Genomic DNA, 72,089 nt, shown 5'->3' with positions numbered 1-72,089 from the left:
GATAGTTATTTGGTTCTATAGTGTGTAATAAGTATTTGATTAAGGATCGTGTACCATAGTAGTGTATAATCAGTATCTGTATAAGGTGTATTGTGTTATAGTTATTTGCTTCTATAGTGTATAAGTATCTGTTTAGGAATCGTATAGTGTATCATAATAGTTTATAATAAGTATTTGTTTAAGGATTGTGTGTAGTGTGCCGCTGGTGTTTATAATAACGTGGGAAGGGTCGAAGTAGATTGCAGGGTGTCAAAATCCTACCAGGGGAGAGACCCAGTGAAGTACGAAGTCTAAAGGGTTAAAAATCGGAACAGAGATAGAAGGAGTAAATAGGGATGTAGGGCAAGAGCTCGGGGAAGACAGAGGAGTTCCCCCATCTGTAAACCGACAGTGGGAAAAAACAAGGAATCAATTACTGGGAGGATTACCGAAGGGAGAGGAGGTACAGGCTATGGCACGGTACGAACAGATATGGAAAGAGCTGCAGAATCAGGGGAAGGTACCACGAGGGTTTGAAAAAATCCGGCTGGTACTGTACTTAGGAGAAGCAGAGAGGGAAGCAGCCAAGGAGGTACAGGAACATGAGGCAAAGGGACAAGGATCTATATGGAATAGAAGAAGGCTTAAACAAAAGAAAGAAGTGAAGGAACAGAGAGGGGCAGATTTACACATTATGACATTGGCTTGCATGGCTGTGGAAGCGAACCTTCAACATGATGTTAAAAAGGGATCCCCTATCACTAAGGAGAATACGGGGGAGGTTAAGCCGTCAGCCCCGCTATATCCAAAGTTACCAAAGACATTGCCACCACCTTATCCTATTCCCCAGATGCCAGTGATGCAGATAAATGAGGGAATAGTGAATGTCACTGAATTAGCAGGTCACGAACTCCAGGAGGCGAAGGAGAGACTTAAGAGAGTTATGCAGGAACGGGTGGAGGAAATGAAGGAGTTAACAAAGGAAATACAGAATGATGTATGTAAAGTGAGGGAAACTAGTATGCGACTGGAAAAAACAAATGAGAGAGAGCAAGAACAGACACTTGAGAATGCCTTCTCAGTAGGAATGTCAGTGGATCACACCACCCCCACTCCTCACAATAGACAAAAGGAGTCAGAGGATGAGGAGATCTTGACCTTTTTGAGTCAGTGTAAGGAGAGTTGGACGGATAAAGCAGGAGTACACCCAGCCACAGATCCCTTGCAGACTACACACTTTAGGGCTGCAGTAACGAGTGGACTGCCAGCTGTAGTTAGGAAGGTGTTAGAGAATAACCCTGATATTCCTGGCTGCTCGAGTGAGCAATGGGAAAAACATTTGACCCATCACATGAAACGTTACAGGGCTAAGCAAAAGGAGGATAAACATACTATGGAGTCGGCACAAGTGCAACTCCTTAAGCTTCAATTGGAAGAGGCTAGGAAAAAGGTGAATGAGGCAAAAAAGATTTCCTCAAAGGGTGCGAACCAGATGATTCAGCAGCCACCGCAGCCACCACAAGGGAATAATAGGAGTTGGCACCCGGCCCCATATTGGGCACCGGGTCCCACCTATGTGGGCAGAACGGGAGCTCCAATGGGGGGATTCTGAGTAAGAGGGAGAGGTCGGGGTGCCCCACGAATGCAGCCAGCCGTATGTTTTGTATGCAGTCAGCCAAGACACTGGAAGAGAGACTTCCCCCTAGTTTGGGGTCCTCAGGACACTGGGGGAAAGGGATATGGGCCACCACAAAACGAGCATTGGGTCCAGCCCCAGAGATCATCAGTGCCACCCCCGGTACATCAGGCACCCCATGCGGCTCTAGCTCCGAAGAGACAATTCCCTTTGCTGACAGAGGAGGAGCAATATTGCCCACAGTGACGGAGCCCGAGCACCCACGAGCAGGCTAGGTTGGCAGACCCTTTCCTGCAGATTAAAGTAATGGACATGGAAGTATCCTTTTTAGTAGATACGGGAGCCAGATTTTCAACACTCACTGGCGCTGAGTTTCAAGCTAAAACATCATCCTCTAGCGTCCATCTGATAGGGTTCTCGGGTACACCAGAAAATCTGCCGTTTGGTCCTCCATCAGCCAGCTCCCCACCATGACTACCAGCCCCCCCCCCACATCTCCATCGGGCACACAAAACTCAAAACGGTCAACCAGTTTACCTATCTCGGCTGCACCATTTCATCAGATGCAAGGATCGACAATGAGATAGACAACAGACTCGCCAAGGCAAATAGCGCCTTTGGAAGACTACACAAAAGAGTCTGGAAACACAACCAACTGAAAAACCTCACAAAGATAAGCGTATACAGAGCCGTTGTCATACCCACACTCCTGTTCGGATCCGAATCATGGGTCCTCTACCAGCATCACCTACGGCTCCTAGAACGCTTCCACCAGCGTTGTCTCTGCTCCATCCTCAACATCCATTGGAGCGCTTTCATCCCTAACATCGAAGTACTCGAGATGGCAGAGGTCGACAGCATCGAGTCCACGCTGCTGAAGATCCAGCTGCACTGGGTGGGTCACATCTCCAGAATGGAGGACCATCGCCTTCCCAAGATTGTGTTATATGGCGAGCTCTCCACTGGCCACCGTGACAGAGGTGCACCAAAGAAAAGGTACAAGGACTGCCTAAAGAAATCTCTTGGTGCCTGCCACATTGACCACCGCCAGTGGGCTGATATCGCCTCAAACCGTGCATCTTGGCGCCTCACAGTTTGGCGGGCAGCAACCTCCTTTGAAGAAGACCGCAGAGCCCACCTCACTGACAAAAGGCAAAGGAGGAAAAACCCAACACCCAACCCCAACCAACCAATTTTCCCCTGCAGCCGCTGCAACCGTGTCTGCCTGTCCCGCATCGGACTTGTCAGCCACAAACGAGCCTGCAGCTGACGTGGACTTTTACCCCCTCCATAAATCTTCGTCCGCGAAGCCAAGCCAAAGAAGAAAAGTCACTTCTGTGGCGGGACAGACTTTTACACATCAATACATTTTGTCAGCCAGGTGCCCTACCAATCTTTTGGGCAGAGACCTGTTGGTCAGGTGCAGAGCATCGATCCTTTGTGGACCCAGCGGAATAGAGGTCACCTTTCCAAATGGATATTCTATGAACTGTTCAGTAACTACACTTCATTCCGGTTCTCAGATGTTGTTGGCGGCAGCTGGAGGATCCGCGTCTGAGGGACAATGGGCTGACATTTACTGGGGGCTGTTGGAACCGGAGGACCCACAAAAGGGAGGGCTGCTAAAGCTTTATAATCAATGGAAGTCGTGGATCCAGACGTTACACCCGTATACCCCTCCCTCGGACCCTCCCCTCTTTTACGATAGGGATGGGGATGAAATGTATCAGCATGCCTTTTATGAAGAGGTAGAGGGCTTGCTATGGGAAATTAATTCGGACTACATAGTGGTAGGAAAGGAGGGAGTGGCCGCTACGGTGGCACTGACATCTGAACAGCTGGAATGGTATGAGATGGCAGGTGAGGCCATTCCTCATGTCACCCTTGCAATTGGCACTACTCACCAGGCAAAAGATTTGGGACCGATGTGTCGGAACTTGAGGTCCCTTAGTGACTGGTCTGACACCCAAATACAGACAGTGCAGTTCTCCTCATCTGGTCAGGCATACAGGATTTTGTCCCCGACATATGATCAAGTCCTCCTTGAGCATAGACAGATTGAACGCTTTCATGGTAGAGAGAAGATGGATCACTCCGACTCGGCCCCTATACTCGATTCTCTCCCTGAGAACCTGTGGCCAGTGGGATCAGCAGATGTGGGTTTTTGTCAGCAGGTTGATCCCATAACCTTCGAACTGTCAGATTACACCCTGTCTTGGGTAAACTTATACCTCTCATTTTGTTCATTTTAGATTGGTCACAGTGTTTGAGCTACCGAAAGAAAATAGACACACACACACCGAGAGCAGTTCAGTTTATACAAATGTTTATTACTAATTCAAAAGCTGATTTCACACTACAATATGCAAGCCCTTCCCAACTATACTTATCAACGCTTGGACTGGTCCCAACTGCCGAAGCGAGGCAACGACTGCACACTTGTAGTAGGTTGTCAGGGCGCTGGTAGCAGCTTCTCCACCTCCCCCGACCAGGACGTTGCACGGACTCTGGCTGTTCTTCCTTCTTGACAAGGGGTGTTTCCACCCCTCGGAGAGTCTAAACTTCAGCAGCAGGACCACAGGCTTATATACCCCAAAAACAATTAATCATGCGCCTACTCCTTCTAATATTTGTCAGTCAAAATCAAAACTGAACATTACATTCTACAATTTAGAAGATTAATTATTATGGAACCAGGATGTTATGATTTCCTGGTTTATCTCGTAGATACAAAGACTTATTAAAACTTCTCGAGCAAGACAGGTTGTGACCAATTCGTCAATTTCAGAGTGTTGCATTTGACAACTGCTTTCCCTGGGCCTCACAGTGGAATTCCATTTCAAAGTGTATCTTCAGATAAGTCCCCATGGCTGAGTTTAATTACATCTGCTAGTTCTGAAAGTAAGGTGACCTGCGTGTGGACCCAGTGTCGTCAGTTCCACATAAGCAAAAAGCATCTGGGTACATGGTTTTAATCCTCCATTACATTCCACCCCTTGGTCACAATCTGTCATTTGCGAGGCCTAACCAGTATTTGAGTACAGAGGGAGCGAAAAAAGAGAAATCAAAACAACAATTACAAAGATAAGCAATGAGGCGAGCAACCAACGGAGGATAGTGTGGCCCACTCCCCCAAATGTAGCAGTTAGCCATGAGAAAGGATTCCAACCAAGGCTCAAATTATCCTTGTTGGCCACAATACCCAGATACTGGAGCTCATGAACAGATTTTGAAACATGCTGAACAATAACATATTTATATAAGCTGCACTTGAGGCTGGTGACCGAGGACTTCCTTGGTGTAATGCATCGGACCGTGTTTCCCACGGGGAACTCCCTTGGAACGTCCTCGACATTACAAATCCAATTGCTGGCATCAAAGCAGCTGTTAAGCCAGATCACCAGGAGTGTAAAATGGAGAACCTGGAACAAAGAAGCCTGACACATGTCACTCCCGATACCATAAGCGTTCACTGTTTAAACAGACTAAATCATCCTGTCCTTCAATAGCTACCCACCGAGTGTTAACCTGGGCAGGTGTCACTATTTCTCCTTTTACAGGAGGGCCACTACCTGGTGGTGCCACCCATACCTTTTGTCCAACATTCTCTAGTTCGGGAATGGGGGGCAATGACTGTTTTTCCTCTGGAATAGGCTGTAATTCAGGAGCGTGAAGAAGTCGGTGGAAAGGTGTACCTCCTTTTAAAGAGCGATGATTCAAATTGTCGACTGCCTGCTGCAGCACATGGCACCATCCCTTCTGGGTCCCCAGTGATGTTAACAAACGAATTTGTTCCTTCAGTAAGCCGTTCATTTGTTCAACTAACCCGGCAGCCTGCGGGTAATAAGGAATATGGTGAACCCATAAAATACCGTTGTCATTTGCCCAATCACAGATTGCTTTCCCGGAGAAGTGCGAGCCATATCAGAGTGAATCTCCTCTGGAACATCATAACGATAAATCAAATGGTTTAGTCCTTGGATAGTGCTAGCTTGGTCAGCCGTCTTGGTGGGAAAAGTAAAAACCAGGCCCGAAAAGGTGTCAACCATTACTAGGACGTTATGTTTACCCATACAGTCTAGCATGGGGCCTATGTAATCAATTTGCCAGACCGCAGATGAGTGAGCACCCCGTTTTATTCGGCCATGCGGACCAGGTGGAACGGTATGGAACTTCACAAGCTGACATTCTGGGCATGTACGTACGACCATGCGGACATCATCCTGATGGATGGATAAAGCATGTGTACGGGACCACATAGCTGATCCCTTCTCCCCCAAATGACCACTCTGTTCATGTGCCCATCGAGCCAGAGGGACGGTATCAGCACAGCTGATAGTGGCAAGCTGATCTGCTACTGCATTATGTTGAGCCATGTTAGTCGCCATATTGGTATGGGCATCAACGTGATAAACGGTTATCTCACGATGGTGGGAAGCATCCCACAACAGCTGCCACAACTCTTTGCCCCATACTGGGCGGTCATGTATCATCCAGTTGTTCTTTTGCAAATCAGGCATCCATACCACAAGTCCATTAGCCACAGCCCAGGAATCAGTAAACAGGCGAAAAGGGTGATCATGGGGATCTAGTGGTAAAGTGACTGCCTTCAACTCAGCATACTGACTGGAGCCACCATCCCCCTCCTCCGATAAGTGAGTTCCTGACCTGGGATGGTAAGCCACCTGTTCGTGTACGCGGCCCACCCCTTCAGGCCCTCTGGTTGCACGACTCTGAATATACCACTTCCATTTAACAATAGAAGACTGCTGAGCTCGCCCGATCTTTAGATTAGCATCATTAGCCAGGACCCAATTCATTGCAGGAAGTGCAGGTCGCAATTGAACATCTGCATCACCTGTCATTCTTTCAGTGACCAGTAACAGGCTAGTAACTGTTGTTCAAAAACAGAATAACGAGTGGCAGCCTCAGGCATGGTACGTGACCAGAATCCCAGTGGGACTCGGCGACCCTCTTGTTTCTGCCAGAGGCTCCAGGAGGCTACATCATCAATATAATGGTGAATTGAGAGGGAAGGCGATACTGGAAGGTGGGTGAAGGTATACTGGCGCCCCTTCCAGGTAAAGGCGAACTGATCCTGTGAGTCCTCAGCTATAAGAATACTGAAGAAGGCGTTAGCGAGATCAATGACAGCATACCATGTTCCTGAGTTCCCAGTAGCAATGTTTTCAATAAGGGTGACAATGTCCGGAACTGCTGAAGCAAGTGGTTTGTTCAAAAAACGATAATCAACTGTCATTCTCCAGGAGCTGTCCGGCTTCTGGACTGGCCAAACAGGGCTATTAAAGGGCGACGTTGCGGGCCTCACTACCCCTTCTTCTTGCAGAGCATCGATGGTGGCAGTATTCTCTTCCTGCCCCCCATGTACCCACAGCCTCAAACGCCCTCCATACAAGGCAGAGGCCAGGGCCTGTTGACGAATTAATGCTATACCCTCCTCTGGGGTTCTCCAATTGTTTTGCAAATGTAAATCCCAATCTATTGGTGAGGGGTATACTCGTAGCAGGGCATCCCCTAGAGTAGTAAGTAAGTAATCCATCTCTCTCCCTCTACCCCGCAGCTCAGCAGTGACCCGGACATCAGTAGTCAATGTTCCTAATCCCAACAATTCCTCAGGGGTTAAAAATACATTACCCCCTCCTTGTTCCCAGACACGCAGGAGCCAGGCCGCCAGAGTTTCTCCTGCCTTTTGCCTAAATCGATCTCCAATGGCAGCCAGCTCTTTTACAGAGAAGTCACGTATCATTGACTCCTTCCGACCCCTGTTCCCACTTTGGCTCACAGGGTCCTCCACCCAGTCTAGGGGAGGAGGTCGAGGCCATCCAACAGAGGGAGTAGGCCATAGAGCATAAGCATGGGTTTGGGTATTTTCCCCTGGGTCCACATGGGAAACCGGGGTATCTATCCCTTCCATCTCTACCCTTACATCATCCCCCCTTCTGTCTGTTTGGGAAATCTGCTGCCTTATAGGGCGAGCGTGAACAGCAGGTGGAGAGGGTAGTATGTTAGACACATGCTGAGGAGTATCTGCATTATTACCATTGTCATTCCAGATATTCCCATCCCAATCTTCAATTACATCAGGCTCGTCACCATTCCTTATCATGGCATGAATACGATATGGATCGGGTTCTACTCCATGCCTTTCCTTATCTGCACAGAGCTGCTGCCGGAGTTTAATATTACGGCAAATCATTTGGACATGCTTATCTTCCCATTCTTTGGCTCTGTCCTGACTGGTGCGAACAATCTCGCTCATCATGGAACAGCATTGTCGCAGGACTTCTAGCTCCTCCTCTAATTGCTTTCTTTTGCACTGAGATTCTACTTCTCTTTGAATTAATTCTGCTTCACGCTGAACAGAATGGCGTAATGCTGTGGCCAGCAACCAAAAACCATTCGTCAGCGTTCCCTTTTTATCAGGAAATTTACTTTCTCGAAGGAGAGTGGCAACCTGCTCTCCCAGAGGTGCACTTGATGGGTCTAACTTATCATCCCAACTAATGGGTGGTCCCAACAAAGACAGGGTATTGGCCAACATGCCAAACCCATCGTCTTTGGAAGTCCATCCAGGAATCAAGAACTGCTCAGGGCTCACCTCTTTCTTTCGGCGAAACATCTTGAGACCAACCCTGCTCGCTGCGCCAATTGTCTTGGGTAAACTTATACCTCTCATTTTGTTCATTTTAGATTGGTCACAGTGTTTGAGCTACCGAAAGAAAATAGACACACACACACCGAGAGCAGTTCAGTTTATACAAATGTTTATTACTAATTCAAAAGCTGATTTCACACTACAATATGCAAGCCCTTCCCAACTATACTTATCAACGCTTGGACTGGTCCCAACTGCCGAAGCGAGGCAACGACTGCACACTTGTAGTAGGTTGTCAGGGCACTGGTAGCAGCTTCTCCACCTCCCCCGACCAGGACGTTGCACGGACTCTGGCTGTTCTTCCTTCTTGACAAGGGGTGTTCCCACCCCTCGGAGAGTCTAAACTTCAGCAGCAGGACCACAGGCTTATATACCCCAAAAACAATTAATCATGCGCCTACTCCTTCTAATATTTGTCAGTCAAAATCAAAACTGAACATTACATTCTACAATTTAGAAGATTAATTATTATGGAACCAGGATGTTATGATTTCCTGGTTTATCTCGTAGATACAAAGACTTATTAAAACTTCTCGAGCAAGACAGGTTGTGACCAATTCGTCAATTTCAGAGTGTTGCATTTGACAACTGCTTTCCCTGGGCCTCACAGTGGAATTCCATTTCAAAGTGTATCTTCAGATAAGTCCCCATGGCTGAGTTTAATTACATCTGCTAGTTCTGAAAGTAAGGTGACCTGCGTGTGGACCCAGTGTCGTCAGTTCCACATAAGCAAAAAGCATCTGGGTACATGGTTTTAATCCTCCATTACACACCCCTATTTGGCAGATGCAGTATCCCCACAAACCTGAAGCGGAGGAAGGTTTGGCAGATACCATCGATGGCCTTATGTATTCAGGGGTGTTGGAACATTCGTGTTCTAGTTGGAATACACCCATCTTACCTGTTCCGAAACAGGACATGGGCAAATATCGGATGGCCCATGACTTAACGCACATCAATGGTATTGTGCGAAAACCCACAGTTTCAGTACCAAACCCATATACTGCCATGACTGCTTTAACCCCTAACCACAAGTGGTTCTCTTGCATAGATTTAGCGAATGCTTTCTTTTGCTTGCCGATGTGTTTTCGTTCACGTAATAAAGGTAGAAATTTGCGGTATACTCAACTCCCGCAGGGCTTTATCTTATCCCCAGGGATTTTCAATCAGGTTTTGAAAGAACAGCTGGGGGGGCTAGTATTGCTATGTGGGGTAGTTCTGATCCAGTACGTAGATGATATCTTATTGGCAGCACCTGAGCCTGTCTCCTGTTTGGAAGCCACCTGTCTCCTGCTAGTGCAGCTGTTCAAGGCAGGCTTTAAAGTCTCTCGCTCAAAGCTGCAATGCTGCAGACAGGTGGTCACCTTTTTAGGTAGAATGGTCTCAGCGAAAGGCACAGGGATTTCCCCTGCACATCGAACAGCGATACTACATCATCCAAAACCAAGGACAGTAAAGGAGATGCTTTCGTTTTTGGGTTTGTCAGGGTATAGTAGGCAGTTTATCCCATCGTATGGTGAGTTGACACATCCACTGCGAACTTTGGTGAATGAGCAGGGGATGAGGAATCTGGGAGCTACACTTGATTGGACTGCGCAGGCTGAGATGAGTTTTATTCTATTGAAGCAAGCTCTTACAACAGCTATAGATTTGGCGATTCCAAATTATAAACTACCTTTCTTTTTGGATGTTTCTGAAAAACCACACACAATTGATGGTGTTCTTTTTCAGAAAAAAGGGGGTGGAAGATGTGTGCTCATGTATGTGAGTATCACACTAGACCCGACAGAAGACAGACACCCACCATGTACGAGACATGCAGCGGGAGTAGCAAAGATTTTCAAAAGGTGGCACACATAGTAATGGGACATGGCCTGACGGTATTAACAACACATAGTATTGTAGCATTTGTGAGCTCAACAGCATTTACAATGACTTCACTAAGGCAGACGAGACTAGAAAAGATCCTGAATGCTCCAAATGTTACGTTTACCCATGAAGGCATTAACATGGCAGACAATATGGGAGAGGGGGAACCACACTGTTGTGAGAAGAGGGTAGTGAAGGATATTAAAATAAGACCTGACTTACAGGCTACACCCTTAAGAGAACCAGATGAAACCTTGTTTACAGATGGGTGTTGTTACAGACACCCCACAGATGGATTGAAAGCTGCCTATGCGGTGGTACGAAAAACTACAGGAGGATTTGAAGAAATCATTGCAGGGACAGTGAGAGGAAAGGAGTCAGCACAACTCGCAGAACTACAGGGAATGATAGCAGCATTAGAATGGGCAGAAGGGAAGGAGGTCAATATATATACAGACTCGGCATATGTGGTAGGGACAATACAGGTTGAGCTTAGTCAATGGATTAGGTGGGTTTTTAACAGCAGCAATGACCCCAATTAAACACGAGAAGAACATTAGGAAACTGGCTGAGGCTCTCCTGAAACCAAGGGCATTAGCAGTTCTTAAATGTAAAGGACATGATAGAACAGATACGATGGTGGCTCGGGGAAATCAGGAAGCGGACATGGCCGCTAAAAGGGCAGCAGGATACGGCCCTCAGTTTATTATGATACAGGCAGACAGAACAGCACATGACTTATTACCACTGTGTAGGGTAGAAGTAATAATACAGGAACAAGCAAAGGCATCACCTCAGGAAAGGATGGTATGGAAGGAAAGGGGAGCAACCGAGGATCAAGGACTATGGAGATCGATAGACGGGAGGCCAGTTTTACCATCTGGACTCATGAAACCCCTCCTCGAGGAGGCGCATGGGCTAACACACTGTGGAAAGAAGCAGATGATAAGGTACTTGATACATTGGTGGCACTCCTTCCTGCCGGTGATGGTGGAGAACCATATTAGAGAGTGTGAGGTATGTATAACTTTCAATGTCAAGGCGACTGTAAAGCCACATGAAGGACAGTTCCCGTTACCTAAGTTACCAGGGCAGGAAATCGTACTTGATTATACGGACATGATTGAGAGGGTAAGTGGCTATCGATACCTCTTAGTAGCAGTAGATGTGTTCACAGGGTGGCCGGAGGCAATCCCTGTCAAAAGAGAAGATGCAAGGACGGTATGTAAATTCCTGATCAACCAGTATATTCCGAGACACGGATTTACTAGAAAAATTAGGTCCGATAATGGAAGTCATTTTAAGAATAACGATTTACAGGAGGTAGAAGCAATGTTGGGATTGAAACATGCCTTTGGAACGGTGTACCATCCACAATCCCAAGGGAAAGTGGAGAGGATGAACCAAACAATAAAAGGTAAGATCGGGAAAGTACAGGCACGGACCAAACTAAATTGGGTGGATGCGTTGCCCCTGGCATTAATGTCAATAAGGAGTTCGTTAAGTTCTGTGACAGGATTTACTCCATATGAACTACAAACAGGGCACCAGTTTCCAGGACCAGGAGCTGGAATTCAGACTACGAAGAATGAGGTAAGTTCAATGGGATGCAAGCTTTATTATGATAAACTAACGGCTCTGGTGTCAGATTTTTCACAACAGGTCACAAGTCCCAACAGAGAAGGGGAAACACCGATACCTTCAGTCGCAGAGTGGGTTCTGTTAAAGGTCATCAAAAGAAAGTGGTCGGAGCCCAGGTGGACAGGACCCTACAGAGTGGTGGAGAGGACGTCCCACGCGGTTCGACTACAGGGAAAAGACGAGACGTGGTATCATTGGAGTCGGTATACAGCAACGGACCCACCTACACGGACACTGGAACAGATTCGAACGGAGGTGACTGAGAACCTGTGAAGCAACTACGGACTAAGAACACTTAACACGTCCCTTTTTAAAGAGACTATTGGACTACGGTGACTGTGTATCAGTGGTTGACGGCATAATCAATTTATTGGCATCAAAACAATGAAGGGAGCTGTGATGGACACTATGTGGGGACTATGGGTGATGTTGTTCCTTGCCCTTGAAGCATCTGGAGAAGGAAACAACTGGGGAGAGTTAGGAAAACGGAATATAAAGCTAGACTATTATCGGACCACTCACCCCTGTTATTGGCAATAGAGCTAGAAGACATCCCTCCAAGAATGTATAGATGGAGATTAAACCCCATGCTACTTAAAAGACAGGATTTTAGAGAATTTATTGAAAAACAATTAAAAATGTACTTTGAAGTAAATACGGAATCAGTGGAAGATAAGTTTATACTATGGGACGCAATGAAAGCATTCATTAGAGGGCAAATAATAAGTTATGCAACCAAGATGAAGAAGGACTATAATCAGGAAACAGAGCAGTTGGAAAGGGAAATAATAAACATAGAAAAAAAATTAGCAATAAAGGAAGATACAACCAAAAGAAGAGAATTGGCGGATAAAAAAATAAAATATGAAACATTACAAACATATAAGGTGGAGAAGAATATAATGAAGACAAAACAGAAATATTATGAACTAGGGGAAAAAACACACAAAATCCTAGCATGGCAGCTTAAGACAGAGCAAACTAAGAAAATGGTATTGGCAACAAGGAAAAAAGACAAACAAATTACATATAATCCAAAAGAAATTAAGGAAAACTTCAGAGAATTCTATGAACAATTATACCGAACCGAAAACGAAGGGAAAGAAGGGAAAATAGATGAATTTTTGACTAAAATTGAACTACCAAAACTACAAATAGAGGAACAAAATAAATTAACAGAACCATTTGGAACAGTAGAAATACAAGAGATAATAAAAAATTTACCAAATAATAAGACACCAGGAGAGGATGGACTCCCAATAGAATTCTACAAAACATTTAAAGACCTAATAATACCGCCCCTCCTGGATGTAATCAACCAGATTGATGAGACACAAAACTTACCAGATTCATGTAAAACAGCAATAATTACAGTGATACTAAAACAAGGGAAAGATCCACTCTCACCAGCGTCATATAGACCAATATCTCTGCTAAACACAGATTATAAGATAATAGCTAAACTACTAGCGAACAGATTAGCAGAACAGGTACCGAAAATGGTAAATTTAGACCAAACTGGATTTATCAAAAAAAGACGCACAACAGACAATATTTGTAAATTTATTAACTTAATTCATGCAGTAGAAGGAAATAAAGCACCGGCAGTAGCAGTTGCTTTAGACGCAGAGAAGGCCTTCGACAGAGTAGAATGGAATTATTTATTAAAAGTATTGCAAAAATTCAGTTTACCAGAAAAGTATATTAATTGGATTAAAGCATTATATAAGGGGCCATTAGCGAAAGTGACAGTAAATGGACATGTATCAAAGCAATTTAACTTAAGCAGGTCAACGCGGCAGGGATGCCCACTATCACCATTATTGTTTGCGCTAGCTATAGAACCACTAGCAGAATCGATAAGAAGAGATAATAATATAAAAGGAATAAAAATAAAAGACAGGGAATATAAAATCAGTCTGTTTGCGGATGATGTGATAGTGTACTTAACAGAACCAGAACTATCAATAAAAGAACTATATAAGAAATTGAAGGAATATGGAGAAGTGTCGGGATACAAGATAAACGTAAATAAAAGTGAAGCAATGCCTATGAATAACGCGGATTTCTCAAAATTTAAGGAGGAATCCCCATTCAGATGGCAAACGCAGGCAATAAGATACCTAGGTGTGCAAATAAACAAAAATCTAGGCCAATTATATAAACTCAATTACAATCCACTAATGAAAAAATTACAGGACGATTTAGAGCATTGGAAAGAGCTACCACTAACACTGATAGGAAGGATAAACTGTATTAAAATGAACATTTTTCCAAGGATACTATACTTATTTCAGGCATTGCCAATACAACTGACAGAAAAATTCTTCAAAGAGTTAAAGAAAATAATAAGGAGATTTTTATGGAGAGGGGGGAAACCGAGGATAGCACTAGACAAATTAACAGAATGGTATAAACAAGGAGGCTTACAATTGCCAAACTTCAAAAATTATTATAGAGCCGCACAATTAAGGTACCTATCAGATTTTTATCAAACAAGGGAAAAACCAGACTGGACGAGACTAGAATTAGATAAAATAGGGGAAAAGATACCTGAACACATATTATATAAATGGGACGAAAAATTGGTACAACATAGAACTTCTCCAGTATTACACCATCTCCTCAATATATGGAAGAAGATTCATGTAGAAAGAAATAAAATAAATTACCAAATACCAAAACTAATATTGACGCAAAATAAGCTACTCCCTTTTACAATAGACAACCTTGCCTTTAGAAAATGGGAAAAAAAAGGGATTAAAAGAATAGAAAATTGTTTTTCAGGAAGTAGATTCTTATCCTTTGAACAAATGAGAGATAAGTACAATATAACGGGAGATACAGCACTGGCATATTACCAACTGAGATCCTACTTGAAAGATAAATTAGGAAGCAACTTGAGTTTACCAGAGGGAAGTAACCTTGAATATGTGATTACAGATACAATGTTAATCAAAAGATTTATAAAAAATATGTATATTAAACTGCAAGAAAAGGAAAATGAGGAAACAAATGGTAAAACTAAACAAAAATGGGAACAAGATTTAAATATAAAGATAAAAAAGGAAACATGGGAGAAGTTATGCTCTGGAACGATGAGAAATACAATAAATACGAGGCTGCGTATGATACAATATAATTGGTTACACAGACTATACATTACACCGCAAAAGTTAAATAAATGGGACCCAACAGTATCTGATAGATGTTTTCGATGTAAAAAAGAAAGGGGAACAACAATTCATGCAATCTGGACATGTGAGAGAGTAGAAAAATTTTGGGATGATCTCAATCAGATATTAAATAAAATAACAGAAAACAATATACCAAAGAATCCAGAGATCTTTCTCCTAAGTAACATAAAAAATAAAGAATTTGGAATTGACTTGGAGGATGCACAAAAAAGATTTGTTAAGATAGCCCTAGCCGTAGCAAAAAAATGTATTATGTCAACCTGGAAATTGGAAGATAATTTGAAAATACAACAATGGTATATAGAAATGAATAAATGTATTCCATTAGAAAAAATAACATATAGTTTAAGAAATAATATTGAAATATTCGAACAAGTATGGGAGCCTTACATTAAATACAATAGCGAAAACCTACCGGGAACAAACATTACCTAAGTTGATGGAAGGAGAAGAAAAGAAAAGAATGGACTCAGTAGAATTTCTGGTGTATTTTTGTTGAATGACAACATTGTCCAACTGAATTAATGCAACCTAGATTGTATAACTAAAATGGATGAGAGGGGGGGGGGATGGGGGGGTGGCTTGGGAGGAGGGAGGGGGGAGGGAGAAAAAGTCACTGTAAATGTGTGGAAAAGAAAAAGTGTATATCATGGCTATTGTGATTTATGGTGTGAAAAATAAAAAATTTAAAAAAAAAAAGAGAAGGAAACAACTGTACAAAGGGTTTGTGGTCAGCCTGGGAGGCCCATAACGAACCGAAGCAGTACTTTGCGGATTGGACTGATGTTCCTGAACACAGTGTTGGGGCGCCCACTGGACTGAAGTGTGTTCATAATGGCCATGTTTGTGAGGTTAAGTTTAACATGTGGTCGGAGATGTCGGTCCTTGCAAAAACTCCTGAGGTCTTGGTCCCATAAGTTAACTGGTGGTTGGTCTCATTTTCATGAGACCAAAAGGGGGACTGTTGGAATCTAGGGGTTAAAACATTATGAAATAAATGATTAATTAATAAGTGTATATTTACTGCATGGTTCAGGGGAAAAGAGGAATGTGATTAAGTGGCAATCACAGCATGGAGCAAAGTTGGCTGAGCAAAATCGTCTGCTCCCAAATACAGGGAGAGGAAATGCATAAAATGATTTAGGAGGAATGCTCAAACTGAAGGAGGTGGTGAGTAGCACAGGAGACACAGGCCAGACCAGAACAAAGAATGGCCTGCAAGAAACAAAGGGAATGAAAAACCAGTCTAGGAAGAAGATTAAGGCATGAGGAGGTGTTAAAGAGAACAGCAGGAAATTGGCCAGACAGGAACAGAATGGTGATTAGAAATATCTGGGGATGAATTAATTTCTGATCAAATCAACAGGATAGTCTGGCCTGGAGGATTAAGATGGGAGTGCTACACCCCAGATATCTGCAAAACAGGAGATGACTTGTGATAACCCTTATGCAAAAAGATCTAGCAAAGGAAGCCAACTTTTGTTCAGAATGATAAGGTTGATCTATATAAACTGAGCCAACTGGACAATAGGGGTCAGTCTTGGGGAATAGCTCACTGTGCAGGTGACCTATGAACTAACGACTGACCCAGAGCTCTGTTAAGTTTTATTCTTGTGCTGTGTAATAAATTGACTGTTGAACCGAATACCTTCTCCTATCACTTCATTCAAAGAACACGCTGGACTCAGACCACACATAGACTAAATTAAGAGTAAGGTAAAGCCAGAGTCCGACACAGTCCACTGGGGCTGGGATAACATGCCGTGGCCCTGGTGCGTCATGGGTAACGATAGGTGAGTGGGGGGTTTCGGAGTGATCAGCAATAGTCTCGGAAGCCCTAACAGAGACTGGCCTCGCACCCATCGGTGGCGTATTGGGGCTTGGCATGAATGAGGTGGATGCTTTCAACCAGTGGGTCGGCCTTATGGCTCCTCACTTCTGGAGGAGGGCCAGTCCTGGGGACGTGGTCCCAGTTGCAGGCATCTCGGGAAGGAAAGCAAACTTTCGTGCGGAGTAGCGTTGGTGGCGGTACACAGGAGCGATCTGATGGAGTGGAGCACCTTGGGGAGGACATCTTGCCAGAAGGAGACTGGAAGGCCTCTCCTCAGGGCTGGAAGGGTGGCCTTCCAAACGGTAACGTTCTCCCTTTCCACCTGCCCGTTCCCTCAGAGGTTGTACCTGGTAGTCCTGCTGGTGGCGATGCCTCTGGCCAGCAGGTACTGACACAGCTGGTCCTTCATAAAAGTGGGGGGTGATCTTGAGAGTTGAAAGCCTGCTGGCTGGAAACGGTGGGGGGAGAGGCCGGGGGGGTGTTGCACTGTGGGCAGATTAAGAACTGCTGGTTGGAGACAGTGAGCAGGGGGGGGATAGGGCTCGTCCTCCATCGTCACACTTTCAAGGTGGTGTTGGAACTCCGGCCTCGGCAGCACACAGCTTTGGCATCACCAGGAGTTTAAAGTCAGTCGTGACCTCCACCCACCCTGTCAATCGGAACCCCACCCCGCCACCATCAACGTCCTGCTGCCGCGAACGTTGGTTGAGCTGTCACAACTGGAGTGGCATTCGCAGTAGCAGTTCGTGCCCCCACCCCCACCTGGGACTTCTCCCCACTCTGCAGCAGCGACCCCTCTCACGGCAGGAACTTCACCCAGGGGTATCCCCGTGACGCCAGCATGCAAGCGCTGACGCCGCAGCAGTAACCGGGTCGGCCATTTTGCTGTTCAGGCCACCTGTGGACGCGTGCTGGGTATGTTAACTGGGTTGTCTGACCACCTCCGAGGTAGGGCAGGACCCGGTTGGATTTGGACCATGCTGACCAGGTCGGACCCTTCCAAGCTGCCGCGTGAGCGGAGCGTGAACTGGGAAAGTTGCCCGATTAACCCCATTTTACACAGTAGCTTGAGAGGGCCTTTGGACTTGGAGGCCATGTCACTGAGGCCACAGAGAGGAGGCCTCTCTCAGCATCACCCAGCGGCCCAGCCCAGCCGCCCCGCGCCCACAAGAGTGTGCCACTAGTGCCTCAGCCAATTGGCTGCCTCGACTCGGGCTCCGGGCCGCTTTACAAATCCAACCCTCACCGGCAGTCCGACTCCCACTACTGGAAAAGGTTACATCGGCAGTTCGGTGTCTGCTGGTGTATGTCGGGCTTGTCAGGATTCGAGGGGGTGGGGGCGAGCCCCCCTGACCCAGCAAGTCACTCGCTTTCCCATAAACCAGTGAAAACCTTAGCACCATCTAAATTATCTGGGCAGCAAAGAATGAGCAATGATGTGACTGAGTTGAGAGGGATTTCACTATGGAATAAGAGGTTAGAACTGATTCCTATAACTTGTCTTCATGATATTTTATGCATGTTATGTACGTACTAGTATCAGGTCCCACACTATATGTACAAGTGCAGTCTCCTCCAGTTGCTCAATCAAGGCTCGCGCCTTGCGGAAGCCACGTTCACCCAATCAGCCGCAGGGTCCCGGGCTCCGCCGGTCCAAGCGCCATCTGTCAATTAATGCTCCCACCGCTCGCCTGAAGCATCGGCCTCCGGCTGCAGCGCTCGGCTCACCGCGTACACAGCGCCAGCGTAGCTCACGGAGAAGGGGAGGGGAGGGGGAGGGGGGGGGGAGAGGAGTGGGGAGGGGGGGAGAGAGAGAGAGACAGCCGATTCGACTGGACGCCCTGCCGGGCTGCCAGTTACGGGGGCGGAGTGAGCCGTCACTTTAATTATTTTGTCTACGCTGCTGAAACTACGAACGACGGAACAGTTTCTGGGAAATCGCATTGGACCCAGAATTTGCAGATTGCAGAGGTCGCTGAAAGGCCCGAGGGTGTTTCAAGTCAAATTGTGTGTGGCTTGCACAACGTTCCATGACCGCTGCTGAGGTCCCCATGGCCTTTCTGTGCTGTCGTGTTCGATCTGTGGATACGTCATGACTGTTTTATGTGCTGTCGTAGTGTTACGGTTTAATGATTCTATCATATGGAATAAAAGGTCTATTATAATTGATTCCTATAACTTATCTTCATGATATTTTATTCTGCATGTTATGTTCTGTACATATTAATCTAGTGCTGAATCAACGTTCACGCCGCGCATTTGGTAAAAGTGTGCGCAGGTCCGGGCCTGAGGTCCGCCTCCTGCTGCAGAGCTCGCATTTACAAACTGCGACCGGCAAAAAGGCACTCCGCAACCGGCCTGACACGCTCTATCAATGACTCCAAAGGCTGAACGGGGAATGATAGGCTCCAATACACATTAGATTTCGGCTGGCCCAACTCCATGTGCTCGAATGAATGGGAGGGGGGAGGGTGGTCGACCTTTATGGTCAGGTCACAGTGGGGTGGGGTTACAGGGGGTCGAGTCATCAGTGGATGGGCCAGCCACTTGTACACAGAACAGTATATCTTTGGCTTGGCTTCGCCGACGAAGATTTATGGAGGGGGTAAAAGTCCACGTCAGCTGCAGGCTCGTTTGTGGCTGACAAGTCCGATGCGGGACAGGCAGACACGGTTGCAGCGGCTGCAGGGGAAAATTGGTTGGTTGGGGTTGGGTGTTGGGTTTTTCCTCCTTTGCCTTTTGTCAGTGAGGTGGGCTCTGCGGTCTTCTTCAAAGGAGGTTGCTGCCCGCCAAACTGTGAGGCGCCAAGATGCACGGTTTGAGGCGATATCAGCCCACTGGCGGTGGTCAATGTGGCAGGCACCAAGAGATTTCTTTAGGCAGTCCTTGTACCTTTTTTTTGGTGCACCTCTGTCACGGTGGCCAGTGGAGAGCTCGCCATATAACACGATCTTGGGAAGGCATGGTCCTCCATTCTGGAGAGGTGACCTATCCAGCGCAGCTGGATCTTCAGCAGCATGGACTCGATGCTGTCGACCTCTGCCATCTGGAGTACTTCGACGTTAGGGATGAAAGCGCTCCAATGGATGTTGAGGATGGAGCGGAGACAACGCTGGTGGAAGCGTTCTAGGAGCCATAGGTGATGCCGGTAGAGGACCCATGATTCGGAGCCGAACAGGAGTGTGGGTATGACAACGGCTCTGTATACGCTTATCTTTGTGAGGTTTTTCAGTTGGTTGTTTTTCCAGACTCTTTTTTGTAGTCTTCCAAAGGCACTATTTGCCTTGGCGAGTCTGTTGTCTATCTCATTGTCGATCCTTGCATCTGATGAAATGGTGCAGCCGAGATAGGTAAAGTGGTTGACCCTTTTGAGTTTTGTGTGCCCGATGAAGATGGAGAACAGTATATACATATACATATCACCAAACGGCCCAACCCTTCCCCTCTGCACCCTGTCCTCACTGGACTATTGCCACCTGGGCTGTTGACAGTGGAAGCAGCGTGGATAAGAGAACTATGTTGGAAGATGCTCCACTGTTGGCTTCTGGACGAGCTGCTGGGGGAAGCGTCTTTCTCCGCGTCCGATGTATTTAGATCAGTGGCTCTCAAAACTCACATCCCACCTTAAATAGTCCCTGATGAACCACAGAGCATCTATTCTATGGCAGGCCGAACACAGGTGCTCTGTGTTCGTCAGGGACTATTTAAGGTGGGATGCGAGGGTGAAAATGTTGAGAACAACTGAGTGGGATAAACTCTTGAAATGAGGTGGAAGACTTACCATGCAGACAGCACGAATACGGTGGGCCGAAGGGACTTCCCCGCGCTGTGTGTGCGAGAGAGAGAGAGCAGACAGAGAGACAGTGAGTCAGAGAGCGTCAGACAGACCAAGAGGCAGAGAGAGGGGGGGGGGGGCGGGAAGGGTTGGAAGGAGGTGAGTTGGGGGGCGGGGAGAGTTGGAAGGAGGTGAGTTGGGGGGGCAGGGAGAGTTGGAAGGAGGTGAGTTGGGGGGGCAGGGAGGGTTGGAAGGAGGTGAGTTGGAGCAAGGCCCATGAATGCCCCCAATGACGCCAACCCTGAAGAGCCTTACTAAAACTCAGCCCAGGGGTCCGGGTGGGAGTTAATCCGCCACTGGGCTGATTTGTGCTCTGTAATCCGGATGAAACATCACCATACGGCATGCTCTAAGCAGCTCTCCGATCCCGATCTCCGATTCCGCGCTGCGCAACTGCTGGCAGATGACAACCACGGTGATAGGAGGACATCGCATTTGCAGCGGAGATGGCGCAGGCTGGCCGGAGACGAGGGACTTAAAGGTGATGTTTGGCACCGGGCGTCCCTTCGAGGGCCACCTGATCGGCACCTTCAAATCGGCCAGCATCGATGAACGTGCAAAACAGGCCGGCATCGTCGTGGAGACGGCAGTGGCGGCCACAACCATGGAGACCGAAATGAGCTGGAGCAATGCGTTGCAGCACTCGCCGCAGAGAGGCTATATCAACACAGCTGAATCACCCCCTTTCTGGTCCAACTCTAACTGTGTGGGTCAGGGGACGAAGTAGAAGCATGTTGGAAACACCGGAAATTTGGCGTCATGCCAACCACCGTCCGCCCTCCAGAAACAGCGCCGGGGAAATCACAAGGCCCGGCAGTAAAGGTAAAAAAGGTGAAAGTTCCATTGTGGTCGCGTAACACTACATGTAGAATGTAACATACATATAATTCTTCAACTCTTGTCCACTGTCAGGCAGACATCACAGCGCCCATCACAGAAACCTACAGCACATGGGGTTCCTGGCCGGTCTTCCTTCCAAGTACTGACCAGACCTGAGCCTCCTTAGCTTCCGAGGTCAGACAATAGCGTATTCAGGCTATTAGGCTTCAGCTGGAATGACTCAGCCATTGCCCCCTTTTCCTGAAAGGCCGTCTCTCTGGCGAACAGCCCCTCATCGATTCGGGCGTGGGGCTAACAGTCGCCCCTCCCACGCCACAAGAGCACTGGCCCCCTAATCCGGCATGTATGCTTGCTGCCGTGAACAATTTGTGCACCCAGACATTCGGCCAGAGGTCACTCGCGCTCAACTTCAGTCTCCAGAAATCCCCTCTGGTGGATTTTCTTTTTGAAATATCTTTATTGAGTTTAATTTTTTTTAACTACTCACCTATAAATCCCACACACAAGTTGGGAAACAAGAAAAGACAGGTAATTTGTATATTTCAAATAAAACCATGATCATACACAGTACAAATTGTGTCATCTTCATTTATCGTTCATCCCACGCTCGCACGATAAAGGCGAGATGGCATTACTCCAGACTACGGAGCAGATTTACATAAATAGAAATTAAAACATTAAGGCGTATACAGTAAAAGTTCACGGTTCCCTATCCACAAATGTTCTGGGAGTTCAGGAGAATGATGGTCTTGGAGGGGGGTGGGGGGAAACTGTTGTCCATTGTGGACGTCAGGGCCCTACCAGCTGGCAGGACAGTTTACGTGAGGGGTGTGCGGAGATCTTCACAATGTTCATTGCCCTTCGCCTGCATTGAGTGTTGTAGACGTCCCTCCTAGTAGGAAGGAAGTCTTTGTGGTCTCTTCCATTGGCTCCTCTCCTCTGCAGGGCCAAGACAATGCGCTGGGTAGTCATCCAGACAAGAAAGCAACAATTGAGCTAGTTACTGAACGTTTCTCCTGACCGCACATTAAAGCGGACAAAGTCTTGCTTGCCACGTCAGCGTTCCAAGGTCTAGAGACACACCACTCAGTGGCTTTCCTGTCCCGGATTCTCATCTCGAACATGCCCACCTGGATCTGGTCTGTCCACTCCCACCGGCGAGAGGGTATACCTATTTACTCATCTGTGAAGATCAGACTACAAGGTGGCAAGAGGCCACCCCAGCCACCAGCATCTCTGCGGAGACAGTCGCCAGGGCTTTGGTTGACCGATGGGCTCCGACCTTCAGTGTCTCAGGAACGATAACAACGGGCCGAAGATCACACTTTGAGTTGGAACTCTTCTGAGCTGTCATCCACCTTTTGGGCACCAACTAGATTTGGACGACAGCGTACCACCTGTTTAACCAGAAGTTAAACTTCTGGGGGGAATACGTCGACCCGGCTCCGACAACTAGACCACTTGACCCTGCCAATTACGTCGACCGACTACGGGAGTTACTCAGGCCAACGCGGCAAGGGTCTCTGTGCCGGCCGACTTCCGACGCCACACACGTCCTTGTTCGACACCCCGCTGTTTGCTTCATAGCGCAGAAACAGGCCCCTTCGACCTTTCTAGTCTGTGCTGAGCCATTTTTTTTCTGCCTAGTCCCACTGACGAAGGCCCTCACCAACTCATCGAATGGCAGCCCAAAGGTTTCGTGTATTTGATGACCGTTTAAATATTACATTTTTAACTTAAATTTAGACATAGACCATGGTAACAGTCCATTTCGGCCCAATTTACACCCAATTAACCTACATCGCCTGATACGTTTCGAACGGTGGGAGGAAACCGGAGCCCCTCCCTTCCCCCCCTCTGGGGAAAACCAGGCAGACACGGAAGAACTTGAAAATCCCTTACAGATAGCGTGGGATTCGAACCCATGTCCCGATCGCTGTAACAGCCATACTGCGCTAACTGTGCCGCCCTGGTTTAAAACCAGCCGACATCGAGAACCAGCTGACTAGGACACCCACTAAATCAGCCCATTCCCATTGACCACTGCCTATGCTTCAGTACCGGACCAGATCAGGCCGGACAATTCTGTGGCAGGGCACATCCAGACAGTCACCATCTGGCATCACTCGGAGCGGGGAGGTGGGGGGGGGGGGGGGGTAAGGAGGGCTGTCACGGACACACGCCCACACTGGCCCAGTGTGGGGCCGGTGGCCGCAGGCGAGCCCAGGGAGACGACGCTCGGGGGTTCTACGGGCCGACAACGGGAAGGACAGCGTCACGGTTATCTGCGGGGACAGAGTGAATCGGGGAGCGCAGGGCTGGGAGCGAGAGGTTTCCGGTTGAAACCGGAGCACGCGAATCCTATATTCGTGCTGCGAGAGTTCAGTCGTTCCGATAGTCTTATCTCACCTCCAGGGTTGCTGCACATGGACGATCCGAGACCCTGTCCTGGGGTCTCCGTGGATCCAGGACAGGATGGGGAGAGGTCTTCGGCTGGGATGAGAGGGGCAAATGGCAGACCCTCTGCCTCACCCACCACCGAGCAGCCCCTGCGGGCTGTATTGGCACAAGGATCTCAGGATGCGGCCGGGTGGGGACAAGGGTAAAGTTTCACATCCGCACCCCAGAGAGGGCCCTCTCCCTTCGTATCTTCCCTCTATCCCACATCCTCCCCTCCCTCCTTCCATTTTCCATCCCCTCACCAACCCCCTCCAGCTCCCCTCACCCCTCCTGAACCCCATTTCCCTTCTCTCCCCCTCCTTCCCTCCATCTCACGTCTTCCCTCGCCCTCCACTCCTCTCCCATTCTCCTTCCCCTTCTCCCCCACCTGCATGCCCCACTCCCTCCATCCCTCTCTCCCTTCATCTCATGTCCTCCCTCTTCCCATTCTCTCTTCCCGCCTGCCTGCTTGCTCCACTCCCTCCATCCCTCTCTCCGTTTCACATTCCAAATCAGGACGGGACCCACAGAGAGTTGGGGGCGGGGGAGGTGCCAGACCCTTACTCCTGGTAATTCAGAGGAATCGGGATCGGGGTGTAGGGGCAGTCGATTGGGAGGGACGTGGACCTCCCTTGCTGCTCCAACCCCTCATAATTAGGCTGGGAGAGGGGTGGGGGCAGTCGATTGGGAGGGCTGTGGACCTCCCTTGTTGCTCCAACCCTCATAATGCTAGGAGAGGGGTGGGTGTGCTGAACTGCCTCACCGTTCAACCCTAAGGGGTTAAATGGCCTCTTCTGATCCCTATGTGGGCCCGAGACCAGCTGAACAATCTTCTGTCCCGGGGCAACAGGCCTGAGAGGGGCCGGTGTTGCCTTCTATTCCCCATGGGATGGCCTCCTCCTATCCATGCGGAGACTTAAGAGGGTTCTGTAACAGGCCCAAGAAGGGCTGAGCCAGATTCCTTTGACTGCCTGAGAGGGGCTGAACAGCCCCTATCTCTAAGTAACATGCATCTCTCTGTCTCTTCCATACCTCTCCCTCCTTCTCTGACCCTTACTTTCTCTCATCTCTCTCCATATCTTTCGCTACCTCTCTGTCCACCCCTCGCTCCCTCCACTTCTCTTCTCTCTCGTCTTTGTCTCTCTTCCCCCTTCTAGCCCCTCTCTCTGCCTTCCTTTCCACTCCCTCTCTCCCCCTCTCTCTTCCCCCTCACCCTCCCTCTCTTTCTCACTCTCCCCTCCCACTCAGAGCTCCCACAACCAGATGTGTGGAAGAGACAGCTCTCGCGATACTGTAGGTGGAGAGTGCAGTGGGGAGGGGAGGAGAGGAGGGGTGGAATGGGGTGTGGCAGGGGATGAGAGCAAAAGCGAGGGGGGGGATGGGGAGGTTGAGAGTTGGGGGTGTGGTTGGGTAATGAGGGGCTGGAGAGAGGAGCAGAGGGAAAGGAGAGGGGTGTGAGGAGGGTAAGGACAGTTGACATCCCCTCTTGCTTGCAGTGATTCTGAAGCAGCAGGACTCAGACTGTGTGTACACACAACACATACCCAACCAGTAACATTAGGACTATGCATTTCTACAGCACGATACATGCCCTTTGACTCACAAGGTTGTTCCGACCTAATAACCTACTCTAACCCCAGCCTGGAATTTCCTGATTGCATAACCCTCCATTTCTCTCTGTACCTATCTACTGGTAATCGTCCTTAAAATGATCCCATTGTACCTGCCTCCACCATTGTTCCATGCACCCACCACTCTCTGAATGAAGAGCTTTCCTCCCATTTCCCCCCCCCCCCGTACTTACTCCAAACCACCTTAAAACTCTGCCCCCTCGTATCAGCCATTTCAGCCCTGGGGGGAAAACCTTCCAGCCATCCAGATGATCAATGCCTCTCATCGTCTTGTACACCTCTATCAGGTAACCCCTCATCCTCCGTCGCTCCAAGGAGAATGGGCGAAGTTCACTCAACTTATCCTCATAAGGCATGCTTTCCAATCGGGACAACATCCTTGTGAGTCTCCTCTGAACCCTCTCTATAACGACCTCATCTTTCCAGGATTAAGGTGAGCAGACCGAATATAATACTCCAAATAGGGTCTAACTAAGGTCTGTAACCTTACCTCAGGGCTCTTGATACAATATCTCTATGTCACGTATATACAGCAGAATTGCCAGTAAAAATGCTGCAGGAACTCATCCCATGAGCACGTTCACCTGTCATTTCCCGCCACTCCCATGTGCGCCTGCGCACAATTAGACTCGCCTCTTCTGCAATGCTGGCTCCCCGCTGCTGGGGGGCGCGTGGCCACGGAGTGCGGACGTGTGATGGCGGCCCTTCGCCGGTCTGCCCCGCATTGTACGGCAGGAGGTGTAGTTCCCTTCCCCACGGCCATGGCCCAGCACGCGGCCCTCAAGACCCGCCAAGGCCGCGAAGCGCATGCGCGGCGCGGGCTTCGGCCCCTGGTCTCCCAACGTCACAATGGAGAGTGTGGTTGCCACGTGGCTGGAGGGGGGTGGGGGGGAATCACCACGGGGACGGAGGAGGCGGCGACGCGACGTGAACATCTCCTCTCGTCGCCGTCTTTTGGTGGATTGGAGTTTTCCCTCAGGGCCTCCGGCTTTGTGAGTACAAACCTGCAGGCTGCGGGGGGAGGGAGACGTGGCGTACACAACCCTCCACTCCGCCAGTACATATCCAGTAGTCGCCGAAAATGGACCTCTACTTCCTGCCTCCAGCACCGTGGCCAGCGGTTCCCACCGCTCTCTCTGTGGTGCGCATTGAGGTAGAACCTGTTGGCATGCAATGGGAGAGAACTGTGTACTGCATCAGGGAAACTTGTTGCCATGCAATGGTGAAAAAACTGTGGAAATGCATTGGGGAGAACATTGGGAGAACCTGTTGGCATGCATCTGGAGAATGGCATGCATTGAGGAACCTGCTGGCATGAATTATGAATGCACCCTTTCCTTCAATCCTCAATGGATGCAAACCACAATCTACCCCAGGGTGGAAACACGTCAGAGATACAGAGAGAGAGAGAGAGAGAGAGAGCCCTGGGAAAAAGGTGCTGGCAGGCCTCCCTGTCTAAGCCCCTCATAACCTTTAAATCCCTATTGAGTTGCCTCTCATCGTTGGTCACTTCAAAGAGAAAAGCACCATCTCTGCCAACCTTCCTCCATGAGATATGTTCTCCAATCCAGGCAGCATTCTGGTAAATCTCTTATGCGACCTCTCCACAGCATCCACACCCTTCCTGTAAAGAGGTGACCAGAACTGAACACAAGACTCCAAGTGGGGCTAACTAGAGTTTTTAGACAGCTGCAACAGCTCAGTGGCTTCCCGACCAATGATGTCCAGACACCACACGCCTTCTTAACCACCCCATAAACCTGCGCAGCAACTTTGAGCAATTGATGGACCTGGACCCCAAAATCACACGGTTAAAACTCCAGCCATGGACCACATATTCTGCCTTCAAGTTCGACCTTTCAAAGTGCGTCACATCACACTTAGAACTCTTTTAGCCTTTGCTGATAACTCAGCTCAAGTCCCAGTAACATCCTTATAGGTTTACCCTGCACTCTTTCAATATTATTGAGATCTGTCCTGTAGGTAGCTAACCAAAATGACACACAATGCTCCAAATTTGGCCTCACCAATGTCTTATACAACTTCACCGTGACATCCCAACTCCTGTCCTCAAAACTTTAACTTATGAAGGCCATCGTGCCAAAATCTCAACAACCCTGCCTTCCTGCAATACCACTTTCAGAGAATTGTGGATCTGTCTTCTCAGATCGCACTGTTCTGTTGCACATCTCAGTGCCTTCTTGTTTTTAACCATGCATCTCAGGTCTCCTTTAAATACCACCCCCCCCCCCACATCCCATCACCTTAATCCCATGCCATTTGGTTTTAGACTCGCCAATATGGGGGAGGGTAAAGGCTGTGACCCCCCCCCCCCTTTATCTACAGCCTTCCTGATTTTATAGACCTCACTCAGGTCCCTGTCAGCTTCTGACGCTCCAAGGAGAAATATCACAGCCTCTCCTTTTAACTCAAGCACCCTCCAGACCCTGAGATCATCCCAATGAATCTTACCCCGCCTCCCCCACCCCTGGCTCAGTGATGTCCTTCCTACAGCTGGGAGACCAGAGCTTCACACAGTACTCGGAGTGTGGTCTCACCCAATTTGTCCAGTCATGACGTGACATCCCAGCCTCTGGACTCGGTGCTCCCGTTTGGTGAAGGCAGGCATGCAACCCTCTCCTTCACTGCCCTATCTCCCTGGATTTACATTCCCCCACCTGGGATGAGGGAAGGAAACACCTTCTCAGATCCCTGGAAGTGGCCACGCGAGTCGATCAAGTGGGAAGGTGATGTTTGGCACCCTGGCCCTTCGCTGGGTGGGGCACTGAGGACAGGAGTCAGGGATGTCTTGTACAGCTTCATATAAAACTCTACTCCAGGCTCACATTGGGAGTCCTGTGTGCCATTCTGGTCACACCCACCCCCCAATCACAATTGGGCTTCTGAGAAGGGTACAGAAGAGACAAACTGGGACACTTCCCCGCATTAGAGGGGGTGAGCTACGGGGAGTGGTCAGACAAACTCTGGTCATTTTCTCTGGAGGATTGGAGACTGAGGGTGGACCTGACAGAGGGTTATAAAAACGGCAGGGGGTGGGGGGGGGTGATGAAGGGACAGGCAAGATCTTTTACCCACGGTAATAACATCATACGTTAGCGGACATGTTCAAGCTGAATGGTTGGTGTTTAAGGGAGGTGTGCAGGGCAAGTTTTTTTTAAAAACACAGAATCAGAATTTATTGTCATGAACAAGTCACAAAATTTGTTGTTTTGCGGCAGTGTTATAGTGCAAACATTCATAGAAACCACCTTACAACAATAAACAAAAATACTGGACAAAACGTTCAAGTGCGGCGGTGTCTTTGTTTCATTAATCATTCAGGAATCTGATGGCAGTGGGGAAGAAGCTGTGCTTGTGCCGCTGAGTCCTCGCTTTCAGGCTTCTGTACCTTTTCCCTGATGTTAGCAGAGTGAAGCGGGCATAGTGTGGAGGGGTCCTTGAGGATCGAGGCTGCTTTCTTAAGACACCGCCTCATGTAGATGTCCTTGATGGAGTGAAGTCTGGTGCCTGTGATTACACAGGCTGAGTTAACAACCCTCTGGAGTGGGGGGAGTCACGTGATGGAGTAGTGGCCGGACGGTGAACTCTAGCCCTCTCCAGAAAAGTCGGAAAAAACAAAGGAAAACACAAAGGCACAGAAATAAAAGTTAAAGAAAAGTGAGTATAAAGGTGCAAAGAAGATGGCGACGAAAAAAGAAAAGTCGAAACCAATGGTAAGAAGAGAGGAAGAGAAGACAACGGAAGATGAAGGAAAAGGCCTTACCCGCTCGAAGAGGCCCGCGGTGGAGAGAGAAACCCGCTCCCTCAGGTCGGTAGAAACCGGACTACAAAAATGGTTCGCTGAGCCGAGTAAAAGTGCGCAACCGCGCATGCGCGACTCCTCGCGCATGCGCGGTGCGCATGAAAAAAAACACACCGACGGGAGGGGTGACCAGCTGGGGAGTCGATCTCCACAGCCGGCAACGACAGCTGCAGAGCACCTGCAGCAAGAGGAGAACACAGAAGGCAATGGAAACAAGAAAGAAGAGAAGAGAAGGGCAACAAAGAAGCAGCAGGTGGCCAACCCAGAGGAAGAAGAAGAGGAAGAGGAAGAGTACAGTGAGATAGAAGAAGAAGGGAAAGGCAAGATAAAGGATTTACTTTCTCTTATTAAAGAATACATGGAGTCATTTAAAGAATGGCAAGCGCAGGAATTTGATGATTTAAGAAGAAGAATAAACAATACAGAAGAGAAAATGAATAAAATAGATATGACCTTATCAGAAATGGGAAAAAGAATGGACAAGGTGCAGGAACGAGAAGCAGCAGTAGAAATGGAGGTGGAGGACTTAAAAAAGAAATTAGAGGAATCTAATAAAAAAGTTAAAGAAACACAAGAACTGTTAGCTCAGAAAATAGATATAATGGAAAATTATAACAGAAGAAATAACATAAAGATAGTGGGCCTTAAGGAAGATGAAGAAGGCAAAAATATGAGAGAGTTTATAAAAGATTGGATCCCTAGGATCCTAGGACGTCCAGAACTACAGCAAGAAATGGAAATAGAAAGGGCACATAGAGCATTGACCTTTAAACCACAACCACAACAAAAACCAAGATCTATTTTAGTAAAATTCCTAAGATATACTACAAGAGAAAAGGTACTGGAGAAGACAATGGAAAAAGTAAGAAGGGGGAACAAGCCACTGGAGTACAAAGGACAAAAAATCTTCATTTATCCAGATATAAGTTTTGAACTCCTAAAGAAGAGAAAGGAGTTCAATACAGCAAAGGCGATTTTATGGAAGAAAGGGTATAAATTTATACTAAAGCATCCAGCTGTATTGAAAATATTTATTCCAGGACAACAAAACAGACTATTCTCGGATCCAGAAGAAGCACAAAAATTTGCAGAACAATTACAAAATAGACTAAGGGATGAAGACGTGTAATAAGAGTAAAAATGACCACGATTTATATGTATGTGGGTAAAGAAGTATAAGTGTGTATATGTATAATGTGCATCCGTGAATGTATCAGTATTTAGTGGAAAATATAGATAGGACAAGAATTAATAAGGGAAGGAAATGGAATAGAGGGAATAAGGAGGGAACTAAAAGAGTGACCTTTGTTACATATGAAAAGTGAAATCTTTTCTGGGGGGGGCTGGGTGGGGGGGAGTTGTGGTCACTGCAAAATCAGCTGACGCTTGCGAGTGAATTCGCAAACCCAAATGGAGAGGGGAGATGTTGTTGTCCGACAAGGGATAAAGGACAACACAGGAGGGGAAGGGGAGATTGGGGCTAAAGAAGTTTTAAATAGGAGAATAAGGAAAATGTTTGATGTTTTAGGAATGTTGTCTTATAAAGGGTTTAAAATAAGGAAACAGAAATGGAAAAGGAGGAAAGGTAATGATGGAAAAACGGAAAGGGAAGATAAACAAAGTATAAAATGGCTACGTTGAACTATATGACTTTGAATATTAATGGAATACATAACCAAGTTAAAAGGAAGAAACTGCTAAATCTACTGAAAAAAGAAAAAATTGATATCGCATTTGTGCAAGAAACACACTTAACTGAATTGGAGCACAAGAAATTAAAGAGAGATTGGGTAGAACATGGAACAGCAGCATCGTATAATTCAAAAGCAAGAGGAGTGGCTATATTAATTAGTAAAAATGTGCCATTTAAAATAGAAGAGGAAATAATAGATCCAGCAGGGAGATATGTAATGATAAAATGTCAGATATATTCGGAGTTTTGGAATCTACTCAATGTATATTCACCTAATGAAGAAGATCAAAAGTTTATGCAAGATATCTTTTTGAAGGTAGCAAATACGCAAGGGAACATATTAATAGGAGGGGATTTCAACCTGAATTTGGATTTAAACATGGATAAAACTGGGAAAAAAATTAACAGAAAGAACAAAGTAACCAAATTTATAATTAAATCAATGGAAGAAATGCAACTTTTGGATATATGGAGGAAACAACACCCAAAAGAAAAGGAATATTCATATTACTCGGCTAGACATAAAACATACTCAAGAATAGACCTATTTTTGTTATCAGCTAGTATGCAAGATAGAGTAAGAAAAACAGAATATAAAGCTAGAATACTATCGGACCATTCACCCTTAATATTGACAGTAAAGCTAGAGGACATCCCTCCAAGAATGTATCGATGGAGATTAAACCCCATGTTACTTAAAAGACAGGATTTTAGAGAATTTATTGAAAAACAAATAAAAATGTATTTTGAAATAAATACAGAATCAGTGGAAGATAAGTTTATACTATGGGATGCAATGAAAGCATTCATTAGAGGGCAAATAATAAGTTATGTAACCAAGATGAAGAAGGACTATAATCAGGAAACAGAGCAGTTGGAAAGGGAAATAGTAAACATAGAAAAAGAATTAGCAATGAAGAAAGATACAACTAAAAGAAGAGAATTGGCGGATAAAAAAATAAAATATGAAACACTACAAACATATAAGGTGGAGAAGAATATAATGAAGACAAAACAGAAATATTATAAACTGGGTGAAAAAACGCACAAAATCCTAGCATGGCAGCTTAAGACAGAACAAGCTAAGAAAATGGTATTGGCATCAAGGAAAAAAGACAAACAAATTACATATAATCCAAAAGAAATTAAGGAAAACTTTGGTGAATTCTATGAACAATTATACCGAACTAAAAATGAAGGGAAAGAAGGGAAAATAGATGAATTTCTGACTAAAATTGAACTACCAAAACTACAAATAGAGGAACAAAATAAATTAACAGAACCATTTGGAATAGTAGAAATACAAAAGATAATAAAAAAATTACCAAATAATAAGTCACCAGGAGAGGATGGACTCCCAATAGAATTCTACAAAACATTTAAAGACATTAATTCCGCCCCTCCTGGATGTAATCAACCAGATTGATGAAACACAAAGCTTACCAGATTCATGTAAAACAGCAATAATTACAGTAATACTAAAACAAGGGAAAGATCCACTCTCACCAGCGTCATATAGACCAATATCTTTACTAAACACAGATTATAAGATAATAGCTAAACTATTAGCAAACAGATTAGCAAAGCATGTACCGAAAATGGTAAATTTAGACCAAACTGGATTTATCAAAAAAAGACGCACAACAGACAATATTTGTAAATTTATTAACTTAATTCATGCAGTAGAAGGAAATAAAGCACCTGCAGTAGCAGTTGCTTTAGACGCAGAGAAGGCCTTTGACAGAGTAGAATGGAATTATTTGTTCAAAGTATGCAAAAATTCAGTTTACCAGAGAAGTATATTAATTGGATTAAAGCATTATATAAGGGACCGTTAGCGAAAGTGACAGTAAATGGACATGTATCAAAGCAATTTAACTTAAGCAGGTCAACGCGGCAGGGATGCCCACTATCACCTTTATTGTTTGCGTTAGCTATAGAACCACTAGCAGAATTGATAAGAATAGATAATAATATAAAAGGAATAAAAATAAAAGACAAGGAATATAAAATCAGTCTATTTGCGGATGATGTTATAGTGTACTTAACAGAACCAGAACTATCAATAAAAGAATTATATAAGAAATTGAAGGAATATGGAGAAGTGTCGGGTTACAAGATAAACATAAATAAAAGTGAAGCAATGCCTATGAATAATGCAGACTTCTCAAAATTTAAGAAGGAATCTCCATTTAGATGGCAAATGCAGGCAATAAGATACCTAGGTGTACAAATAAACAAAAATCTTGGCCAACTATAAAAACTCAATTATTATCCACTAATGAAAAAATTACAGGACGATTTAGAGCATTGGAAAGATTTACCACTAACACTAATAGGAAGGATAAACTGTATTAAAATGAACATTTTTCCAAGGATATTATACTTATTTCAGGCATTGCCAATACAACTGACAGAAAAATTCTTCAAAGAGTTAAAGAAAATAATAAGGAAATTTTTATGGAGAGGGGGGAAACTGAGGATAGCACTAGATAAATTAACAGAATGGTATAAACAAGGAGGCTTACAATTGCCAAACTTTAAAAATTATAGAGCCGCACAATTAAGATACCTATCAGATTTTTATCAAACAAGGGAAAAACCAAACTGGACGAGATTAGAATTAGATAAAATAGGGGAAAAGATACCTCAACACTTATTATATAAATGGGATGAAAAATTGGTACAACATAGAACTTCTCCAGTATTACATCATCTCCTCAATATTTGGAAGAAGATTCATGTAGAAAGAAATAAAACAAACTATCAATTACCAAAACTAATATTGACGCAAATTAAGTTACTCCCTTTTACAATAGATAACCTTTCCTTTAGAGAATGGGAAAAAAATGGGATTAAAAGAATAGAAAATTGTTTTTCAGGAAGTAGATTCTTATCCTTTGAACAAATGAGAGATAAGTACAATATAACTGGAGATACAGCGCTGGCATATTACCAATTGAGATCCTACTTGAAGGATAAATTAGGAAGCAACTTGAGTTTACCAGAGGGAAGTAACCTTGAATATGTGATTACAGATACAATGTTAATCAAAAGATTTATAACAAATATGTATATTAAACTGCAAGAAAAGGAAAATGAGGAAACAAATGGTAAAACTAAACAAAAATGGGAACAAGATTTAAATATAAAGATAAAAAAGGAAACATGGGAGAAATTATGTTCTGGAACGATGAGAAATACAATAAATACGAGGCTACATATGATACAATATTACTGGTTACACAGACTATACATTACACCTCAAAAGTTAAATAAATGGGACCCAACAGTATCTGATAGATGTTTTCGATGTAAAAAAGAAATGGGAACAACAATTCATGCAATCTGGACATGTGAGAAAGTAGAAAAATTTTGGGAAGATCTCAATCAGATATTAAATAAAATAACAGAAAACAATATACCAAAGAATCCAGAGATCTTTCTCCTAAGTAACATAAAAAACAAAGAATTTGGAATTGATTTGGAGGATGCACAAAAAAGATTTGTTAAGATAGCTCTAGCCGTAGCAAAAAAATGTATTATGTCAACCTGGAAATTGGAAGATAATCTGAAAATACAACAATGGTATATAGAAATGAATAAATGTATTCCATTAGAAAAAATTACATATAGTTTAAGAAATAATATTGAAATATTTGAACAAATATGGGAGCCTTACATTAAATACAATAGCGAAAACCTACCGGGGACAATCATTACCTAAGTTGATGGAAGGAGAAGGAAAGAAAAGAATGGACTCAGTAGAATTTCTGGTGTATTTTTGTTGAATGACAACATTGTCTGACTGGTTTAATGTAACCTAGATTGTATACCTTAAATGGATGGGAGGGGGGGGTGGGGATGTGGGTTGGGAGGAGGGAGGGGGGGGGGAGAAAATGTCACTGTATATGTGTGAAATGGAAAAAGTGTGTATCATGGCTAATGTGATTTATGGTGTGAAAAATAAATTTTTTTTAAAAAAACAACCCTCTGGAGTTTATTCTTGACCTGAGAGTTGGCATCTCCATACCAGGAGGTGATGCAATCAGCCAGAATGCTCTCCATGGTAGACCTATAGAAGTTTGCAAGAGTCTTTGGAGATATAATGAATCTCTTCAAACACCTCACAAAGTTTAGCCACTGGCAAGCCTTCTTTCTGATTGCATCAATGTGGAGGCTCCAGGACAGATCTTCAGAGATGTTGTCACCCAGGAATTTGTTCTTGACCCTCTCTACTACTGAGCCCTCAATGACGACTGGGTCATGTTCCCCTGACTTCCTCCTGAAGTTCACAGTCATCTCCTTAGTTTTGCTAACATTGAGTGCAAGGTTGTTGATGTGACACCAGTCAACGAGCTGATCTATCTCCCTCCTGTACACTTCCTCATGGCTGCCTGTGATTCTGCCGACAACCGTGGGGTCAGTGGCAAATTTGTAGATAGCACTGGAATTGTGCATGGGTATGTAGTGAGTAGAGCAGTGGGCTAAGTTCGTATCCTTGAGGTGCACCTGTGTTGATGAGCAATGTAGAGATGTTGTTTCTAATTTGTACTGACGGTGGTCTTCCGATGAAAAAGTTAAGGGTCCTGGTTTGCAGAGGAGGGTACAGAGGCCCAGCATTTGGAACTTGATGACCAGTACTGAGGGAATAATGGTTTTGAAGTCCGAGCTGTAGTTGATGAAGAGCGGGCGTTTGTATGAGTTGCTGTTTTTGAGGTGATTCAGAGCTGAGTGGAGATCCAGCCAGATTGCATCTGCTGTAGAGTGAATGTAATGATAGGGGAATTCCAGCAGGTCCAAATGGGTACATATTAGTTCCAGCCATGACCAACCTCTTGAAGCATTTCATCACAGTAGATGTTACTGCTACTGGGCGGTAGTCATTGAGGCAGCTCACGCTATTCTTCCTGGGCACCAGGATGAGTGATGCCCTCTGAAGCAGATGAGAACCTCTGTCTGCAGCAATGAGATAATGGATGCCTGGGGCAGGGGGGCAGTGGAGGAAGCAGGTCAACAGTGGTGTTTCAGAGGCTTCTGGACAGACAGTGGGTGTGGAGGGATGTGGATGACGTGCAGGGAAGGAAGACTTAGTCCAATTAATTTGGGAAACCTGTTCTGAATAATGGCCCTTTGCTGAACTGCAAGTGTTTGATGTTCAATTGAAACCGAGAATTTTCACCTCCTCTCCCCACATCCTCTACCACCTCTTCTCTCTCCCACCCTCTCCCCTCCAACTCTTTCTTCTCCCAACCTCTTCCTCCCCCTCTACCCCCTCCTTCCCTCCCACCCCCATCCCTCCCTTCCTCCCCATCCCTCCCTTCCTCCCCTATCCCTTTCTCCCCCCTCCTCCCATCTCTCCCCCCTCCCTCGAATGGTGTTTTTATTGCTGGGAATGGAAGCCATCCCCTTCCCCCATAGGGAGTGGTTGAGACTGCCCTGACTGCCATTCTCTGCCCCCTTTCCAGAATCACTGGACCCAGCTGATGGATCCCACGAGAGTTCGAACACCATCTCCTGTCTTCATTAACTACAGCGATGTGTCTGAGGTAGGAAGCAAGAGTCGAGGGAGGGAACGGTGCAATATTGGGACCATGGCCCTCTCTCATAGCCCCCATCCCAGTGTTCAATCCCACCTTCTGCCTCAGACCCCCACCTCCAGTCACGTCCAAAGCTTAGTGGTGGAGAGTCCCTTCACCCCATTCTCCTCCCCTCTGATGAGGGAGTTGGGGGAGAGAATTCCAGAGATCCATCTCCCTCTGGGAAAGGAGGGGTTAGGTCCACATCAGACCACCCCAAATCTGAGGTGATGACCATTACCCCTCCCTCAGGGTCCTGTTAAATCTCCCCCACCTTGAACCCATGTCCTCTGGTTACCGACTCCTCAAATGACTCTCTGCTTTCACCCGACCTATTCATCACAATTTTGTGCACCTCTGTGAGATCACCCCTTCACCCTCCATCCTCCTCCCCTATTCCCTGTAGCCCAGCTCACCCCCCCCCCCCCACCCCACAACCGCCCAACTCCTGGCATCGTCCTCGTCGATTTTCCCTGCCCCCTCTCCAGCTCGACAACATCTTTCCTGTAGCATGGCGACTAAAGAGGAAGGAAGTGAGGAGGGCAGGGGGCTTTGGATGGGGGATGCAGAAGAGATTATGTAGAACAGGGAAATCCCCAACCATGTCGGATAGATGCTTCTGCTGTAAGCAAGAGACTGGAATAACATTACACGCAATATGGACATGTTCAAAAGTGAAATCTTTCTGGGAAGATTTAAACCTAATAGTAAACAAAATCACAAAAAAAAAATATACCAAAAGATCCAGAAATTTTTCTGTTAAATAAATATAAGAGACAAAAAATTAGGACTAAAATTAGATGGAGCCCAAAAAAGATTTATTATGATAGCACTTGCAGTAGCAAAAAAGTATATTAAGCGAACTTGGAAAATGGAAGCAAAAATACAGAAATAAACAAATGTATTCCATTAGAAAAATTACTTACAATCTAAAAGACAAGTATAGATTATTTGAACAAATTTGGGAACCATACATAAAATATGTTAGAGAATGCTGAACACAAACCTCCATCTCTTAAAGTGATATGAATACAAGCGCGATAAGATTTAAATATGTAAAAGTGGGCAATACAACCCCTTTGCTTTTTGTTATTTCTTTGTTTTATATGTTGTATTATTTATTGGTTTTTAAGGGTGGGGGGGGTCGGGGGAAAGAAAAGGAAATGTCACTGTGTATATTTTAGTGATGAACATTTGTAAATATTGTTATTGATATGATTCGTGGTACAATAAATAAATTTTAAAAAAAGAACAGGGAAATCTATAGCAACTACAGGCCCTTTGGTCTACAGTTGTGCTGACCCAATAACCCCTAACAACTGCCGAGGATCGCTCTCCATTTTCCTCAGGTCCATGTACCCATCAGATAGTTTCTTCAAAGATCCTGTTGGTGGCAGCACATTCACTCTGTGAAGAACTTGCCTCTTCCATTCCCCACCATACCCTTATTTAAAACTCCGTCCCCTCATGTCAGCTATTTCAGCCCTGGGGGGAACCCCCCCCCACCCCATTCATCCACACGATCAATGCCTCTCATCCTCTTGTTCACCTCCATCAGATCACCCTCTCATCCTCAGTCGCTCCTAGGAGAGAACTTCCTAGGAGGTTCCCTCAACCTCTCCTCATAAGCCACGCTCCCCAATCCGGGCAACATCCTTGTGTATCTGCACCTTCTCTGCAGTATCCATATCCTTCCTGTAATGTGGTGACCAGAACTGAATTTGGTTGGTGTGAGCTGAAATGACCTGTTACCGAGCTGTATGTCTGAATTTAACGGTAAGAATTACAGGAAGGATGTGGAAGCTGTGGAGAGGGCGCAGAGGAGATTTACCAGGGTGGTGCCTGGATTGGAGAATGTGTCTCATGAGGCAAGGTTAACAGAGCTGGGGTATTTGTCTTTGGAGCAAACAATGAGAGGTGACAATTTATGCAAGGCAGAGATGGGGTGGACAGGCAGTGCCTTTCTCCTGGGGTGACAGTGGCAAACACCAGAGCACATATTTAAGGTGAGGGGAGGAAGTTTAGGGGAGACGTCAGAGGTGTTTTTTTAAAAAAGAGTGGCGGGGGCTTGGAATGCATCGCCAGGGGCATTTAAAAGACTCTGAGACAGGCACATGGATGCAAGAAAAATAGAGGGTGATGGGTGTGAGGTAGGGAAGCGTTAGGTTGTTGAGTAGATTTGTATAGGTCGGCACAATGTCATGGGTCAAAGGGTCTGTAGTGTGCTGTAAAGTTCCATGTGTGGGGTAAGTTTGATGGCGGGTGTCTGGAATGCATTGTGGTGGAGAATTGTACTACAGAAACATTTCAAAGGATCCTACCCTTTCACACCGCCAACCCTCCTAGGAAGCGGGTAAACTTATCAGGGCATGGTGCACCTGGGGAGCCTTCTCACTGCACCATGGCTCATTGGCAACCCGGCATTTTAAGGGGGGGGGGAGTCCCACCTCCAGCGGAGGCATCACGAGTGACATATTACGTTCTCGCAGGGCAGTGAAATTGTAGCAGGAACAAAGCACATACGCGCTCAATGTGTAAGAGACCGTGGGAATAAGTACTGCAGTGGGCTTCAAAGTTAGGACAAACACACAGACCAGCTTATTATTCCCTAGCATTACTTTGTACTAGGTATTAAAAGTAATCTTGTGATGATTTAAAGCACAGGTATATGCTAAGAGTGCAGCAGGCCACGCTCTACAGCCCCGCCGGCCACACAGTTATATTACACAGCCCGCCAGCCGCACACTACATTAGAGAGCCCCACCAGCTGCGCTCTTCAGTCCTGCTGGCTGCATAGTTACCTTACACAGCCCCGTGGCCGCGGTTATATTATCTGCCAGTCATGTTTCGACAGCCCTGCCAACTGCATAGTTAAATTACACAGCCCCGCCGGCTGCACAGCTATGTTACACAGCCCCGCTGGCTGCACATTATATTACACAGCCCCGCCAACTGTACAGATCTGTTACACAGCCCCACCGGCCACACAGTTATATACAGCCTCGCTGACTGCACAGTTATGTTGCACAGCCCCGCCAACTACACAGCTATGTTACACATTCCCGCCAGCTGCACAATTATATTGCACAGCCCCGCCGGCTGCACAGTTATGTTACACAGCCCCGCTGGCTGCACAGTTATATTACACAGCCCCGCCGACTGTACAGCTCTGTTACACAGCTCCACCGGCCACACAGTTATATACAGTCTCGCTGACTGCACAGTTATGTTGCACAGCCCCGCCGGCTGCACAGGTATGTTACACAGCCCCGCCAACTACACAGCTATGTTACTCATTCCCGCCGGCTGCACAATTATATTGCACAGCCCCGCCGGCTGCACAGTTATGTTACACAGCCCCACCGGCTGCACAGTTATGTTACACAGCCCCGCCGGCTGCACAGTTATGTTACACAGCCCCGGCGGCCACGCTCTGACAGACTGATGGTACCCGGTAATTAGAGTAGACCATTCACACTCCCACAGAGTGATTAACGAGTTAACTCTGCTGGGCTCTGACACTTGGCCCCACTAAGAGTCAGAAACTGGTTGATTTTTTAACTCGCCCATGTATGGATCCGCTAAATTACTCAAGTTGCCTTGGTGGTGTGAATGTAGGCATAGGGATTTAATAAAAATCGAGGATTACAGGGAGAGGGTAGGAAGAATTAGATAGTTGGGCAGGGCCCTGTACTGCTGGAATATGCTTAATACTGGTGAGGATTGGGATATGTGGTGGGGAGGAATCGGAATGAACGATGAGGAAAGGCGGTGAAAACAGGTGGTGCAGGTCCAAAGGGGAACCCCGAACAGGATTTGGAAGGTCAGGGGAGAATTTGTCAGTATAGGGTGGGACACAATTCGAAAGGGATTGGGGACCGAGTGGAGGGGGAACGGGAATCCAATTGGGGTAAAGGGATGGCAGGACTAGGGAAAGGAACAGGAGTTGGGATAAAAGGAGAATTCATTGTGGTGGGAATGGGATCGGGAAGGTGGGCAACCTAGGGAATGAGAGACAGGAAACAGAAACGAGAAGCGGCAATGTGGGATGGCAATAAGATTAGCAGTGGGAGGGGGTGGAAAGAAAGGAGTGAGAGAGAGAATGAAATAAATAGAAAGTGAGAGCAAGGCAAAGAATAGAGTGAAGGAGTGAGTGAGCGAGTGACAGGCCACTCAGCCCATCTACCTGTGTCTGTCCCCCCCGCTGCCCCTCCAGGCTCCGCGCACTGCAATAGACCGGAGGCTCTCGGACGTGGACATCCAGCCGAAGGACGACCTCCTCTCCCTAGCCCAGCTGCTGGTGAGCAGCAGTGAGCTCACGTCTGGCTGCCTGGCCCCTGGAGAGGGGGAGGAGGAGGAGGGGACAACTGCCTGTATCACTGGGCCCGTGGGCTTGCCAGTTGAGGGAAAGGAAGGCAGGAGGAGGAGAGAGGAGGAGGAAAAGTGGGGGCAGACCCCCGAAGAGGTGGAGCTGAGCTGCCTGCTGGACCAGCGTTGCGAGGAGCCAGCCAGCGCCAGCCACCTGCGCCTTCGTTGCTTCATCAGGCCCAGGAGCAGCAGTGGGCTGCAGCAGCACTTCCAGGGTCCCCCTCCCTTGGGCAGCCCCATTGCTCCAAGCCGGGATCCAACCTCTAACCTGTGGGAGCTCCAATGCCCGCCCTCCACCACGTCCTCCTTGGTCAGCGACATGTACCGGGCTGCCGAATCCATCTGGGATGCCGAGCTCTCTGTCCTCTCCAGTGCCGACGACTACCTCCCCAGTGACCACCTGCCCGGCACAGGCTCAGCCCCCTTCCGAAGCTACTGCTTCCCAGGCTTCCATCCGGAGCCTCCCAGGAGCCCAATGGGCCGGACCGGGCGAGGAACCAGTGTCAGCTATGACCTGGGGCCCAGCTACAGCCTGGGGTCTAGACAGGACCTGGGGCCTGTCTGCAGCCTGGGACTTAGCTGCGACCTGGGGGTTAGGCATGAAATGGGGCCAAGCCAGGACTTGAGGCTCGGTTACCAGCTGGGGCCTAGTGACGACCTGGGACCTCATTGTGACTTGGACCCTGGCTATCGCCTGGAGCCTAGTCGCAAACTGAGGCTCAGCCTGAGCCCTGAACCCAATGAAACCTCCTGCTCCTGGGACAGGCAGACCCCCATAAGGGGTGGAAAGAACGTCTGGCTGTCCCCTGAACAGGAAGTCGGCCAAAGCTCTGCCCTCGGTCCTGCTGCCCACAACCCCCTACCTGGGAGCCCCATCCTTAGCCCCACGCCCGGAATCTCTGCCCCCAACCCCAACATCCACGTTCTCAGACCCCTGGCTGGGACCTATGCCCCCAGTCTCCTTTCCGGGAGCCCCATCCTAGGACCCCAGGCCAGGACCTCTGCCCCCAGCCTTCATCCCAGGAACCCCATTCTCGGATCCCAGGCCGGGACCTCTGCTCCCAGCCTTTTTCCCGGGAGCCCCATCTTCGGACACCCGGCTGGGACCTCTGCCCCCAGCCCCCTCTCCGTAACCTCCATCCTCAATCCCCTGGCTGGGACCTCTGCCCTCAGCCCCCTCTCTGTGACTCCCATCCCCATTCCCCCGGCTGGGAGTGTAGCCCCCAGCCCCCTCTCCGTAACCTCCATCCTCAATCCCCTGGCTGGGACCTCTGCCCTCAGCCCCCTCTCTGTGACTCCCATCCCCATTCCCCCGGCCGGGAGTGTAGCCCCCAGCCCCATCTCCGGGAGCCCCATCCGCAGCCCGAGCCTTGCCTCCAGCCAAAGCACCGCCCGTGGCCACAGTGAAGAGGATCAGGGGCTGCCAGGTGAGCAGCGGGCAAATGGCTCCAGCCTGGAGGAGGATGGGAGCCCAAACACTGGGCCTAGCCTCCCCTTCTCCATCAGGTGGGAGCAGGAGCCTAACCGCCTCCAGGCCTCCGGCTCCCGGCTCTTGGCCTCCGCCAACACCACCCTCTCCAGCCGGCAGCTGGTGGATGAGGAGCGGAGAGGTGCCAACCGCCCCTGGTCCAGGGATGACAGGAAGGACTGAGCGCTCTGGGCAGCAAGGGTGTCTGGGTCTGGGGATGTGTAAATAAAGTGCCTTTTATTGATGCAATCATTCTGTCCGGGACTTTGCTGCAGATTGGCAGAGGGAATAACACTCCCTCCACTTCACCTTCCTCATCTTTCCTCGCTCAGCCCCTCCCGCTTTCTCTCACCCCTACCTCTCTTCCCCCTCACGACCCAGCCTCCCTCAACCCCTTCCTCCTCCTCTCCTCCCTTCTCCCCATCTCCCTTGACCCCCTCCTCGCCTCCCTCAACCCCCCTCCTTCCCCTCTCGATACCCTCCTCTTCCCTCGACCTCAACTCCTCCTCCCCCTCCTCTTCCCCCCTCCCCTAAACAGTGGTGGACCAAGTCCCTGGTTGAATCAATTCACCAACTCACCAATCACCCATCACTTCAGCAGCAGGCGGTCGAGGTTCAGCTCAGGCTGGCTGACTGCCCCTCTTCCGAGGTGACCTGCGCCCCCGTGTCTCCCTGGAGGAGCACTCACTGCTCACAGGCACCTTTCAGGGTTCCCAGGAATGGTGGGCTCCCCAATGGTTGACTGAAGCAGTAGTCCTGCGGCCTCTGCAGCAGCACCCTTTCCTGTTCAAATTGTCAGATCCGAACCGAGACTATCAGGAAGCTTTCAGCGTCCGAGCCCCTTTGGAAGCCCTTCTCGCCCTCTTGAATCTCGGTTCCAATACTTGGCTCTTATGAGCCAGTCTCCCGCAGCCCGTAACCTGGTGCGAGTCCTTCAACCGCAGGTCACCAGCAGCCTGGTACGAGTCCTTTGGCCTCTGAGCCCCTCGTTAGCCCGCTGTCATGGTCACCTTCATGGAGCGTTGTCTGCTATGATTCTCCATCTCACCAGGGGAGGTTCTCCCTCTCTCTTTTGCCTTGTGTGGGTCCACTGCTCCCTTGGAATCTGCAACCTTAAAACTTGGCTTCTTTACGAGGCAGTTAAAGCCTGTACGATGCCGTCATTAGGACTGGGCGGTAGGACCCTGCTGTCTCTCCGCTCCCAGCTCTCCCAGTCCGCACCAGCCTTTTTCTTCCCACAGGAGATGAGGATTATATAACCAACGTTTTGGGCCTGAGCCCTTCTTCATTGTATACATGGGCAATCCCAGCAGATTTGGTTCCAACTCCAGCAACAATCTCCACAGTGTTGTGGATCATGAGATGCTCTCCACGGGACATCCGAGCAAAATTGGCGCTGACACTAACGGAGATCTGAAGAGTAACGGAACCTGGGAAGACATCGTCCATGCGACAACCCAGCAAAATTGGTTCTGACTTCAGCAGATATCTAAGGGAAGAGGTGGACCATGCTGAAGTGTTGCCCATGGACTATCCCAGCAGAGGTGGTCCCAACTATAGCAGGGGAACCACAAAATGGATCTCTTCTGGGGTATCTACACAGACATGCCACACTTCCTTGCAGCACCAGCAGAGAAAGCGCTCTCTCCCAGGAGCTGGCTGAGAAGAGAGCAGGGTTCATCCCATCGTACTGGATCACCTGTGTGATCCACTGGGGTGGGGTGTTCCCAGGCACTGTTTATGTGGAGTGGGGCCATCCAGGCCAGCAGCTTGGTGAACATAGACCCACATCCCAGCAAACCCAGTTCACAGCAGCCTGGTGAACACAGGCCCAGTACACAGCAGCCAGGTGAATGCAGGCCTGGTTCCCAGCAGCATGCTCCCCCCTCCTCCCTTCATGGAACCATAGAATGCTACAGCACAGCAAACAGGCTGTTCAGCCCCTCTAGTCTGTGGCATCATTCTGCTCATTCCACTGATCTGCTCCCATACCATAACTCTCCAGTCCTCTCAACATCCATGTATCTATCCAATTTACTCTTAAAACACATGATTGAGTCTGCATTCACCAGACTGCTCTGATCTGGGTCTGTTTTCATCTGGCTGCTGGGATGTGGGTCTATGTTCACCAAGCTGCTGGCCTGAATGCCCTACTCCACATTGACAGCTCATTCCATACTCCCACCACTCTGCTTGAAAAATTTTGCCTTTAACCTCTCCCCCTTCAGCTTAAAACTATGACCTCTCGTATTTATCTCTCCCAATCTAAATGGAAATAGCCTATTCGCACTTACTCTGTCTATACCTCTCATACCAAAAACTTTACAACCTTGTCCACATGCGACAGGGAACAATGTATCTGCACTCCTAGATCCCGCTGCTCCTCTCAGTGCCTTATCATTTATTGTACATCTCCTACTTGGGTTTGCCCTTCCAAATTATATCACCTCACACTTGTCTGCATTAAACACCATCTGCCACTTTCTGGCCAATTTTCCCAGCTGGTCCAGATTCCTCTGCAAGCTTTGATACCCCTCCTCACTGTCAACAGCGCCTCCTATCTTGGTATCAACAGCAAACTTGCTGATCCAATTTACACCAAGCAATGGTCCCAACATGGATCCCTGAGACACACCACTAGTCACAGGCCTACAATCCAAGAAGCAACCATCCATTACCACCCTCTGCCTTCTCCCACACAGCTCATTTCAAATCCAGTTTACCATCTCTCCTTGAATACCTAGTGTCATAACCTTCTGAACTAATCTCCCATGTGGGACCTTGCCAAAAGATTTACTTAAGTCCATGTAGACAACATCTGCAGCCTTTCCTTCATCCATCTTCTTGGTAACCTCCTCAAAAAACTCCACAAGATTTGTTCAACACGACCTACCACGCACAAAGCCATGATGACTGTCCGTAATCAGCCATATACCTATATATCCTGTCTCTCAGAACTCCCTCCAATAATTTAACTACTCACTGATGTTAGGCTCACTGACCTATCATTATCTGTTTTATTTTTGGAGCCTTTTTTATACAATGAGCTATCCTCCAATCCTCTGGCAACCTCATTCATGTCAATTTGAATACATCAGCCAGGGCCCCTGAAATTTCTACACTCGTCTCCCTCAAGGTCCAAGGGAATATATCTGGCCCAGGTGATCCATCTACCTTTATTCTCCTTAATCTCCACCTGTTTGATGATTTTTCTGTTTCCCTGCCTTCCTTATCTGTTATGCCAGTTTCCTGAGTATATAATGATGCAAAAAATCTATTTAAAATCTACCCCATTTCTTTTTTTTTTATTTTTTTATTTTTCACACCATAAATCACATTAGCCATGATACACACTTATTCCTTTTCACACATATACAGTGACATTTTCTCCCCCCAACCTCCCTCCTCCCAACCCACCCCCCCCCCATCCATTTAAGGTATACAATCTAGGATACATTAAACCAGTCAGACAATGTTGTCACTCAACAAAAATACACCAGAAATTCTACTGAGTCCATTCTTTTCTATCCTTCTCCTTCCATCAACTTAGGTAATGATTGTCCCCGGTAGGTTTTCGCTATTGTATTTAATGTAAGGCTCCCATATTTGTTCAAATATTTCAATATTATTTCTTAAACTATATGTTATTTTTTCTAATGGAATACATTTATTCATTTCTATATACCATTGTTGTATTTTCAAATTATCTTCCAATTTCCAGGTTGACATAATACATTTTTTTGCTACGGCTAGAGCTATCTTAACAAATCTTTTTTGTGCATCCTCCAAATCAATTCCAAATTCTTTGTTTTTTATGTTACTTAGGAGAAAGATCTCTGGATACTTTGGTATATTGTTTTCTGTTATTTTATTTAATATCTGATTGAGATCTTCCCAAAATTTTTCTACTTTCTCACATGTCCAGATTGCATGAATTGTTGTTCCCATTTCTTTTTTACATCGAAAACATCTATCAGATACTGTTGGGTCCCATTTATTTAACTTTTGAGGTGTAATGTATAGTCTGTGTATCCAGTTATATTGTATCATACGTAACCTCATATTTATTGTATTTCTCATCGTTCCAGAACATAATTTCTCCCATGTTTCCTTTTTTATCTTTATATTTAAATCTTGCTCCCATTTTTGTTTAGTTTTACCATTTGTTTCCTCATTCTCCTTTTCTTGCAGTTTAATAGACATATTTGTTATAAATCTTTTGATTATCATTGTATCTGTAATCACATATTCAAGGTTACTTGCCTCTGGCAAACTCAAACTGCTTCCTATTTTGTCCTTCAAGTAGGATCTCAATTGGTAATATGCCAGCACTGTATCTTGAGTTATATTGTATTTATCTTTCATTTGTTCAAAGGATAAGAATCTATTTCCTGAAAAACAATTTTCTATTCTGTTAATCCCTTTTTTTTCCCATTCTCTAAAGGAAAGGTTATCTATTGTAAAAGGGAGTAACTTGTTTTGCGTCAATATTAGTTTTTGTAATTGATAATTTGTTTTATTTCTTTCTACATGAATCTTCTTCCAAATATTGAGGAGATGGTGCAATACTGGAGAACTTCTATGTTGTACCAATTTTTTATCCCATTTATATAATATGTGTTCAGGTATCATTTCCCCTATTTTATCTAATTCTAATCTCGTCCAGTCTGGTTTTTCCCTTGTTTGATAAAAATCTGATAGGTATCTTAATTGTGCGGCTCTATAATAATTTTTAAAGTTTGGCAGTTGTAAACCTCCTTGTTTATACCATTCTGTTAATTTATCTAGTGCTATCCTCGGTTTCCCCCACTCTCCATAAAAATTTCCTTATTATTTTCTTCAACTCCTTGAAGAATTTTTCTGTCAGTTGCATTGGCAATGCCTGGAATAAGTATAATATCCTTGGAAAAATGTTCATTTTAATACAGTTTATCCTTCCTATTAGTGTTAGTGGCCAATCTTTCCAATGCTCTAAATCGTCCTGTAATTTTTTCATTAGTGGATAATAATTGAGTTTTTATAGTTGGCCGAGATTTTTGTTTATTTGTACACCTAGGTATCTTATTGCCTGCATTTGCCATCTAAATGGAGATTCCTTCTTAAATTTTGAGAAGTCTGCATTATTCATAGGCATTGCTTCACTTTTATTTATGTTTATCTTGTAACCCGACACTTCTCCATATTCCTTCAATTTCTTATATAATTCTTTTATTGATAGTTCTGGTTCTGTTAAGTACACTATAACATCATCCGCAAATAGACTGATTTTATATTCCTTGTCTTTTATTTTTATTCCTTTTATATTATTATCTATTCTTATCAATTCTGCTAGTGGTTCTATAGCTAACGCAAACAATAAAGGTGATAGTGGGCATCCCTGCCGCGTTGACCTGCTTAAGTTAAATTGCTTTGATACATGTCCATTTACTGTCACTTTCGCTAACGGTCCCTTATATAATGCTTTAATCCAATTAATATACTTCTCCGGTAAATTTAATTTTTGCAATACTTTGAACAAATAATTCCATTCTACTCTGTCAAAGGCCTTCTCTGCGTCTAAAGCAACTGCTACTGTAGGTGCTTTATTTCCTTCTACTGCATGAATTAAGTTAATAAATTTACAAATATTGTCTGTTGTGCGTCTTTTTTTGATAAATCCAGTTTGGTCTAAATTTACCATTTTCGGTACATGCTCTGCTAATCTGTTTGCTAATAGTTTAGCTATTATCTTATAATCTGTGTTAAGTAAAGATATTGATCTATATGACGCTGGTGCGAGTGGATCTTTCCCTGTCTTTGGTATTACTGTAATTATTGCTGTTTTGCATGAATCTGGTAAGCTTTGTGTTTCATCAATCTGGTTAATTACATCCAGGAGGGGCGGAATTAATAAGTCTTTAAATGTTTTATAGAATTCTATTGGGAATCCATCCTCTCCTGGTGTCTTATTATTTGGTAATTTTTTAATTATCTCTTGTATTTCTACTATTCCAAATGGTTCTGTTAATTTATTTTGTTCCTCTATTTGTAGTTTTGGTAGTTCAATTTTAGTCAGAAATTCATCTATTTTCCCTTCTTTCCCTTCGTTTTCGGTTTGGTATAATTGTTCATAGAATTCTCTAAAGTTTTCCTTAATTTCTTTTGGATTATATGTAATTTGTTTGTCTTTTTTCCTTGATGCCAATACCATTTTCTTAGCTTGTTCTGTCTTAAGCTGCCATGCTAGGATTTTGTGCGTTTTTTCACCCAGTTCATAATATTTCTGTTTTGTCTTCATTATATTCTTCTCCACCTTATATGTTTGTAGTGTTTTATATTTTATTTTTTTATCCACCAATTCTCTTCTTTTAGTTGTATCTTCCTTCATTGCTAATTTTTTTTTCTATATTTACTATTTCCCTTTCCAACTGCTCTGTTTCCTGATTATAGTCCTTCTTCATCTTGGTTACATAACTTATTATTTGCCCTCTAATGAATGCTTTCATTGCATCCCATAGTATAAACTTATCTTCCACTGATTCCGTATTTATTTCAAAATACATTTTTATTTGTTTTTCAATAAATTCTCTAAAATCCTGCCTTTTAAGTAACATGGGGTTTAATCTCCATCTATACATTATTCGAGGGATGTCCTCTAGCTTTACTGTCAATATTAAGGGTGAATGGTCCGATAGTATTCTAGCTTTATATTCTGTTTTTCTTACTCTATCTTGCATACTAGCTGATAACAAAAATAAGTCTATTCTTGAGTATGTTTTATGTCTAGCCGAGTAATATGAATATTCCTTTTCTTTTGGGTGTTGTTTCCTCCATATATCCAAAAGTTTCAATTCTTCCATTGATTTAATTATAAATTTGGTTACTTTGTTCTTTCTGTTAATTTTTTTCCCAGTTTTATCCATATTTGAATCCAAATTCAGGTTAAAATCCCCTCCTATTAATATGTTCCCTTGCGTATTTGCTACCTTCAAAAAGATATCTTGCATAAACTTTTGATCTTCTTCGTTAGGTGAATATACATTGAGTAGATTCCAAAACTCCGAATATATCTGACATTTTATCATTACATATCTCCCTGCTGGATCTATTATTTCCTCTTCTATTTTAAATGGCACATTTTTACTAATTAATATAGCCACTCCTCTTGCTTTTGAATTATACGATGCTGCTGTTACATGTCCTACCCAATCTCTCTTTAATTTCTTGTGCTCCAATTCAGTTAAGTTTGTTTCTTGCACAAATGCTATATCAATTTTTTCGTTTTTCAGTAGATTTAGCAGTTTCTTCCTTTTAATTTGGTTATGTATTCCATTAATATTCAAAGTCATATAGTTCAACGTAGCCATTTTATACTTTGTTTATCTTCCCTTTCCGTTTTTCCATCATTACCTTTCCTCCTTTTCCATTTCTGTTTTCTTATTTTAAACCCTTTATAAGACAACATTCCTAAAACATCAAACATTTTTCTTATTCTCCTATTTAAAACTTCTTTAGCCCCAATCTCCCCTTCCCCTCCTGAGTTGTCCTTTATCCCTTGTCGGACAACCACATCTCCCCTCTCCATTTGGGTTTGCGAATTCACTCGCAAGCGTCAGCTGATTTTGCAGTGACCGCAACTCCTCCCCACCCATCCCCCCCCAGAAAAGATTTCACTTTTCATATGTAACAAAGGTCACTCTTTTAGTTCCCTCCTTATTCCCTCTATTCCATTTCCTTCCCTTATTAATTCTTGTCTATACTATCTATATTTTCCTCTAAATACGGATACATTCACGTATGCACATTATACATATACACACTTATACCTCTTTACCCACATACATATAAATCGTGGTCATTTTTACTCTCATTACACGTCTTCATCCCTCAGTCTATTTTGTAATTGTTCTGCAAATTTTCGTGCTTCTTCTGGATCCGAGAATAGTCTGTTTTGTGGTCCTGGAATAAATATTTTCAATACCGCTGGATGCTTTAGTATAAATTTATACCCTTTCTTCCATAAAATCGCCTTTGCTGTATTGAACTCCTTTCTCTTCTTTAGGAGTTCAAAACTTATATCTGGATAAATGAAGATTTTTTGCCCTTTGTACTCCAGTGGCTTGTTGCCCTCTCTTACTTTTTCCATTGTCTTCTCCAGTACCTTTTCTCTTGTAGTATATCTTAGGAATTTTACTAAAATAGATCTTGGTTTTAGTTGTGGTTGTGGTTTAAAGGGCAATGCTCTATGTGCCCTTTCTATTTCCATTTCTTGCTGTAGTTCTGGACATCCTAGGATCCTAGGGATCCTTTGGCTTGGCTTCGCGGACGAAGATTTATGGAGGGGGTAAAAGTCCACGTCAGCTGCAGGCTCGTTTGTGGCTGACAAGTCCGATGCGGGACAGGCAGACACGGTTGCAGCGGCTGCAGGGGAAAATTGGTTGGTTGGGGTTGGGTGTTGGGTTTTTCCTCCTTTGCCTTTTATAAACTCTCTCATATTCTTGCCTTCTTCATCTTCCTTAAGGCCCACTATCTTTATGTTATTTCTTCTGTTATAATTTTCCATTATATCTATTTTCTGAGCTAACAGTTCTTGTGTTTCTTTAACTTTTTTATTAGATTCCTCTAATTTCTTTTTTAAGTCCTCCACCTCCATTTCTACTGCTGCTTCTCGTTCCTGCACCTTGTCCATTCTTTTTCCCATTTCTGATAAGGTCATATCTATTTTATTCATTTTCTCTTCTGTATTGTTTATTCTTCTTCTTAAATCATCAAATTCCTGCACTTGCCATTCTTTAAATGACTCCATGTATTCTTTAATAAGAGAAAGTAAATCCTTTATCTTGCCTTTCCCTTCTTCTTCTATCTCACTGTACTCTTCCTCTTCTTCTTCCTCTGGGTTGGCCACCTGCTGCTTCTTGTCTTCTATGTTCTCTTCTTGCTGCAGGTGTTCTGCAGCTGTCATTGCCAGCTATGGAGATTGACTCCCCAGCTGGTCACCCCTCCCGTCGGTGTGTTTTTTTTCATGCGCACCGCGCACTTTTACTCGGCTCAACGAGCCATTTGTGTAGTCCACTTTCTACCGACCTGAGGGAGCGGGTTTCTCTCTCCACCGCGGGCCTCTTCGAACAGGTAAGGCCTTCTCCTTCTTCCCCCGTTGTCTTCTCTTCCTCTCTTCTTACCATTGATTTCGATTTTTCTTTTTTTGTCGCCATCTTCTTTCCACCTTTATATTCACTTTTCTTTAAATTTTATTTCTGTGCCTTTGTGTTTTTCTTTGTTTTTTTTTTACTTTTCTGGAGAGGGCTGGAGTTCACCGTCCGGCCACTACTCCATCACGTGACTCCCCTCTAAATCTACCCCATTTCTTAAGGCTCCACACAGTTGATCACTCTGATCCTCTACGGCATAAATGTTGTCCCTTACTCTTAATATACTTATAGAACCCTTTCGGGTTTACCTTCATATTATCTGCCAGAGCAACCCCGTCTTCTTTTTGCCTTCCTAATTATGTCCCTGCATTTTCTGTACTCCAAGTACCTCATTAGATCCTTGTTGCTTATTCCCACCCGCTCTTTTTCGTAACCAGATCACCGATATCCCTTGAAAACCAGAGATCCCTATGCCTGGTAATGTTGCCTTTAATCCAAACAGGAACATACAAACTGCACTCTCAAAATGTTGCCTTTGAAAGCCATCCATTTTCCTAAATCACTCTTGCCATAAAACAACTTATCCCAATCCACTCTTCCTAGATCCTTTCCGATTTCCACAAAATTTGCCTTCCTACAATCTAGAATCCAACTCTAGGACCAGACTTATCCTTTTCCATTATCTTGAAGCTAATAACATTATGGTCACTGAACCCAGAATCTTTGCCTACACATACATCTGTCACCTGACCTGCCTGGTTCCTAGTTGGTCAAGCTACCCAGCCCTTTTACAGTATGGGAGTCCCAGTCACTATTTGGGAAGTAAAAATCTCCCACTACCACAACATTCTGCTTTCCACATCCATCTGCTCTCCTCTCTCTCTCTCTCTCTCTCTCTCTGCAGATTTGCTCCTCCAATTCTCTCTGACTGTTGGACAGTCTATAACACAATCCAAAGAGTGTGGTCACATCTTTCCCGTTCCTCAGCTCCACCCATATGACCTCTGTAGACAGGTCCTTCTGGCTGTCCTGATTGCACAACCAAGCTACTTTCCTTGAATAGAAATGCCACTCCACTTCCTCTATCACGTCTGAAGCAACGGAACCCCGGAACATTAAGATGCCAGTCCGGTCCATCCTGTAACCAAGTCTAACAGCAACAATATCATAATCCCTCATGTCAATCTATGCCCTAAACTCATCAGCCTTTTGAACAATACTCGTGTTAAAATTTCTAACACATACATGATACATGTAGTCCTTACATGACCTTTATCCTCCTCCTTCTCACCAACTCCCCTAATAGACTGGTTTCCCCTCCCCCTGAAAATCTAGTTTAAACTAATTGGGACGATGACTCACAAACCTTTCCGCAAGGATATTACTCCCCTTCCAATTCAGATGGAATCTGTCCTGTCGGTACAGATTCTACCTTCCCTGGAACACAGCCCAGTGATCTAGAAACCTGAACCCCTCTCTCATATATCATGTCTTTAGCCATGAGTTAAGCTGCATTCTTCTCCTATTTCTATTCTCTCCAGCATGTGGCACAGGTAGTCATCCTGAGATCACTACCCTGGAGGTGCTGTCCTTACTCCCTAAATTCCCCGTTCAGGAGCTCCTCACCCTTCCTACCTACGTCATTGGTCCTGTGTGGACCACAACACCTGGCTGATCACCCTCCCACTAAAAATGACATGAACTCGATCTGAGATATACCAAATCCTGGCACCAGGGAGACAACGTAGTATCCGGGATTCACGATCTCCTCCGCAAAACCTCTCATCTGCCTTCCTAACTATGGAATTCCTTTCACTATAGCTCGCTTCTTTTCCATCCTTAGCCACAGGACCATGGCTTTTTGCCATGGCTTAAGTCATCCCCCTCAACAATATTCAAAGCGGCATTCTGGTTTTACAGAGGGATGCCCACTTTGAGATCCTGTGGAATGAAACCTGCCAGGCACAGGAGGGTCCTGGCCTCTGGGCTGTTCTGGGCATTGCTGGACAGGAAGTGGGGCAGAACGGGAAATGAGCAGGACAGAGAACAGGAAGCGGGGCAGGACGGAGAACGGGAAATGGGGCAGGACAGAGAACGGGAAATTATGGAAAACAGAGTACAGGCAGGATGGAGAATGGGAAGTGGGGAAGGACAGAGTACGGGAAGCGAGGCAGGACAGGAAACAGGGCAGGATGGAGAATGGAGTGGGGCAGGACAATATTGAAGAGGGAAATGCTATGGTGGTGGACCAAGGCCTCCGACTGATGAATGCAGAGTATTGGGATCTCCCTGATGGCTGCAAGGGTGGAGCTCCTGTGCATGAGGAAGCATGAGTGGCCCAAAGGGAGGAAGTGGCAGGCTGCCATGTTCACCTGACCTCACCGGTGGCCAACTGTGTCATATATTCAGGCTAATGACATGGTGAGTATTGAATAGCTGATTATTCCCCGATGAGAAAAATAATGTTTTTATTTATTAAAAACGACGATGCATTTCTTTTCCTTTCTTCTGGCATCTTCTTGTAGTCGAAGGCAAGGCTGATGCACACAGTTAATGGCAGAACTCTTGCAAGTGTTGATGTGCAGAGGGATCTGAGGGTCCATGTCTGCACCTAACTGGGTGGGGGGGGGGGGAAGGGGGGAGAGATTCACCCTCTGGGAGGGGGGGGTAGACATTTACCCACTTGGGAGGGGGAAGAGATTCACCCTCTGGGGAGGGGGGGGATGAGATTCACCCTCTGGGGAGGGGGAGAGATTCACCTCTGGAGAGTGGAGACATTCACCTCTGGGGAGGGGGGAGATTCACCCTCTGGGGAGGGGGAGAGATTCACCCTTTGGGGAGGGGGAGAGATTCCTATCTCTCTGGGGAGGTGGGGGGGAACCCAAGGATCAACAGTGACTCTACTAGGCGCAGGGTTGGAGGTGGTAGGAGGGGGATGTGGGACAGAGCTTGTCCACCGGTGACAGTCCTCATAGCAGTCATTGGGCCAGGGCGCAATCCCAGCCCTCTGCTCCACTCCACTCACCACAGGGACAGGTGGTGGAACTGCACCTTGAGCAGGTACTTCATTCGCACCTGGGCTGGGTCGTATACCACGTACTCATTGTAATTGAGGGTGTAGCCGTCAGGGTTCACCACTCCCGTCTCCCTCGCTGGTCCCATGGGGACAAGTACACCGTCACTGGGAAGGGGGGTAAGCGGGGGAACAAGGGGAAAGAGAAGGAGAGGGAAGAGGAGGAGAAGGAGGGTGGGTGGGGGAGAGTGCAGGAGGGGGAAGAGGCAGGGGAGAGGGTGGAAGGAGGAGGGGGAGGAAAGGGGAGGGAGGAGGAACAGATGGGGAGAGGCAGAGAGGATAGAGGGTGAGGGAGGGGGAAATGGGACGTGGGTGAGGGGCAATATGGGTGGCAGTGAAGGAGAGGGAATGAGGGAGAGAGAAATGGGGAAGGGAGAGAGGAATGGAGAGAGCACAAAAGGCAGGAGAGGGAGGGAACAAGAAAGGGGGAGCGAGGGAGATGGTAGAAAGGGGTGACAGGAAGAGAGGGATAGGAGGGAGAGAGAAAATAAGAGGATGTCAAAAAGTTGAAGCCTGTCCTGGTCTCGAACAGTCAGAGTAGGAGCGTGAGGAAAGGAGTGCATGTGAGAACTCTGCTCCCACTCACTCCATGCTGTCTCAGAAACACCACCACTCCTCCCCTCCCCTCAGCACATCAGCATTTTGCCTCACTACACAATAGGGGAAGTCGAGCTGAGGGGAGGGGACAAGTCACAGTAGCGGATCAAGTCTGCACAGGGTCTCTGCGATGTGAGATGGAAAATGAATGAGGGTGCAAAGTACATGGTACACATATACAGACTCACGTAAACACACACTCATGCATGAACACATGCACGTACACACATATACTCGTACATACACGTGCATGCACACACTCATACACACAGCACACACATCTTTCTTTCTTTCTTTCTTTGGCTTGGCTTCGCAGACGAAGATTTATGGAGGGGTAATGTCCACGTCAGCTGCAGGCTTGTTTGTGGCTGACAAGTCCGATGTGGGACAGGCAGACACAGTTGCAGCGGTTGCAAGGGAAAATTGGTTGGTTGGGGTTGGGTGTTGGGTTTTTCCTCCTTTGTCTTTTGTCAGTGAGGTGGGCTCTGCGGTCTTCTTCAAAGGAGGTTGCTGCCCGCTGAACTGTGAGGCGCCAAGATGCACGGTTTGAGGCAATATCAGCCCACTGGCGATGGTCAATGTGGCAGGCACCAAGAGCTTTCTTTAGGCAGTCCTTGTACCTCTTCTTTGGTGCACCTCTGTCTTGGTGGCCAGTGGAGAGCTCACTATATAACACGATCTTGGGAAGGCGATGGTCCTCCATTCTGGAGACGTGACCTACCCAGCGTAGTTGGATCTTCAGCAGCGTGGATTCGATGCTGTCGGCCTCTGCCATCTCGAGTACTTCGATGTTGGAGATGAAGTCGCTCCAATGAATGTTGAGGATGGAGCGGAGACAACGCTGGTGGAAGCATTCTAGGAGCCGTAGGTGATGCCGGTAAAGGACCCATGATTCGGAGCCAAATAGGAGTGTGGATATGACAACGGCTCTGTATACGCTAATCTTTGTGAGGTTTTTCAGTTGGTTGTTTTTCCAGACTCTTTTGTGTAGTCTGACAAAGGCGCTATTTGCCTTGGCGAGTCTGTTGTCTATCTCGTTGTCAATCCTTGGATCCGATGAAATGGTGCAGCCGAGATAGGTAAACTGAGGCGCCTGCAAGCTCACACCAAGACACAAGAGCAACTTGTCCGTGAACTACTCTTTGCAGTCGATGCCGCTTTAGTTGCCCATTCAGAGCCAGCTCTTCAGCGCTTGACGTTCTGTTTTGTGGAAACTGCCAAAATGTTTGGCCTGGAAGTCAGCCTGAAGAAAACTGAGGTCCTCCATCAGCCAGCTCCCCACTATGACTACCAGCCCCCCCACATCTCCATCGGGCACACAAAACACACATGTACACATGCACATACACACATGCATATACTTATGCACATACATGCTTGTACACACACACAAGTACATATACACACACGTATATATACACACACACACCAGACACACTACACATGCACACCCACCACCCCCCCCCCACCCGTCTCTGGATTCAAGTGAAACCCAAGAGGTGCAGGGAGAGGTCAGTTAGGACAGAGCAAAGGATGAAGTGACCTTACTGCCGAGGGCAGTTTAGGCGTGTGACAACAGCAGGAAAAGAATCAGGTTTTCATATTTTCGAGCCTGTTTATCTCCTTCCTGAAGAGACGGGACATAAAAAGGGGGAGGAAGAGGAGAGCATGACCAGTGGGTCCTTTATTCTGTGGGATGCTTTCCCAAGGCAGAGAGAGAGGCACAGACGGAGAGGGGTGTAGGCCGGGTGTGATGAAATAGGGGAGGGAGGGGCAGAAGGACCTCCTGCTGCTGCTTCTGAGGGAGGGTGAGGGGAGGGCGGGCGAATGGCAGAGGAATGGAAGGAGAGAGAAGGAATGGGATGCAGGGATCCAGGAGGAGAAAGTAGGCCCAGGTCAGATAGCACAGGGGGGAAGTGAGGGGAAGAAGGGGCAAAATGGCCACCTGTTCCTGAGGTGGTGAAGGGTTTGAACATGGAGCGTGCTTGGGTTCAGGGGAGAATGTAGCACAGTGGGGAGGTAAAGGGAGCAGAATAGCCTCTGGCTGCTGCTCCAGAGGCGTGGAGGGGATATAAATGAAGGAGGGAGATAGGGAGGATGGGGTTCAGTCATAGAGAGTGCAAGGGTTTGGAGGATAAAGCAGCCTAGGTCTGATAGCATGAAGGGTGGCAAGGGGAAGAGAGGGGCCAAGTGGGCTTGGAGCTCAGGGAGCAGTGCAAGATGATGGGTGGAGGGGTGTGAGGGGAAAACGTCGTGACATGAGCCCCCAGAAACCACCTGCGCATCCCCCCCCCCCCCCCACCTGACCCCGAGTTTAACTCACAGGCTGAGGAGAGTCCCGTCACTGGGGGCGACTCGACCCAGGCCCATGGTGCTGTCCTTCCCCTGAGGAAGGGAAGAGGCTTCATAGTCTGCCGCCAGGAGCTTGTGGCAGTCCCCCAGGGCAACCTGGAGATGGGGAGGAGGAAATAGTGGGTCAGGCAGAGCAGAACAGGTTACAGACCAGGACCTAATCCAGGGGTTTGAGGGCTTTATGCAGTCTCTTTTGGGGATCTGGATAAGTGAATTTTCTGGTTGCTTGAGATTGCGTTCTGAATGATTGGCAAACTAACAGCGAGGCATGGCAATTTTAAACTTCTGTAGTTTTAAGTATTAATTTTCTGCAATTTTTTTTTGCCAGTTGCTTGGGGCTACCAGTTGCTTGAATTCTGGATATTTCTGGATGTGTCGCTTAACATTGATGATATGTTCTGTGAAATAGGACATTATGTGTTTTGGACATTGTGCGAACACCATATTATCCAGTTACGTCCACTACGTCCCACGGAGAACGGGGCGTAGCGGACGTAACCGGATAATTGCTTTGTTTCAATTAAATCAGTAACTCATACTGATTTCAATTTGCAATGTAAAAATATGCACATCACAAATACAGAAATAGACAATGGATAATCTCTGGAAGCATGGACATATCTGTGGTCGGACAGTGCCCAAACAGATGTTCTGCGGCGCATGACTATATATTGAATAGCAGATCTTTGGGAGTGGATTACAGACCAGGATCTAATCGCGGAGTTTGAAGGATATGCATATCGAATAATAGGCCCCCAGCAGTGGGTTTTGGGATGGGATGTAATCCGGGGGTTCAGGTTGTTATATATAGTACAGCAGATCTCTGGGAGTGATCTGATTCCCGATTGGTGAACAGGATTCATGCAGCAGGTCTCGGTTTTGGTGCAGGAAGGATTATCCTCACTCCGGATTACTTTCCCATGATCTTACCTCACACAGCAGCAGCAGTCCCACGTTCTGTTCTCGAGTGGCAAAGCAATAATTGGCACTTTTCGAAGACATGTCTGCAAAGTAGATCCCCTTCCCAAACTGCAAGAGAACGGGCCGAGGGGACAGATGGAGGACAGAAGGGGAAGTAGAGAGAAGGGGTACAGAGATACAGTGGGGGTGAGAAAGGTGGGGAGAGAGAAGGGTTAGAGAGAGGTGAACAGAGAGAGGGGAGAGGAGGGGCAAAGAGAAGTGGGTGGAGAGAGGGCAGATGGAGAGAGATGGTGGGGAGAGGATTTAATGGTGAGAAAATATGGGGAGAGCGGGTGTACGTGGAGAGTGGGAGAGAGGAGGAGAGATATAGTGGAGGTTGTGAAGGGATGAGGGTGGGGAGAAAAGGTGTGGAAGAGGGGGAGTGGGTAGAGAGTGGGATGTTTGAATATAGAGGGGCAGTGGGGGTAGAGGGGGAGGGGTGTGGGAGTGGAGAGAGGAGTAGTGGGGAGTGGGTTTGGGGAGAGGAAAATTGGGGAGGGGGAGTTGGAGGGTGAGGGGGGAGTTTGAGGGAGAGGGGGAAGAGTAGGCAAGAGGGATCATGGGGAGAGGGGTTGGGAGAGAGGGAGTGAGGAGAGGGGGGTGATGGGGTATGGGGAGAGAGGGAGTGGAGGATGAGGGGATGTTAGGAAAGCAGGAGTAGGGGAGAGCAGGAGTGGCAATATGATGGGGAGGAAGGGCATGGGGATGATGTGGTGGAGAGGAGGTGGGTGAGGTAAGAAGTGGGGGAGGGTGAGGATAGACAAAGTGCGGAGAAGGTGGGGGAGAGGAGGTGGGAGAGGAAGTGGGGGAGAGGTGGGGAAAGGAAGAGGAAGTGGGGAAAGAGGAAATTAAGGTAGAGGAAGTGGGGGGATGTGGTTGGGTGGAAATGAAAGTGGAAGGAAGTGGGAAAGAGGAAGGGGAAAGTAAGTGGGAGAGGGGGAGTAGATTGGAGAGGAAGTGGAGAAGGAGGAAGTGGAGGGGGGAAGTTGGAGAGGGAAGAGAGTGGGGAGAGGAAGTTGAGCAGGGAGGGAGATGCATGAATGGAAATCATGGAAGCAGCCAGCCTGCGCTTGTAGTCTCACATGTATAGCAGTCTCCGGGGTGCAGGGAGGTCATGCTCTTGTGGAGAGGTCGGACTGTGTAACGGGGAGGTCAGTCGGGGTCATGGGAAGAGGTCAGATGGAGTCAGGGAGAGATTGGACAGGGTCACAGGCAGAGGCTGGGTGGGGTCACAGGGCAGAAGTTGGATGGAATCGGAGTCAAATGGGGTCACGGAGAGGTTGGATGAGGTCATGGGGAGAGTTTGGACGGGATCACAGGGAAAGGTCAGATGGGGTCACAGGCAGAAATTGGACAAGGTCATGAGGAGGGTTCGGACGGGGTCATGGTGATAAAGGGGACAGAGAAAGAGACTGCTGCATGTCACCTGATTTGGAGACTTTAGACGGGGTGAGATCGGATGGGGCTGGGGCTTGATTACCCAGTTTGAGGGGAACAGAAGGTGCTGAGAAAGGAGTATGAGGACTAAGTTACTCCTGTCAACCCCCACAGAGGAGGAGGGGGGAATTTGGTCAGGAGTCATCCTGTACAAGGGGCAGGTGGTTATTGATCCAGGGTGATGCCTTGTCACTGACGTTTAGGCAGAAGGTGCGAATGGAGAGATGGCGAGACTCAAATGAACGTGTGGCAGGTGGGGTGGGGAGGGGGAAGAGGTGGTCGAGGTGAGGGAAGGTGCGAGTGGTTGAAGGTGGCAAGGGGAGGGATTGGTGTTGATTATGGATCAGTCAACACTGCCAGGAAGAGTAGGTAAGGAGAGAAGGGTGGGAGTTATCCAGGGGAGGCGGCCCAGAAGGGACATTATCTGTACCCCACCACCCCAACCCCATGCTCACCATGTAGCCGGTGACAGGAGCCTCGGGAGGAGCGATGCGTAAACCCTGGTTCAGGATGCTGACCCAGTTCATCAGTCGAGAGCCATGCCAGAGCAGACGCCTACGATGCAGAACAGAGAGTGGGTGGGGGGGCTGACAAACACCGATCAGTGTGCACATATCTATTTGAGGGAGAGGGATTGAGAAACACCGGTCAGTGTACAGATATCCCCGAGGGAGAGGGATGGAATGACCAATTAGTATACAGATATCCCCCTGAGGGAGAGGGACGGAGAGACTCCGGTCAGTGTATAAATACCCCAAGGGAGAGGGATGGAGAGATACTGGTCAGTGTACAGATATCCCTCAAGAGAGAGGGACGGAGAGGTACTGCCACCTGTTGTTCAGGTCACTTCGGAAGACCTCTTCTTCGCCCTCCCTCGCCACTTGGAATACCTCAAGAAGCTTCATTGTGTAATCGTTGTGCGTGGAAGCATGCGTGGATTGTAGGTACTTCTCGATGATCTGGGCAGAGAGATCACAGCATTATCAGGACTTCCTTTGAAGGCTACCCATAGCTCTGCTCCTTCACTAGGAGCAATCAGAGAAAATTGCTTGTTCAAACAAGAGTGTGCTATGGGATGGTGTGGAAGGAGCTTCACTCTGTGTCTGCCCATGAGTGTATGATGGTGTAATGGAAGATTCTAACCGTGTTTCTTACTTTTGCAGCCTTTGCAAAAGGCTGAGAACCTGCTTGTTTTTAGAATCAGCAGACATAAGCTAAATTCCACCGAGGGGCCAGAGATGCAGTTATCTGATGAAAGGACATCTGTGTACCAAGAACATTTAATCTTCCTGCTTGTTTTGGTCACAGACTGTCAGAGGCCTAGCCTTGATACAAAATAAACCATTGTATTCAAAGTGATAAGCTGAAAATTATGTTATTAGTTAGAAGCCTAACATGCTAGCTTGCTCGCTTATATTTCTTGCTATGCTGGGAATAGGTGCTTGGATAAGCAGTTTTTGGGTAATATAAGCCATGGTCCCGCTGCTGAAGTTTGAGACTCTCCGAGAGGTGGCAACATCTCTCAGCAAGAAGAAGAACTTCTAGAGTCCAGCCAACGTCCCGGTCAGGAGAGGTGGAGAAGCTGCTACCGGCGACCTGACAACCTACTACAAGTGTGCAGTCGTTGCCTCGCTTCGGCAGTTGGGACCAGTCCAAGCGTTGATAAGTATAGTTGGGAAGGGCTTGCATATTGTAGTGTGAAATCAGCTTTTGAATTTGTAATAAACATTTGTATAATCTGAACTGCTCTTGGTGTGTGTGTCTATTTTCTTTCGGTAGCTCAAACACTGTGACCAATCTAAAATGAACAAAATGAGAGGTATAAGTTTACCCAAGACAATTGGCGCAGCGAGCAGGATTGGTAGAGAAAATTGCTTGTTCAAACAAGAGTGTGTTATGGGAAGGTGCGGAGGGAGCTTCACTCTTTTTTTGTCCCAGGAGTGTGATGGGATGGTGTGGAGGGAGCTTCACTCTGTGTCTGCCCATGAGTGTATGATGGGACATGGTGGAGGGAGCTTCACTCTGTGTTTGACCCCAGGAGTGTGATGGGATGGTGTGGAGGGAGCTTCACTCTGTGCCTGTCCGTGGGAGTGTGTGATGGGATGGCGCAAAGAGAAGTTCACTCCTTGTCTGTCCCTGAGAGTGTGTGATGGGACGGTGCAGAGGGAGCTTCACTCTGTGTCTGTCCCCGGGAGTGTGTGATGGGACGGTGCAGAAGGAGCTTCACTCTGTGTCTGTCCCCGGGAGTGTGTGATGGGACGGTGCGGAGGGAGCTTCACTCTGTGTCTGTCCCTGGGAGTGTGTGATGGGATGGTGCGGAGGGAGCTTCACTCTGTGTCTGTCCCCGGGAGTGTGTGATGGGACGGTGCGGAGGGAGCTTCACTCTGTGTCTGTCCCTGGGAGTGTGTGATGGGATGGTGCAGAGGGAGCTTCACTCTGTGTCTGTCCCTGGGAGTGTGTGATGGGATGGTGCGGAGGGAGCTTCACTCTGTGTCTGTCCCCGGGAGTGTGTGATGGGACGGTGCGGAGGGAGCTTCACTCTGTGTCTGTCCCTGGGAGTGTGTGATGGGATGGTGCTGAGGGAGCTTCACTCTGTGTCTGTCCCCGGGAGTGTGTGATGGGACGGTGCGGAGGGAGCTTCACTCTGTGTCTGTCCCTGGGAGTGTGTGATGGGATGGTGCGGAGGGAGCTTCACTCTGTGTCTGTCCCCGGGAGTGTGTGATGGGACGGTGCGGAGGGAGCTTCACTCTGTGTCTGTCCCTGGGAGTGTGTGATGGGATGGTGCGGAGGGAGCTTCACTCTGTGTCTGTCCCTGGGAGTGTGTGATGGGATGGTGCGGAGGGAGCTTCACTCTGTGTCTGTCCCCGGGAGTGTGTGATGGGATAGTGCAGAGGGAGCTTCACTCTGTGTTTGTCCCCTTTCCCAGGAATGTGTGATGGGAGTTTGGGAGAGGGGAACTTCGGATTGTGAAAGAGTGACTGACCTGGAAGTGGCTGCAACTGTGGTCCATGGGCTGGAGTTCACAGTGCAGGAAACGGTAGTGTTGGTCAAGGGGATTCTCTGCGCTAGCTGGCTCCGATTTTATCATGCTGATAGCAACCTCGATGTCACTGAGAGCCTGCAACCAGGACACAGGTTATTCCAACATCAGTCCTGGGCACAGGTCATTGGAAACGGGACAACTCGCAGGGGTGGGGCAAAGATAATGTGTGGGGGAGGGAGGAAGAGAAGGGGCGAGAGGGGAGACAACAGGAACCTGAGGGGTGGGAGGGAGGGGTGGAAGATCATAGGGGCTAAAAAAGTGGGGGGAAAGGAAGGAGGATGGGTGAGGGGACAGAGGAAGTGGGGAAAAGGTGAATATTACCTCCAGGAGACTTATTTTTTCCTGCAGTTCCTTCCTGCTGCAAATGATTGGTGGAGTCTTCAGTCTATGGGAAGGGGTGGGGAGGGAGAGAATGGTTGCGAGGATGGTGAGAGGTGTGAGTGGGAGGGAGTGGGGTGGGTGGGAGAGGGGTGAGGGGAGGGTAGGAGAGAGGATGAGGAGAGGAAGAGAATGGGTGCAGGGGTGGAATAGAGGGTGAATGGGAGGGAGAGGGGTGGGTGGGAGTTGGGATGAGGGGAGGGTGGGAGAGAGGATAAGGAGAATGTGTGCGAGGGGGGTGGGATAGAGGGTGAGTGTGGGTGAGAGGGGGGATAAGAGGAGGGTGCAGGAGGGGTGAGGGAGGGTGCAGGAGGGGATGAGGGGAAGGAGGTGGAGTGGACAAGGGGTGGGTGGGAGAGGGGGTAAGGGTGGGTGCAGGGGGGGATGAGGGGTGGGATGGAGAGGAGACAAGCAAACTATCAGCCCAGACTGGTTGGTGTGAGGAGATGAGGTGCAGAAACCTCCAGCTGCTGGTTCAGATTTGACCGGATGAGAAGTCTCTGTGCATGGAGGCAGGGAGAGACAGTACACACACAGCAAGTTCAAACTGCACACACCCACACACAGAGCACACACTGCACACATAGTGAAGACACACAAGAACCACAAGTACAAACACAAACTTCACACGAAGTACATGCACAAACTGCACACACTAATTGTACATGCATACGCAACTGCACACAAAACTCCACACTTGCAAACATACACACAAGTTGCACTCATGCATTCACAGCTCCACATATTTCACACACAGATCCATACATGCACCCAAATCCGCGCGCAGACGCACACAAAGAGGTGGGGATCAAACCCAGGACTTCCAGTGCAGTGTGTGCTCCAACCACTGTGCCACCCACCTGCAGTTACCTGTTCCTGGAATCCCCTCAATCCCACCTTTCCTCTCACATGGGCTCAAAATGTTTGGGCCCGGAACCTGAGAACAGGACACCATCTCTGTGGGATGTTACATCCCACCCACAGGACAGCCTGGTGAGAATCTCCCTGTCAATACAACACTCAGGCACAATTTTGACCATGAGGAGACCTCGGGGCCAATGAAGGGTCAGGATGGGTTCAGATGGACAGGGACCAAAAACAGGGAAATAGGTCACGCCCAAAAAGCCAACGGTGGGCATGGAGTGAAGGGATCAAGGGGGTCTATGCCATGCTCTGTGGCTCCAAAAGCCCCTCAGATGGCAAGTGACAGCAGATACCCTGGTCACTACTTAGAAAAGGAATGGGGTGTGGGACCTGGTGGAGCACAGAGTGAAGCTCCCTCCGCACCGTTCCGTCACACACTCCCGGGGACAGACACAGAATGAAGCTCCCTCTGCACTGTTCCATCATACACACCTGGGGACAGACACAGGGTGAAACTCCCTCCACACCGTCCCGTCACACACTCCCGGGGACAGACACAGAATGAAGCTCCCTCTGCACCATCCCATCACACACTCCTGGGGACAGACACAGAGTGAAGCTCCCTCCGCACCGCCCCATCACACACTCCCAGGGACAGACAAGGAGTGAACTTCCCTTTGCGCCATCCCATCACACACTCCCATGGACAGGCACAGAGTGAAGCTCCCTCCACACCATCACACACTCCTGGGGACAGACACAGAGTGAAGCTCCCTCCGTACCGTCTCATCATACATACCTGGGGATAGACACAGGGTGAAACTCTCTCCATACCGTCCCGTCACACACTCCCGGGGACAGACAAAGAATGAAGCTTCCTCCACACCATCACACACTCCTGGGGACAGACACAGAGTGAAGCTCCCTCCGTACCGTCCCGTCATACATACCTGGGGACAGACACAGGGTGAAACTCTCTCCATACCGTCCCGTTATACATACCTGGGGACAGACACAGGGTGAAACTCTCTCCATACCGTCCCGTCACACACTCCCAGGGACAGACAAAGAATGAAGCTTCCTCCACACCATCCCATCACACACTCCTGGGGACAGACACAGAGTGAAGCTCCCTCCGTACCGTCCCGTCATACATACCTGGGGACAGACACAGGGTGAAACTCTCTCCATACCGTCCCGTCATACATACCTGGGGACAGACACAGGGTGAAACTCTCTCCATACCGTCCCGTCACACACTCCCGGGGACAGACAAAGAATGAAGCTTCCTCCACACCATCCCATCACACACTCCTGGGGACAGACACAGTGTGTGACACTCTCTGCCCCATCCCATCACACACTCCCGGGGACTGATAGAGTGAGACTCGTATTCCGTCACACACTCTCAAGAGACAGGGTGACACTTCCTCCAACACTCTCAATGGCGAATGTTGTCCCAGCTTGGACAAATTTATTTGGAGCAAGTGGCAGGGGAAAGCTGTGTGAACGCTGCCACATCATAAGCTGCTGTCGAACTTTAACCTCCACATGGGACAGACCTGGCATGTTATGGAGGTGGGGGAGTCACCCAGGGAGCACGAGGATATGCCAGGCTAAACATTCAGCTCAGATGGGTGGGGAATGGCTTCACAGGACCTGCTGTAAAATCCCCACCCTTCCTCCCACACACTGGTGAACCCTCACCCAAAGTCGTGGGGAATCCTAGTGTAGAATTCGTTGCAGGCCTCCAGCAGGGCCCTCCCCGACACCTTGCGGTTGAGATAGTCCTCGATCTTTCGCAGGGAGGAGTATCCGGCCTTGATCTGATTGATAGTCAACTTGCCTGGGGAGGTGAGGGAGAAAGACAGAGGCTTAGGCTGTTTGGGGAGGTAGGGAGAGACAGAGGCTCAGGCGGGGAGACAGAGAGAGACAGAAGTTCAGATTGGGGAGGGTGTGGGGGATAGACAGTTTGAGGGAGAAACAGACATTCAAGTTGGGGAGAGGCCATGAGCGGGTTTAAAAGCTCAAAACAGATGGTTGTACCAACCCTCCAAACGCGCACACACACAATTTCAAACACATTGCAAACATAGATACACTAACATATAAATTGCACATGCACATTACCAGTCTCCACGCACATTACCAGTCTCCGCGCGCATCACCCAGTCTCCGCGCGCATCACCCAGTCTCCGCGCGCATCACCCAGTCTCCGCGCGCATCACGCAATCTCCGCGCGCATCACCACACAGTCTCCGCGCGCATCACCACACAGTCTCCGCGCGCATCACCAGAGTCTCCGCGCACATTACACCTAGTCTCCACGTGCATCACCCAGTTCCTGCGCGCATCACCCAGTCTCCGCGCACATCACCCAGTCTCCACGCGCATCACCACACAGTCTCCGCGCGCATCACCACACAGTCTCCGCGCGTATTACACTCAGTCTCCACCACATTACCAGTCTCCACGCACATTACCACAGTCTCCACGCACATTACCACACAGTCTCCACGCACATTACCACACAGTCTCCACGCACATTACCACAGTCTCCACGCACATTACCTCAATCTTCACGCACATTACCGTCTCCACGCACATTACCACACAGTCTCCACGCACATTACCACAGTCTCCACGCACATTACCACACAGTCTCCACGCACATTACCACATAGTCTCCACGCACATTACCACAGTCTCCACGCACATTACCTCAATCTTCACGCACATTACCGTCTCCACGCACATTACCACACAGTCTCCACGCACATTACCACACAGTCTCCACGCACATTACCACACAGTCTCCACGCACATTACCACACAATCTCCACGCACATTACCTCAATCTCCACGCACATTACCGTCTCCACGCACATTACCACACAGTCTCCACGCACATTACCACTCAGTCTCCACGCACATTACCACACAGTCTCCACGCACATTACCTCAATCTCCACACACATTACCACACAGTCTCCACGCACATTACCACACAATCTCCACGCACATTACCGTCTCCACGCACATTACCACACAGTCTCCACGCACATTACCACTCAGTCTCCACGCACATTACCACACAGTCTCCACGCACATTACCACACACAGTGTCCACGCACATTACCACAGTGTCCGCGCACATTACCCCACACAGTGTCCACGCACATTACCACAGTGTCCGCGCACATTACCCCACACAGTGTCCACGCACATTATCACACAGACTCCACTCACATTACCACACAGTGTCCACGCACATTACCACACACATTATCCATGCACATTACCACACAAAGACCCCACGCGCATTACCCCACACAGTCTTCACGTACGTTACCCCACACAGTCTCCACGCACATTATCGCCCACAGTCTCTACGGGGTGGGGACCATTGGGATTATGGATGGAGTGAATGGGAAGGGTGGGGATATACTGGAAATATGGACAGTGGGAATGAAAGGAAAGGGTGGGGATCCATTGGGAATGTGGACAGTGGGAGTGAATGGGAAGGGGTGGGGATCATTGGGAATGTGGATAGTGGGAGTGAATTGGAAGGGGACAGTGGGAGTGAATGGGAAGGGGTGGGGTTCCATTGGGAATGTGGACAGTGGGAGTGAATGGGAAGGGGTGGGACCATTGGGATTGTGGACAATTGGAGCATAGGGTCTGAGTGGGACATAACACATGTGGGAACCCACAACCTACCAAGCGGAGCCTTCTTGGTGTCATACTTCATTTGCAGCATCATCTCCTCCATGGAGTTCAGGTCGCAGATTAGTGCCATCAGCTCCTGGAGCCGGGGATCAAGCCGAGACTTGACCTTTGGGCCCCGGCTGTTCTCCCCTTGCTCCTGGAAGACAAGGGCACCAGATGGGCAGGGGAGAGAGCCAGTAGCCAGGACGAGGGGTTAGACTAGAGGGAGGAGTAGGGAGAGCGGTGCAAAGGCCAGGGGATGGGCTGGGTGTGGAGTCTCGTCACACACTCGGGGTCAGGTGTACATTCCCGTCACGTATTCAAGGTAGGGTGTAGGTTTCCGTCACACACTCAGGGTCGGGTGTATGTTCCCGTCACACACTCAGGGTCGGGTGTATGTTCCCGTCACACACTCAGGGTCGGGTGTACGCTCCCGTCACATATTTGAGGTCGGATGTACATTCCAGTCATACACTCGGGGTCAGGTGTACATTCCCGTCACACACTCGGGGCTGGATGTATGTTCCTGTCAAACACAGGGTCGTGTGTACGTTTCCAGCACACACTCGGGGTTGGGTGTACGTTCCCATCACACACTTGTGTTTACATACGTGTGTGTGTATGTGTACATATGTGTGCTTGCACATGGGAGATGTGTGTCCGTATGTGAGATGTGTGTGCATAAGAAATCTGGTGTAGATGTGTACACATGTGAGACGTGTGCACACATGTATGGATGTGCGATGTGAGTGGGTGCAAGCATGTGTGGTGTGCGCAGACGGGTGTTTGTGTGTGCGGACAGTTGTATGTGTATGTGATGTGTGGGGTGACGTGTGATTGTGTAGTTTACACCCTCTCCCTGTGACCGGGTGGGCTTTGCTGACCATTCCCAGTGTCTCTGGTTACTTCCCACATCCCAGAGACCCCATGCAGGTGGGTGAAGGAGGGCATGAGAGCTGAACCCCCTGTCCTAGGTGTTTGGTGGGAGGGGGCAGAATTCTCTGGTACATTGACAGAACTTGGGGATTGTTGTAGGTGGAGAGAGGAGATTTTGATGGTTAACTGACATGGAGATGCCAATGTCGCAACCATGTCCACTCACCCTCTCAGCGGAGGAGTCATGGCCATAGTCCAGAGTCAACATGTCATACTTGCCCGCCACCTTCACAAACTGCAACCTCTGTGACCATTCGTTCTTCGTCTTGTCGTGAAACCTGGCAGGCAGTGGGGAAGGAGCAAAAGGGTCAGTCCTGTAGGGACGGGGCAGACCAGGTGAGTCTCACCCTGTGTCCATCGCCATCACTGGGAGTGTATGACAGGACGGTGCAGAGGGAGCTTCACTCTGTGTCTGTCCCCGGGAGTGTGCGACGGGACGGTGCGGAGGGAGCTTCACTCTGTATCTGTCCCCAGGAGTGTGCGACGGGACGGTGCAGAGGGAGCTTCACTCTGTGTCTGTCCCCGGGAGTGTGCGACGGGACGGTGCGGAGGGAGCTTCACTCTGTGTCTGTCCCCGGGAGTGTGCGACGGGATGGTGCGGAGGGAGCTTCACTCTGTGTCTGTCCCCGGGAGTGTGCGACGGGACAGTGCAGAGGGAGCTTCACTCTGTGTCTGTCCCCGGGAGTGTGTGACGGGACGGTGCAGAGGGTGCTTCACTCTGTGTCTGTCTGCGGGAGTGTGTGAGGGGACTGTGTGGATGGAGCTTCACTCTGTGTCTGTCCCCGGGAGTGTGCGACAGGACGGTGCAGAGGGAGCTTCACTCTGTGTCTGTCCCCGGGAGTGTGTGACGGGACGGAGCAGAGGGAGCTTCACTCTGTGTCTGTCCCCGGGAGTGTGTGACGGGACGGAGCAGAGGGCGCTTCACTCTGTGTCTGTCCCCGGGAGTGTGCGACGGGATGGTGCAGAGGGAGCTTCACTCTGCGTCTGTCCCCGGGTGTGTGTGACGGGATGGAGCAGAGGGAGCTTCACTCTGTGTCTGTCCCCGGGAGTGTGCGACAGGATGGTGCAGAGGGAGCTTCACTCTGCGTCTGTCCCCGGGTGTGTGTGACGGGATGGAGCAGAGGGAGCTTCAGTCTGTGTCTGTCCCCGGGAGTGTGTGACGGGACGGAGCAGAGGGAGCTTCACCCTGTCTGTCCCCGGGAGTGTGCGACGGGATGGTGTGGAGGGATCTTCATTCCATGTTGACCTCTTTTTTTTAAAAAAAAAGTAAAAACATGATGCTGGAGAATCTCAGCAGGTCAAACAGTGGGACTTTATACAGCAAAAGATAAAGATACATATCCAACTTTTTGGGCTTGCACCTTTCATCAAGTTATGAGCAAAATGTAGCAGGGTGTCTAAGTAAAATGGTGGGGGTGGGGAGTGGGTAAGGGAGTGAGTGCACAACAGCAAAAGGGTTGGCTCTGTGAATGGGGAGGGAAGGGGGTGGAGGAAAGGAGGCAGAGGGATGGGGAAGGAAGGGAGAATGGGGAATGGGCCAGCACAAACTGGAGGAGTCGGTGTGAGGTCTGGCTCATCCAATTCACAGGTGGTCTTGGCTTGGCAGCGTGTGAGGACATGGACAGACAAGTTGGCACGGGAGTGGAACGCAGAATTGAAATTGGTGGCCACTGGGAGATGCCTGTCATTGATAAGGGTGGAGCAAAGGTGCTCACCGAAGTGATCTTCCAGTCGGCGTCCAGTCTGTCTGATGTAGAAATGTCCACAATGGGAGATTCACAAGTGAACTTCATTTGGAAGCTGTTTGGGGCCTGAATGGTGGTGTAGGCATGTGTGCCACTTATTGTGGTTACAGGGGTATGTACCAAGGGGGTGATTAGTGGGAAGGGATGAGTGCACGACAGAGTCACGGAGGGTGCGGTCCCTATGGAAGGCAAAGAGGGGAGGAGAGCTGAAGACGTGTCTGGTGGTGGGATCATATTGGAGGTGACGCAAATTGCAGAGGGTGGTGGCGTGATAGGTGAGAACAAGGGGCAGAGGGTGCTAGGGCAGATGTGCAAGAAATGGAGGAAATGCAAGAAAGGGTGGAAAAGGGGAAGCCATGTATTTTGGACACAGGAGGACATCTCAGATGATCTAGGCTGGAAGATCTCATCTTGGGAGTATAAGCGATGGAGACGTAGGAATTGAGAGAAAGGAATGGAACAGGGTGTGAAGGTGTAGTCAAGGTAGCTGTGGGAGTTGATGGGTTTGTAGAAGATATCTGGAGGAAGTTTGCCTCCCGAGATGAAGATGGAAAGACTGAGAAAAGGGAGGTATTGCCGGAGATGGACCAGGTGAATTCAATGTCAGGGTGAAAGTTGGCAGCAAAGTGGGTAAGGCTGACGAGCTCATTACGGATACATCGATATACCAGAGGAAGAGTTGAGAGGTCTTGCCTGTACAGGCATGCAGCATGGATTGCTCCACAAAGCCCACAAACAGGCAGGCATAGCTGGGACCCATGTGGGGACTCATGGCTACTCCTTTGACTTGGTTTTCCAGCATTGTGTTTTTCCTTCACTCTGCAGACTTTCCTGTTTTAACTCTTCCATTAAAAAAAATACATTTGAACTCATCAAAGCCAAATAGCACAAATTAAAACAATATTTTCAAACCTAACTATGCACAGCACATAATGAACAATTAAAACATTTGTGTGTGTGTGTGTGTGTGTGTGTGTGTGTGTGTGTGTGTGTGTGTGTGTGTGTGTGTGTGTATGTGGAGTTTCCACCCTCTCGATGTGTCTGGGTTGGTTTTCCCATCGTCCTGTGTACCTGGTCCCCTCCAATGTCCCAGAGATCCCCCCACCACCAGGTTAATTGTGCCCATTCCTCAATGTGCGGGAGTGGGAAGGAGGAGGAAGGGTGGGTAGCTGATGACAGAAATGTGTGGGGTTTGAAATGCAACCAGCCTGAAACCCTGGTCACACAGCAAAGACAGGCCCTTCGGTCTATGCTGACAGCGATGTCTGGCTGCACTCATCCCGTCTGTCTGAATTCTGCCCCACCCCTGACCCTACCAAATCTGACACCCTGTGATTTTAAATTGCCCCCTCTGTGTGCAGAT

At 47.7% G+C, this 72,089-nt stretch overlaps 2 protein-coding genes across 4 annotated transcripts in view; one reads left to right on the top strand and one right to left on the bottom strand.

Annotated features, from left to right (window-relative positions):
- Positions 1–26,585: 26,585 nt before the first annotated feature.
- Positions 26,586–42,754, top strand: LOC138764633 (uncharacterized). Its single transcript, XM_069940803.1, has 3 exons — positions 26,586–26,727; positions 36,559–36,639; positions 40,886–42,754. Exons 1-3 carry the CDS (start codon positions 26,656–26,658, stop codon positions 42,686–42,688), a joined length of 1,956 nt encoding a protein of 651 aa, XP_069796904.1. The 5' UTR covers positions 26,586–26,655; the 3' UTR covers positions 42,689–42,754.
- An 11,329-nt stretch (positions 42,755–54,083) lies between these two features.
- The window catches only part of parp2 (poly (ADP-ribose) polymerase 2), a 60,468-nt gene continuing 42,462 nt past the window's right edge, over positions 54,084–72,089 (bottom strand). For 2 of the 3 annotated variants that reach the window (XM_069940800.1, XM_069940801.1), the window contains 10 exons: positions 69,148–69,259; positions 68,058–68,202; positions 66,045–66,183; positions 63,417–63,480; positions 63,036–63,170; positions 60,884–61,011; positions 60,508–60,607; positions 58,586–58,684; positions 57,627–57,751; positions 54,084–54,814 (listed from right to left, as the gene is read on the bottom strand). In XM_069940800.1, coding sequence (XP_069796901.1) covers positions 54,655–54,814; positions 57,627–57,751; positions 58,586–58,684; positions 60,508–60,607; positions 60,884–61,011; positions 63,036–63,170; positions 63,417–63,480; positions 66,045–66,183; positions 68,058–68,202; positions 69,148–69,259 — 1,207 coding nt within the window. In that variant the 3' untranslated portion in view covers positions 54,084–54,654. The remainder of the gene's footprint in view (positions 54,815–57,626; positions 57,752–58,585; positions 58,685–60,507; positions 60,608–60,883; positions 61,012–63,035; positions 63,171–63,416; positions 63,481–66,044; positions 66,184–68,057; positions 68,203–69,147; positions 69,260–72,089) is intronic. The other variant, XM_069940802.1, reaches the window with a different exon arrangement.

Source organism: Narcine bancroftii, chromosome 5, assembly GCF_036971445.1.
Source record: "Narcine bancroftii isolate sNarBan1 chromosome 5, sNarBan1.hap1, whole genome shotgun sequence".
Classification (NCBI taxonomy): domain Eukaryota; kingdom Metazoa; phylum Chordata; class Chondrichthyes; order Torpediniformes; family Narcinidae; genus Narcine; species Narcine bancroftii.
Note: the sequence above shows the minus strand (reverse complement) of the source record. Positions and strands in the feature narration are given on the sequence as shown.

Coding starts and splice junctions, on each gene's coding strand:
- LOC138764633 (XM_069940803.1), top strand. CDS start 26,656: ATGGACCTCTACTTCCTGCCTCCAGCACCGTGGCCAGCGGTTCCCACC. Junction 26,728..36,558: donor TCTCTGTGGTGCGCATTGAG/GTAGAACCTGTT, acceptor CCCCCTTTCCAG/AATCACTGGACCCAGCTGAT. Junction 36,640..40,885: donor ACTACAGCGATGTGTCTGAG/GTAGGAAGCAAG, acceptor CTGCCCCTCCAG/GCTCCGCGCACTGCAATAGA.